Source organism: Vipera ursinii (assembly GCF_947247035.1).
Source record: "Vipera ursinii genome assembly, chromosome: 3".
NCBI lineage: Eukaryota > Metazoa > Chordata > Lepidosauria > Squamata > Viperidae > Vipera > Vipera ursinii.
In genome coordinates, this window is record NC_139516.1 from 34,726,967 (window position 1) to 34,795,588 (window position 68,622).

The window sequence follows — 68,622 nt, forward strand, 5'->3', positions numbered from 1 at the left end:
TGCAGGACCAAAGTGGGATGGAAAACATCATTGACCCACTGCTCCCAGCAGGGCCATCCAGGGTTGAAATGCCATAGGCAATCTCAGCCCATGATTCTTGGAGGTGTTCCAAGATATAAATACAAGCCCATGTCAGTGTGAGAACATAGTAGGTACAATCATAGTCCAAGATGGTTTGAAAGATCATGGGTGAGAGTGGCCTAGACCATACATTTTCCTCTCCCACCCTCAGTTGTATTTCCTTCCAAAGTTAAAAAAACTGTTTCAGTTTCTTTTTTGATGCCTCTTCATGAAGTAGAGGAAGTGCAACAATCTCTGTATTTTTCTGTGGAAAAAGGCTAAAAGAGGAGTAAGGGGGAATAGGAGAGGGGGGGAAAATAAATCTTTAGTTAATCTGCTGATAAGTAGAACAGATGAAGAGGCTATGAAAGAACAAAAGCTGTTTCTCAAAAAGCCTAGAATACTGGACAGACACAGAATACGCTTATCCCAGATTTATTGAATAAATCACAATTGGCTGGATTGATGAAGATATATTCATAATTTACTAACCACAATGGCTTGGTTAATTTAGCTATTAATTTAGGCAGTAGCTGGTCCTGTGATCTAACTCTAGTCTAGACTACACTCAACAACCCATTGCTCTTGTACTTTGTTTTTAAATGGGGCAGCAACCTATAATTAGTCTGGCTTTGTCCTCTTCTCTATCTTTTTCTGCCAACTGAAGATGGCCACCTTATGACAGAATAACATATCATCCTATTTATGAACGTACATGTGTGTGCAACAATTTTTGCATGATATAAATATATAAAAAACATGTTAGAAGGAGAGACTATGATTTTAAAGTTTGTAGGTAAGAAAGAATCTAAGTATGTGATGGGCCCATGCATTTTGCTAAGGTAATGGTTTGCTATGTTAAAGTTGCACAATATGCTAAGCCCTAAACCCTAGTTTTAAACCATTTTTGCAATATTAACTCATGACAGTAAGCTTAGCTTAGCACCTTCCATGAGTAAGTAAATATACCATTGTCCATTTCCTTGTCCAAGGTTTTGGCTTAGCACCTTCCATGGCTTTGGCTTAGCACCTTCCATGAGTAAGTAAATATACCTTTGTCCATTTCCTTGTCCAATTCCAAGTCTTCATTTTCAGATTAAACTTCATTTCTTTCCTCTGGCGCAGACATGTCAAACTCACGATGTCACGTGATGTTGTACAACATATCAGGGCAGTTTTGCCATTGCCGACAATGGGGTGGGCGCGGCTTCCAGATGACGCATCCGGCCCATGGGTCGGCAGTTTGACACCCCTGTCTAGCTTTTCTGACTTTCTCTCATTTCAATTGATAAAGGTTTTTAATGTATACACTGTAATATTAATAACAATTTTTAAATTATTTTAAAAATAAAAAAACCATTTGGACAGGTACTAAGGCTAATAGCAAGACTTTATGCCATTGTGTAGCTTAGACTCAATGTGGTGTACTGATTCAAGTGTTGAATTAAGACTGGGGAGACCCAGATTAAAGTCCACCTACAGACATGAGCCAGCACTTTGTCATCTTAAATCCACCCCATCAGATTGTTTTTGTGAAAATAAACTGTGTAATTCACTATTCCATTAATTGTTTTCAATGGTATAACTTGCCTCCTGGGGTTGTGGCTGCTTCATCACTGGAGGTTTTCAAAAATAGTCTGGACAACTATTTGACTGGGAAAGTATAAGGCTCCTGCATTAAGCAGGGGGTTAGATTAGATGATCTCAGAGGTCCCTTCCAGCCCTGTTTCTATAATTTGTCTTGAGTTCCTACAGAACATCATAGGGTAAAACTACAGTTGCAAGAAAAAGTATGTGAACCTTTGGACTTAATAACTGGTTGACCCTCCTTTGGCAGCAATAACCTCAACCAAACATTTCCTGTAGTTGCAGATCAGACCTGCACAACGATCTGGAGTAATTTTGGGCCACTCCTCTGCACAAAACTGTTTCAGTGTAGCAATATTCTTGGGATGTCTGGTGTGAATCGCTCTCTTAAGGTCATGCCACAGCATTTCAATCGGGTTGAGGTCAGGACTTTTTCCACCCTGCACTGTGAATGTTTCCATCTTATCTTCAATTAAAACATGACAACAGCTAATGTTTGTGTAGTATTATTTTAAGCAGACTGTGTTTTTCTATTGTTGTGACTTACATGACGTTTAGAGCGCATTTTATGGCCAATTCATGCAAAAAACCACATAATCCCAAAGGGTTCACATACTTTTTCTTGCAACTGTATATAAATTTGTTATACTATATATTTTTTTAAAAAAAATATATTGTTGCTGTCCTGGGTGGGTTATGATTTTTATGTTGTGTATTTTTGAAGTTGTAAGTCTCCCAGAGCACCTGTGTGAAAGTTGGGCAGTCATATAAATTGTCTCATCAATAAATATAACCAGTAAATAATAAATTTTCTTTATTCCAGTGTAAGAATGATGGATTTGGGAAGGATCACACAATGTCTGTATCCCAGTCTGACCATTTCCCTTTATAGTGGAAGCAATGGGGAAGCATGAGGCAACATATTCACTAGATTGGCAATACTGCTTGGCAAATTTATTACAAATCATTTGCCTGCGTGTTTGTGGCTTAAAGAAACAAATAGATCGGGGCTTCCCCATTTTTTTAGTTTCATCGGCTATGCCATGCTCTGGGCAAAGAGCATGAGAGCCAAGCCACTGAGAATGCTAGTAATATTCCCAGTTGCCATGCAAAGCCAGGACGGGAGCTGCAAATGTTGGCTGGAGAGAAAGGCTGAACATTGCCCAACTCCTTTAAGAGCAATTCTATCTCCCATTTCCTGGCAACACCCCCCAGCTCAGGTTGCTTGTGCCTTTCCCATTGTAGACTTCAATTGCTTCTTGTCTTTTCTTCCCTTCCCTTTTAATTGTGATGCTCCTGGGAGCCAGACACTATCTGGGGCCTTTGTTACTTGCTTAGAGCAAACTCCCTAGCTTTGATCTCCATTTCAGGGCCTCCTTTTCTTAAGGCCATTTTCCAGGAATGAAACCCAGCAAAGCCAGAAATCTAAGACTCACTCTGAGCAGTGAGTCTTCCGCCCACCTGCTCTGTCTGCAAAGCTTCCCCAGAAGCTAAGGTGTGTTTCTGGTGGTGGTAGAAGGGAAGCATGGCGTATATTCTTGATAGATGTGCCCCCGTGGTACATTCTTGATCATAGATTGCAAGGTGCCTTCTCCAAAATGAGTTTTGTGGCCTAAAGGTGTCACTAAAACAAATTGGGCTTTTCATAGGAACTTTCCAAGGAGTTGGTTGACTGACTGGGTTCTCACACTGCATAAAATCCTTAATATAGTTTGCTTGTTTGGGCTTAATTGTGATAATTGGGCTTAATTGTGATTTAATTAACAGAAACAAATTGTAAATCTTAAAAAAAATCATGGCATAGTTCAATACCGTATATATACTCCAGTATTCTCTCATAATGAAATGAGCACTAAGATTTGAGATATGGGAAGTTGGGACAATAAAACTTTTATATAAATAATATTTAAAAATAATGTAAGTAAACCACATAAATAAATGCTAAATCATTAATTTTTTTCCACCAGCTGGCTCATCTGTCTTGCATTTCAGTTGTTCAGGTTTTTCAGTATTTTTATTCTGATGACTACATTGTACTATGTTTTGAAAATATGTTAGCCAGACAATATATAAATATAAATGTGTAATCAGGTAGCAGACCAATTTAGAAGATGCATAAGAAATTTACAGGTTACAGAAATTTATGGAAGATTTTCTGCTATTTTCAGTTTCATTGTCCAAAATCAATTTACATGACTAGATTAGCATATTTAGAATTTCTCAGAACTGTATCAGAAAGAGTCAATCTTTAAATATCTCATTTTTTATACTTTTCCTACTTCCCATCTGATTCTACCATTTGCCTACTCTTGAGTCTGTTATGCTTCTCAGAATGCTAATGTGACTTTCCTCCAAATCTCTCCAAACGTTTTCCAGGCAGTCAATAGAAATTTTCCCTCTAGTCAAAATAATAACTTGTACTCTTTTGTAATGTGTTCCCTCAACATTTGCTGATTATGACCCAGTGGTAAGGAGGAAAAAAAATTGTTTTTTTTAAACTCAGGCTTAACTTCCATGTTGTTTTCTTGCCAATAGTAAATAAATAGTTTGCTATTCCTTTTATCTGAGATATTTTGATTTCCTATTAATTCAAGTGATATACAGACATAACTCAGTTTAGCTTTTGAACCCAGCAGAATCAGTTGTGCTGCCCCCCCTTGAGTCAATAAATTATAATCAAATTTATCTCAAATGCTCATTCTGAGGAGGGTTTATCTATGCAGTTGCTAACAGTCAACACTGACTTGATGGCACATGATCAATCAATCAGTTAATGTCAACCAATATCTCAACTGCAATGGGTTTGGAAAGACTACTTGCAATAACGAAGCCTGCCTTGTAAGTCGGGACAGAATACCAAATTTGGAAGAGACCTTGGGAGATCTTCTAGTCCAATCCCCTGGTCAAGCAGGAGACCTTATACTATTTCAGACAAATGGTTGTCCAATCTCTTCTTAAAAACCTCAGCGTTGGGCACCTACAACTCTGGAGGCAAGTCATTCCGCTGATTAATTGTTCTGTCAAGAAATTTCTCCTTAGTTCTAGGATGGTTCTCTCCTTGATTAGTTTCCAGTGCTTCCTGTTCTTCCTTCAATTGCTTTGGAGAATAGATTGATCCCCCTCTTCTTTGTGACAGCCTCTTAGATATTGCGCCACTGCTATCATGTCACCCGTAGTCCTTCTTTTCATTAAACTAGACATACCCAATTCCTGCAACTTTTCTTATGTTTTAGCCTCCAAGTCCCTAATCATCTTTGTTGCTCTTCTTCGCACTCTTTCTAGAGTCTCAACATCTTTTTTTATATTAGGGGTCACCAAAACGGATGCAATATTTCAAGTGTGGTTTTACTAAAGCATTATAAAGTGGTATTGATTCTTTAAGTGTTTTTTTTGGTAGCTGGAGCACACAGCTGGCTCATATTTAAGTAATTGTCCATTAGGACTCTGAAATCTCCCTTTGAAGTTACTACTATTGAGCCAGGTACCACCTATTCTATACCTGCGCATTGGTTTCTCTTGCATAAATGCAGGTCACTGTGACTGACCAATTTTACTATCTTTTTTGCAATGGTTGTTAAGTGAACCAATTGTTCACAATGGGCTGGCTTTGCCAAAAACCAGAAGTAAATGCTTTTTGGGGGGAAAACTGTTGTAAAATGCTGTTATGTGTCCACAGGGATGGGGGCTGGCTGTTGGAACTGGGTTCTATGGGAAGATCTATGATGACTTCAAATGGTGACTGAGTGACCAATCATAAGTCAAAGACCACCTGTATTTGATCTAAGCTGAATTACATATAGCTGAAAGAATACTGCTGTTCAACCTACCTCCATCTATTTCTCTCCCATTGTTTTACTATGTCTACTTCTAAGAGTGTAAACTCCAGGTATCCTTTTCCAAGTTGACAGTCCCAGAAATGTTAGAGTACTCAAGAATTCACAGCTTGCACTGGAAAAAGTTGGTCTAGAAAGTTTGGCCCACCAAAGCTATGATCTACAATACACTGTCAAGTCAAATACATAGTGATTGCTGGTTTGTGCTAGCCTACATTTCCTGGATATATGAATTCATTGTTTCTAAAATGCCCTGTCTTTTCTTTGCCCTTTGAAAGAAGACTACTAAGGATGACTTTGTCTTCTAGTGAAACACCATGCATATTGCAAAGTATGACATTTTTTTTTGCCTAGCATAAACATCAATGAAGAAATTAGACCAAACTGAATGCAAAATATTTCATTTTTCATAGAATAATTTATTAATATAAAACCACTTTCCCCAGGAAATTGGGGTAACTCGTACCTATCTGTAAAAATGCACTTCTCCCAATGGACAGTTCAATCCCATTTTAAAATTAGAGTTACAATTTTAAGAAATGGAATTAAGGGTAAGTCAAAGAAAAGCAAAACTGGATTTGATGAAACTCAAAATAAATTTCTCGAACATTGCTTTACAATAAGAAAAACGTCTTATGGAATTCTGTAAATTTTAATTTGAATAATTAAATCCAGTTTAGTACAATGAGTTACTTTCACTCAATGAGCATAGGATCGTACAGTAGATCAAAACAAGAGGAAAAGCCCAACTTTTAGGTGTGTCTCCAAAACTTACTACTGAAGTTGTTTTAATCTTGTTTTTGCTACACACTTTGAGATTGTAACCAAGTGAGATTCAGGAATCTAGAGTCAAAATGAAGAATGGAACTCAAGAGAAACAGAGGAAGCTATAAATTTGCAATATGGACCTTGCAGTAGTTTTTTAGAGACTATATTTTCTAGCTGCTTCTGCACGTGAATATGGATTAAGGGACTTAGGAAAACTTGCCTTATTTGCAACAATAGTTAGGCACGTTTTGGGAATATTAAAAATAAGGCAAGATGGTGGTTGTAGTTGGCATCATCTTTTCCAGACCATTCTGTAATTTTAATCTCTCAACCTATGCTACATTAAATAAGAACTTATGCAAATGCTGAGGTAAATCTCTTTCATACCAAATTCAATAAGTTATTCATGTTCTCTACAAAGATATCCTTTTTGAGAACTTATTTCCCCAAATTCATCTGGTAAACCTTTAATTCATTCCTTTATTTACCTATAATTTTAGATTCCCAGTCTTGATCTAATAACACATCTCTTTAGAATATATTTCTCTCTTTCTCTTTGTAAGAAAGCCAGGTTTAGGCTGATTTTTAAAAATATGAATAATTTAATACATGGAAAATTATCTTTCTGCATAATTTGGTTGTGAATGTGGAAAGAAGATAAACCACTAATTTGGAATTATCCCAATGTTAACATGTTAGTTAGCTAGCAGTAAACTATTTTACTCAGCCTATTTGTAATGGAAATTGTCAAAATAAGGGGAGAAAATGCTGGTATCTTGGCCATGTCATTTTGTATCATGGACTTAAGTGCGGCACTTAAGCTCTTGTTGCTATAAAGGCCCAAAACACAACATCAGAAATGTAACAGAGAGGGGGGAGGAGGAGGATCATTGGATCTTTAGTCCACCGTCCCTTCTTGCAACTTCTCCAGCTATTATTTGTTTTTGTCACAAAGCCATATTACCTGAAATGTACTTACTGTAAATTTATACAATGACGTCATGAAACATCTTGAACCTACCAACTCTATCCATATTCAACATGGTTTATTGTATTTTAAAGACTGAACAAACTGGGGAAGGCTCAGGAGGTGGTTTTTCTATTTCCCCCCCCCTCAACAAACAGTGTATCCAGAATGAAGAATGAGTTGTTATGGCATGCACAACCCTGCCTTTAGGAACAGAAGTCTGCTGTCAGCAGAAATTATCTTCCTGCAACTGAAAGCGTGGAACATCACAGCCAGCATTTTTACAGACTCATTATTTCACCTTCTGCGCAGATCAAGGTCAGAGCCCTGGGGTAGCTGCTCATCTCAGCACAGGAAAGCACCAGTTCAGTCTATGTCCACAATTCTGCTGCACAATGAAGTTCTATCCATCATCTAATCAGGAGCACAGACCAGAGCCTAAACTTGTTTCTGGGTGATGACCTCACGAATGCATTCATATAGATAAATATATTTATCCTAGAGGAACGGAGGTGGGGAGAGAGAGAAAGAGACACGTAATACATGAGATGATGCAGATAAGCAAGATTTTTTAAAACAAAATTGTATTGATACTATAGAAAAGAGAGAGGAAGGGAGAGGGGGAGAGAGGAGGGAGGGAGGGAGGGAGAGAAATATACACTGAAGGTCATCACATCACACTAGGAATTAAGTCCAGGAAATTACAGGAAATTCAGGCCAGAACTGCTAATGTAGCATGAAGAGCTTCATATACTAACAGCATGAGCACTAGCATCTGCTACTGTTTTATGGCTGCAGGGAAAATACAAATAAACCACAGACTGACCACTTGGCTACATATGTGAAAGTTTCCAAGGCTAAACATCATGGTCGTTTCTGACCTGATCTCCTTCATGTTGGATTCTGCAAGGCAGGACCAGGGAGTTCTTTGATTAAATAAACTTGCATAAGCGTCACAGAGCTAAATATACAATCTATGCAGTACATATTTTACATCAGTATTTTAATTTTTAGTCTAGAAACAGATTGCATGTAATGCCCTCTGGTGGCACAATATTATATTCAGTATTGTCTTTCAATTCCCCGTAAAATTTAATCTTGTAGCTGCTCAAGCTGCAATCTTATATGTACTAGAGCATACCATAAATATAGATGAACTGACTTATTTTACATGACTGAAAGTGTTTACAACATATCATTCAATACAATAAATTCGCATTTATCTTGTCTTCACAATAAAAAGCCTGTGTTTTATTCACAGTATGGTCCATATATTTTCCTAGTTCTAACTGAAACATTTTGATTTGACAAGCTGCAATTCTTCTCCAGATTGTATATTTCCTTTTGCACTGAATGTGGAATGGACATGAGCCATCAATGACTACAGTGTAATCCAATATATCTGGAAGGCATCAATTGGATAAGGCTGACCTGGAACAACTATCTATTCCTGCCATAGTGATGAACAAGCAAAAAATGCATCTTACATATTCCTGATAAGAATGTTCTGAAACATATCTAATATATTTTTGCTTCTTTTAACTTTAATTAAAAACAAGCACATTTGATCATCAGAAAAGATATCAGCACAGTTAAGGGGACAATGGCCTGTGCAGGGGCTGGCTTTAAATGACATGGCAATCATGATGAGTCTAGAGGTTGGACCTTTGTATTGATGATCCAGCTCTCTGCTTTACTTACCAATGATGGAGTCATGAGACAACAGCTCCTCACCAGCCTCAAAACAACACCATACACGTCCACATTTCTCTCTCCTTTCAGCTGCTGCAGCAGAGTATCTAAGGCAATGAGTGTCCCCATCTGGCCTACGCCTCCCGAACTGGGAAAGAAGAAGTAGTGAGAGGTTGCCATATAATTGCTGTATACTGACAACCAATCCAGACAACACGGAGTATTTGGTATTTACCAATTCAAGACTGATACCCAAGAAAGATACCTTTCACCCAGGATGGGATTTGGGCTCTTACCTGCAATGCAGAACTAAAGGGCTGGTCCTCTTCCGGTACGGCACTAGCTGTCTGACAACAGTGAGAAAGCCCACCAGAACCTCGGGATCTGGCAAATCTTCTCCTTCCTCCAAAGGAAATCGGAACTGTTGCAGCAGTCTTTCCTTTGCTTTTTTCTCCTGACAAAGTAATGAAGACATCATCAGTGAAAACACAGTTCATAAATTAAAAATTCAATGTAACTCATAAACTTATGTACACTGAGAAGGAATAAGTTATAAGCACACTGTGAGTTCAAAAGAAATACAGTCCACGTTCATTACCATAAAGAGAATCAGGATTTGACTAATTCTACAGGATTCCATTTACTTTCACTTTCACTTCACATGGAAACAACTGCTATTGGGGCTTTTACTTCTCTATTTCCAACCAGCATTAAACATAATCAGAACTTGTAGTTCTGTCTGTTGTGTATATAATATTTGTGTGTGTGTGTGTGTATGCATATATATTCACAAGACAAATATATGCAAATCACATACAATAAAACCAAGCTTCATAAGCATGTAAAAACTATAAAAAGAACCCAAATTCCAGAATGTTATTAGATCTTGGGGAAGGGGTGTTCTTCACTTAAAACAGTAGTTTCTAAGTATGAGCAGATCCACTTAATTCCTCCAAGAAAAAAAAAACTTGAGCTCCTTCAAAGAAAATATAACATCTTCCACATTATCTTCCTAGCTTTGCCTTGACTGGCAATTCCAGATACAATAAAGTGCTGTCTGAAGAACAGAAACATTTCCATCTACCACGAGCCACAAACTGGAAAGAGGGAAGTTGACATCTTCAGCCTCTGAAATTTAGTTAGTTCACAAGCATCTCTAAAGGTAAAGGTTCCCCCGCACATGCGTGCTAGTCGTTTCTGACTCTAGGGGCCGGTGCTCATCTCCGTTTCAAAGCCGAAGAGCCAGCGCTTATCTGAGGATGTCTCCATGGTCATGTGGCCGGCATGACTAGATGCCAAAGGTGCATGGAACGCTGTTACCTTCCCTATTTTTCTACTTGCATTTTTATGTGCTTTTGAACTGCTAGGTTGGCAGAAGTTGGGACGAGTAACAGGCGCTCACTCTGTTACGTGGCACTCGGGACTCGACCCGCCAAACTGCCGACCATCTGATCGACAAGCTCAGCATCCTAACCCACTGAGCCACTGCGTCCCCCCCAAGCATCTCTAGTCAAGTTTATTTAAACATCCACATGCTGTGCCAGCAAGCCGTCTGCGCCTTGGTGTTGGTGTTTCCACGACAGTTCACTTTCCCCTCCCAACCAATTCACGTACATATTTTAGTCTGAGCTGAACACAAGGCCATCCTGAAATAATCTTTTCAGGCCCTTGTTGTATGGTGAGCATCTCTGTGTGGACAGGTTCACCCTCTGATGGCCAGCATGACTTATCTGGAGCCTATACAAAAAAAAAAAAAAAAAAGCACCGCAGTTACGAATCCATGTTTCCAGTAGAACTAATCGCATAGCAATTACTGGTTATTCAAAGTCCCTGAGCCAAGAAAAGATCTATACAATCAGCTTCCTATACCCCATATAAAATTCACAACACCAGACTACACAGTCAAATGATTGTAGTTGGCTGCTACTGAAGTAATGCTTCTCACATGGATATTTTGGCAGAGCTCATTCAAAACCCATTCCTGTTCATTAAAAAAGCAGGTGTCCTTTTGTTATCACGGTGATGCAAATAAACAGGGCAGTCTTCAACATACTGGAGTCCTAAGGAAGGATTCATAAAAATGGCAGCAGGGATAGTTATTTAATTACATAATTTTCATACCACCAATTTGAGGCAGCTATATAAAAAAAGGAAAAAAAACTTTCTTTAAGAAAGTGTAAGAAAAATAAATGAACCCTCTCATAAAATAAATGCAACATCAACATAATACAAAAAGAGGAAATATACACAATCATGCATCTGTCAAGTTCATGTCTTGAATCACAGTTTGGAACAGTCAAAGCCTTAAGTGGTTTCCTGAAACCCAGAAGGGAAGAAACGAACTAGGAATTCCAGTGTGGGAATACAATTGAAAATGCCCATTTCTGAGGTTGCAAGTTCTCATATAGAAAGTTAGAGTTGGGGTTGGGACTGTTCAGTTGTCTCATATGGGCAGATAAATAATGGAGATGCTTGCACAAATAACAAAAACCCTATATGGCATTGAAGGTGACAATTAGGAATCTGAACTGCATCTGAAGTTTTCTGACAGCCACTGCAGTTCCCAGAGCAGTGAGATACATCATCACGGCCAAGTGCTTTTCAAGAGTCACTGTGAACAGGAATTTTTTTCCCCATTAGTCATCACTCTCCTAAGGAAGATGGTGTTACCTCTACAGGAATGTCTCAAGCTTTTGGCCCTCTTCATGAATTAACATCACAATTCCCACTTTCATGGAAGAATGACTCTTATGCAGCTAGGAAAGTATCTTAGTGGCATTTCCACCAATCTTAAATAGAAACTCCTCATATTATTATGCATTGCTGAATCATTTCATATCATTATCCCAGAATGGCCTCTCTGTAGGATTCTGTGAAATTATATGATTACTATCTTACCGGACTATTCATCTGCCTAGGTAGTAAAGTGATGATAGTGTGGACACCACGTTCCCAGACTAATCCCCAGAATTCCTCCAGGGCCAGCTTGTCAGGTCCATCTATAGCAATATAGTCCTTGGCTGAATTGCAGCCCTATCATATAAAAAAGACATAAATTCATTAGCAACACAACTGCTTTGTTTATATAATTTGCTTGTAGAAAAAGTGCAGAAAATTATGGAAGCAAATGACACTAGGTAAGCTTGGTCTAACATCAGGATAACAAGGTAAACCTCGTCTAAGCCTGATCTAAGTTTTAGCATGCCGTTATAAAACCGCAGGTGAGTTACACAAATAAGTTGTAAATATACAACATCTGGACCTGCCTCTTCTCCCATGCAACATGACAGGTGCTCAGGATGGGGTGCCAGGAGTTGCTGAAACTAGTACTAGAACCAAAATCTTCTGCCTCCAGTATAAGTAGCCTCATGGTTGGGCAGGATGTGTCGGCAACTGGGAATACAGAAGGATAAGGCTCTATGTATGTAGCATTCAGTTTTCCCCCCTTAATCCATAAGTTATTGTACAGCACTACTCTACAGACAAATGAAAGAAGATATGTCATGATGACATAAGGTTTAGTTTCCACACTGAAAGTATCATAGAAAATGGAAAAAAATAGTTTTTTCCACAAGTATATTTTTATAAACTTTTATCATATCTCCTTTGCTTGCTTTTACTCATGGTATACATGTCCAAACATAGTAACTGACATCATAGAGAAGTTGATTTAATTATGGATTCTTTTGGTAGCCATTCTGGAATGCTGAAAGTTATTTTGCTTTGAATACATTTCTACCAATGCAACTAAAGTGGCATTTAACAATTTGGCAAAAATAGTATCTTGTTGGACATAAGATATTCTTACCTTTTACAGTGTATACATTGATATATTTTTACTTCCTTGCTCTAGATTTTCAAGATACTTTGCATTTCTAAATATGTCCTCAAAAGCATTTGCAAATGATCCCTGATTTATGTTAGTTTGCATGCTTTGATATTGAATTTTCTTCAGCAATATCTATGTTATTAATGGACATACTGAGCTAAGATTTTCTGCATAATCCATTATCTGTTCCCATCTTGACAAGAACTACATTGTGTAATAATAATTGCAAAAGGCAGCTTAACCTGGAGCACTTTACATCCTGTGTGTAAAGAGACAGACAGACAGACAGACAGAAAGACCAAAGTGGTCCTAGTGGTGGTAAGAGCACTCGTGGCTGTGACTCCTAAACTGGAAAAATGCTTCCAATAGATCCCATGTACAACATTGGAGCTGTCTATCCAGAAGAGTTCAGTACTAGAAACTGTTTAGATCCTGTACAAAATGTCAAACTTCCAGGCCTCTGGTAGAGGACCTAAGATTGAGGAAGACACATACCATTCACAGGGGTGAGAATGGTATTTTAAAGTATATATTAATATATGCCTTTTAGATTAATAGAAGCAATACAGAAAAAAATATCTACATGCATGTAAATTATCCCTTTTATAAATAAAACAAACAGCAAAGAAATACTTTTGCAATAACAGAAAGCAGAAAGAAGAGAATATAAAGTATGGTGGACTCACAGGGATAAACCAGACATGTGCAAGATCTGAGAATGGATCTCGATCCAGTGGTAAAAACTTCACTTTAGAGCGATCATCTGCAAAACAGACTTAGTGTGAAGGACAATGGTTGGAAGACATATGTGTCATGTTCAGTTGAGTGCATCCAGCACCACATCTATCACCCCATCTCTTTCATCTCTGCCTAATTAATTTAGTTCTATTGTTATAGTTCTTGCTATGGACTCTACAAGTCTCAGAGCAATTAGCCCTTTTACGTCAATGATTTTGCTGTCTCCAGCTTAGGCTGTAATTTTTTTCTGAGGACGGCTGACAATTGAAGCGATGACTTACTACAAATTGCTGGACTATCATACTATTGACCAGGGTATCCTTCTGAGCTAGCTCTGTGAGTTGGGGAATGGGGGCATCATTTTACAATGCTGTTCCTTCTTTCTTCCCTTTGTTCTAATCAGTGTTATTAATCTGTGGGGTGCCACAGAGTGCTACTCTTTCTCCCCTCTTTTTCAATATTTATATTGGCCAAGGTTATCAACTGGTTTGGGATTTGGTATTACTAGTATGCTGATGATACCCAATTATATTTTTGATCTTGGAATGGCTAAACGTTCAAGTACCTGGAGGCTTTGCAAGTCTGGATGGGGAGAAACTGTTTCTGACTCAATCCTACTGAGACTGAATAGCTTGGGTGTTTGGGCGACCCTGATCTGGGGATATTTCAGATGAATACTTTAATTTGACATAGGGATCAGTAAATTGATTTCTCAAACTTCACCTTTCCAACCTGCCTTATGAAATAACCAATCTCAGCTGCACAAATCCGGACAATGGAAAGACAAAGTATTTCCCACCATTTAATAGTTGCTAGGGGCAAATGTCCTTTAAGAGAAAACAACAGAACAAAAATAGTGATTGGAATGCTCAGACCTTATCTGCACTTCATCGGACATGCTTATGAAATTAATGCAATCTTCAATCAGAGAAAACTTTCAATTACTGTCCTTAAAGTGTCATATGGAAAGGTTATAAAGCAACAGCTCAGCATGACCCCAGTTTAAATGCACATGAAAGGTGTGCTATGGGGACAGCACAAATTATGCTGATATGATTACCTCCATATGATTACCTTGGACTCTGGCTCCATAGGAAATGACAGCCAAGTGGTTGTGCAGATGAGCCCTTTGTTCTCCTTAAGTACAAATCTAATACATGTTTTTACTGGCTACAAAACTGTTTATTACTCACATGGAATCTTGCTGGAACTGAGGTTGATTTGCTGATTGACAGAGGGTGGTATGGCAGAATTTATTTCCTCTTTTGCAACTTCCAAGAGCATCTGCTGAAGACAATACAGTAGAAAAGGAAACTTAAGATTGGAAATTTGTTAGTTCTGGATTACTGACATACTTTTCATTCACAAAGGGCTTGGCAAAATCCTGTCCCTTTGGGTGTGGGAAGTATCAATACAGTCACTATGCTCTACAGTCTTTCCAAAGTGTAAGGTCTGTAAGTCACTGGGAGTTGGGGGGGGGGAGGGCTACAATTTATAACGGATAACCGCAACAACAATAAAAGCCATATTGATTGGAATGTGCAGCTTACATGCATTCAACACCTTGTTTTTAAAAAAAATGAAAACTGTTGAAGGGAAAAAGTCTACTTGAATAAATACATTATTCATTATTCATTAGAACAACGTAGGAAAGTAAATACAGAAAATACATTATATGCTGAGATTTTGTTTAACCCAGTACTTTGGACATTGATTAACTGGAGCTCTAAGGACATCAGTAAGGATGCTTCTCAGCCCTATCTAGTCATGCTGTTACTGAACCTGGACCTCTGCTATGGATTTATAATGTGTGTATCATAGGAAGAATTTCCCTAAACTCAACACCCTTATGCCAAAATCTTACCTCATATTCCTTTAGGAAGCCAGCATTGGACTGAGAACAGTTTTTTGCATGATGCTGAGCAAAACCTTTGAGAGAGACTGGATGAGAGCTGGAAAAGACAATAAATGAGTTTACTCAACTGCTGATTGCAGTAATTTAACATCAGCTGACAACTTTACGCAGAAAAATCAGCAGCTATAAAGACCCAGTATTGTTGATTGATATTACTATATTGGTTAAGAAGAGCAGACACCAATATATTGGCAAAGTACTAATGAAGATTAAGAATAAAAGTGGATAAATCTATAATTGTACTGAAAGGAAGCTGATGTTATTGTAATGCAGAGCAAGACAAAAATGTTTGCTATAAGTATGTTGCTTGGACATCTGATTTCCAAAAAACCTTCTCAATGTGGAATAAAAGTCCCCAGTTTTGTTTCCCTTAGCCTTATGCTTGTACAAGCTATAATCTGGCACAATAGAGTGCTGATCTGCTTGAAGATAGGGCAAAGGAAAGTTTCCGTGATTGATAACTTTTGTAGGGCCAAGCACTATTAGACTAAGAATGATAGCTATGATGGGGAACCTAACAAGGATTTTATGTGGAAAAGAAACTTACATCTCTGACAGGCCAATGAGTGGATCTTCAGAGATCTTCTCTAAGATGCAGCTATGCAGGAAAATGTATTGCCCCTGGGAAAAACAAACAGTTATCTGCACAGCACATTTTGAAACAGAAATGCTACATCTAATGCTACTGAGGTGCAAAACTGAGGGGTTTTATCCCCTGTATGGATTATCAAAACTACAGAAAAGTTCAACCCTGGGTATCTAAGTAAGTGACAAGGATAAGCAGGACAAGTGTGAAAGACTGCAATCCAATTGGTGATACTGTGAATGAACTCTAGATCTGATAGGGTCTCCCACACCATGTCTTCTCACGTGTTCTATGTAGCACAATTTCCTACCGAGCCTGCACTTTGTAATATCTGCTTCTTATAACATCTGGAACATGTCTCTGATTTCTAACAATATTTCCATTTGTTTCCTGCTGAAAATTGGTGGGACACAGTTTTGCAACTCATCTTTAGCATCATCCCAGGGACCGCAAACAGCCACACGAAAAGGACAGAAAATTGTATGTGGATCATAGTCTACTCATTCCAGTGTAATAATTCTTTCATCTATTTTAGCTTGGTAATCATCAGTTCTCATTAAAGGTAAAGGTAAAGGTTCCCCCGCACATGCGTGCTAGTCGTTTCCGACTCTAGGGGCCGGTGCTCATCTCCGTTTCATAGCCGAAGAGCCAGCGTTTGTCCGAGGACGTCTCCGTGGTCATGTGGCCGGCATGACTAGACGCCAAAGGCGCACGGAACGCTGTTACCTTCCCACCGTAGTGGTCCCTATTTTTCTACTTGCATTTTTACGTGCTTTCGAACTGCTAGGTGGGCAGAAGCTGGGACGAGTAACAGGCGCTCACTCTGTTACGCGGCACTCGGGATTCGACCCGCCAAACTGCCGACCTTCTGATCGACAAGCTCAGCGTCCTAACCCACTGAGCCACCGCGTCAGTTCTCATTACTAAGGTTTTAAGTTCCTCTTCATAACAAAGGATTCCTTTCCACTGTAATTTTACCACCTCCAATGGTGACAAATTTCATGGGAAAGAAAAGACTTTCTCGTAACCTTAAATAGCTGGATAGTTGAAGACCTAAAAGAGAGGTGCAGGTTTTCTCACCAGCGTCTCTATCATACAATGCCGATTCATTCGAAGACTGTAAATGGTATTGAAGATATCAACCAGCTTCTCATGCTTTAACTGCTGCAGAAGCCGATCAAGGGCAATGAAGGTGCCTGTGCGGCCCACTCCTGCACTGCAATAGAAATCAAACCAGGGATTCTCTCAGCAAAAAGTTTCACATTTTGGTTCATTTTACCCATGCTCACCTCCATTCTTTCAAAATCCAACATACAAGGGAACTGGACAAGAACTCCTGTTCCTTCAGAAAATGAGGAAGATGTAACACAGTTCCTGTAATTTAGACTTTCTTGTCACCATGGTTAAAAGGCATTCCTTTTTTTTTTTTAGCATGGGCTGCATTTTCATAGCCAAGAGTTATACTTAACATTTCTGGAGGCTGAGGATTGATAAGACACATCGCTTTACTGAACAAGAATGACTTTGAGGGTGATTCTGGAAGTTTAGGTCTTGTTTTTAACTGAAATATTCAAAACTAACAAACAAACAGCATCCATGTGGGTTGATTGCAACTTACCTACCATGTACCAGGATAGGTCCACATTCATTTACACTCTGCATGTGTGCTCGTACCAGCTCTATGAAAGCAATCATGGAGAGGGTAGACTCAGGAACACCATGATTAGGCCATGCTGTGTAGTGTAAGTGACTCAGTCTTCGTTCCATATTTAGTCCTTTCTGTGATAGGAAAGGACTAGATTAATGTCTATGACAAGAAGTCAGTTAACAGAGATGGTCTCTGGGCCAGCAAAGAGAGTAACAGTCTGGCAGAATCAAATGACTGTGCTATCACATGTTATACCACGAACTAGGTCCTAATATTGAAATTGCAGATGATAGAGCCTTGACCTGGTACTATGTGAGATAATTTTGGTGGATTTCAGCTATTGCAATCAAGAAAGTTAATCCAGGCCCTATTAGTAAGAATCAATATTATAGCACAATGATTAACAGAACCTGTTCGCTCTTTTGATTTGGGAGTACTTTGCAGGGCTTCCACTTACATGCTGCAGTTTAAATTCCCGTGTTGTCCACTCATCAGCAAAATTCTGAGCAAGCAGATGAATGCTAATTTCACCAGAAGAGACAGGAGAGATGTCTGTTGGCCAGTAGTATTCACATAATACCTATAAAAAAATAGAAGGACTGAATTCACATTTTCAAAGGTTTAGAGGAAAGAGTAGTTCAAACAGTGTTAGTAGAAAATAGTCATGCCAACACTAAAGCATATTGTTGCTGGCTGTCCTTGTTCAAGATGATTTGTGTAATGTATATACCACATAGTAGGGATAGGGTAATTTTTCCACCAATCAAAAACAGATGGAAAACAGGGATGGGATACCAGAGTCAGCTACCTGTTACACCTTATGAACCACACTGCAATTAACACGAATCTACATCTGAGATATTAACAGATCAATTATATTCATATTTTACTTGTCAGAATTACAGAGACTGAAAATGAAAAAATGATGTAAGACCACAAATGGTAAGTAAATAACTGGGCAATGAAAATTCTTGCTTATCTACCACATATTGTCCAGAGATCTATCTGTAAATCCCAATTTACTTTGTGACCAGCTGCAGTATGTAACACCAATGTATAGTAATTCAAACAAATGCTTTTTCCACAACAAATGTGTTGAAATAACTTGCTCACCCCACTAACTCAATATAACTACAATCCATCATTTTAAACAGAAATCTTAGGAATATGTTAAGTTTCTGCATACGAGGTCTAGTCTTACCTTCCGCTAGATCTAGAATAAACAGGATTCTGAGAATATTCATGAAAATAAATCTCCCTCCCTCATATTTATTCAGGACCATTGATGTGTCAGGGTGAGGAATAATAATTTCCTCTGTAGACCAAAACAGGTGTTCACCAGACCTACCCGTCCATTCTCCATGCCCACTGTCAACATCACAATAGTACAGATGTTCTGCTCCCATACCAGTCTCCAAAAATCATCCATAGTTTTTTTCAAAGGTCCCTGGGTAGCAATGAACTCCTGTGGGGAGTTATAACCCTGCAACAACAGACAGAACTTTCAATAATTAAACTGAGTATTTTTTTTTGAGGCAGAAACATAGAAAGCATTCCTCCTTCTCCTCATCTTGAAGACTCTCTTTCTCTCCCGTTGTAACTTTAAATCTTAATATAAATATGGATATAAACTAGCAATTTTATATTAATTATTTTGTGCATTATGCATAGAAAGTCTTTTAAATTCTTAAGTAGAATGTCAATGTAATCAGCCCCCTTCAAATGATCTTCTGAGATTTTATAACTGATGTCCTAATTCTGTAAAATCCCAGTCCTAAAGAAACAACTTTCCAATTAAACAACAATTGCTGAACATTCTTTTAAAATATTTAATAATCAAGGAGCAACATAACTAAAAAGCTCAAAATCCATAATTCCTTCATGTCCTGCATTATACAGAAATGGTTTAATGTACAGCAAATAGAGAGGGAAAAATGATCCTTTCTAATAATAGTTCCTTTGATGAAAGAAAGATTGACTGGCAAGATAAAGTGAATGGAACTAACCCAATGTTATCTAAAGAAGAGGATGCTCCACAATGATTTATTAATCAATTTCTTTGTCACTTCTATCACTGAAGTTTCCCAGAACTACATGACGCTTTAGCCAAAGGAACTCTGAAAATTCCACTAAATTCTGCTAAAGGATTTTTGTGTGTGTCCAAACTAGACAGGAATCTACATGTGTCACTAGTTATGTATGCATAAGTACATGGAGCTGGGTCATCCAAAGGCAAGAGGCAAACTTGGACTAGATTTCACATTGCCTCCTGCAAAAGGGGACAGCATAGTCCTTCCTCCACAACATGTCAGCTTCACAACAGACTCTTAATCTTAATTTCCGTTTTTCCCTTCTTATTTTGCTATTATTTCCCTGAAGATCAAGGTCAAGCATAAAATGCCAACAGTTGCATGGGCTGTTCACTGGGATTATGCTGGAGGACCTTTCGAATGACTTGGGTTGATGACCCCAGGATATTTCACCTAAAGCCATAGCTTATTTATTAAACACTGTCTTCCCCCATTCTATACCCCTCTTTCATCTGGAGACCTTAGCCTCAACATACCAAACGCAGGCCATCAGAATAAAGGAGAAATACTCTGTAACTACTTTATACTGCATGTTAATCAGTTACCTCTCTCCAGGACACTGGATGAGGAGTGGGAAGGAGACCAATTACCATTCGCTAAATCCATCAGTTTTTTTCAAAAAGCTACTACTTTGAAAACTAGGCAATATGCTCCTCATGGAACTGCCAGAGATAAAGCTGAAAATCTCAACTCTCCAAATATTACATTATACAGGAACTAGTATAACTAACTTGTGGCAGAAAGCTCACAAGCTTCATTCATTTCTTTATGTATGAAGCGACAGGAATCAACCCATATATTCTAGCCCAGGGGTCAGCAACCTGAAACAGTGAAAGAGCCACTCGGAACTGGTTCCCTCACAAAAGGAAAAACTGGGAGCCGCAAAAAAAATGTGTGCGCATGTGCATACATGCGCGCATGTGCAGAACAGGGTTTGACTGAAGAGTGGAGCCAAGGCGAGATATGCACCTACCCTGCATATTTGAATTGATTGGTTGAACTTTTTTAGTCCCACTTTTTTTTGGGGGGGGGACTGCACATGGCAGAGGACTGGGAGCCACAGGAGATGGCTGAAAGAGCCGCATGTGGCTCTGGAGCCGCGGGTTTCAGGCCTGTGTTCTAGACTATGGTCCAAGTTAACATTCCCCCTTTTGCAAATCAATGGATTGGCTGTTCTCTTGCTGGCTTGGAGAGCCATTTGATCCGTCTTGACTAAAGGTTTTCCCCAGTGCTTTTTTTGTAAAAAAAAAAAAAGTGCCGGCACTCACACATGTCACACAACCCGGCTTGCCTACCCTACAAGGTTCCATCCAAAAAAGGTGCCGGAACTCCGTTCTGGGCGTTCTATGACAAAAAAGCCCTGGTTTTCCCTAACATTAAAACTGTGAATTCCTGCTTTGGCAGTTTCATTTCTTTCTCTGGGAGAGGTATTCTCGGTAGCTAACATCACATGTTTTCTATTTTGCATGATCTTTAGTAAAACCCTTAAGAAGAATAAATGCTCTAGGGTGGGATTTTCCATAGGCACTCTAGACCTTCTCAAAACACACACACACACACACACACACACACACACACACACACTTCTATGGCAGCTCTGGTTTTGGGACAGACAGTAAAGATATGCAACGCATCTCCAAACCCCTGGGGAACAGCAGAAGGGATTTTTGTTTTAGTGAGAATGCACAAGACTTTGGCCTTAGTCATAAGGGCCTCCCTTGTTGCATCCATCTTTGCTAGGGGCCAAACAGCTATGCCAACTCATCCCCCAGAGCACAGATAGGTTAGGCAGGGTCAAATAATCTAGCCACATCTTCATTTTTATGATAGATGCTAATGTGAATAATGTCCCATTCTCACCCAGAGTGGGATTACTATATGGCTAACAGGTATACTAAGAGACATTGACAAAGTTCAAAGATCCCAGAGATGCTTGGAGATCTCAGTGAAAGCTTTCAAGTGGTACCTGGAAGCTCTAGAAGTGATGAAATACTTTGGCATAAAGTTCTGGACACCTATGCCAACTAGGAGGTATCAGAAGACAGAACCTTCCTGGCTGGAAAGTTCTGCAGAAAATAGTCTCTAGCAAGAAGTAGATATATGGTTACTCTCTAGTTGTATGATCCCACCTGCAGGGATACCTAATATGTCCTAGAATGCTCTGCTACCACTATAGACTTACAATGAAGGTTCATTTTCTGTAGCAGAAATTAGACATTCAGATCACCCATTTCAGCTTACTGTATATCAGGGGTGTCAAACTGCCAGCCCACAGGCCGGATGCGTCACGAGGAAACCGTACCCACGCCTTGGTGGAGCAGTGGGCTAATGCCTCCTTAAGTGACACCAGCTGCCTGCAATTAGTGCAGGTTCGCATCCCACCAGGCTCAAGGTTGACTCAGCCTTCCATCCTTCCAAGGTAGGTAAAATGAGGACCCAGATTGTTGGGGGCAATTAAGCTGACTTTGTAATAATGCCGCTTGGGGGTGTGTGTGTGAAAGCCCTAATAAGCAGGCATATACATAGAATGAACGCTACTGCTAAGCTTGTAAGCCGCCCTGAGTCTTCAGAGAAGGGCGGGATATAAATGGAATTAAAATAAAAAATATATATTGGCGGCAATGGGGAAAAAAGCTCTGATATGTCGCATGAAGTCACGTTACGTCATGAGTTTGACATCTCTGCTGTATATAGTTTTCACCTCTTTCATATTCCTTACCTTCTCAAAGGATAAGAGATCAAGCCAAACCCTCCACAGAATGAACATCAGATCTAATCTTAATCCTACCTTTTGAGCAAAGGGAAGTAAGAATCGTGGTGGTGCAGTATTGCACCGCCAGGAGTTCAATTCTCACCGGCTCAAGATTGACTCAGCCTTCCATCCTTCCGAGATGAGTAAAATGAGGACCCAGAATTGGGGACAATATGCTGACTCTGTAAACCGCTTAGAGAGGGATGTAAAGAATTGTGAAGCGGTGTATAAGTGCTATTGCCATACGCATTATAGGATGCTCTGTGTCCACTGTAGAAATGGTTAAGTCAATTTATTGTTCCTCTTTCACTCCTAACCAAACTCCCCTGTTGTCCCATGGCTATTTTCAGGGAAGGAAAAGCCATCATGCCACTGATTCATCCCTCTGCAGTCCCAGGTCTCATTATTCTATCTGGTTTGTACCTTATATTAAAACTTAAGATAATTCAACCTCACATTCAAATAGAAATACAATTGCATAATCTGATTTGATAGTTTCCCATTCCTCTCCATCTAATCTCATCTCTAGTTATGATGGATAATTATTTGTTTAATTTTAGTAACTTTTAAGATGTATGGACTTCAACTCCCGGAATTCCCCAGGAGTTGGAAGCCCATATATGTTAAAGTTGCTGAGGTAGAGAAACACTGGTCTAAAGTTTGGTGGCCAGGAACGTAAAATTGAATGGACAATAATATGGGGGGAAAGTTAAAAGCTGTTATTTCTACCATGTCTCCCACTGCCTAGAGTAGTGAAGTAAAAGAACTGTTTGGGTGGACAGGGAAGACCAAGATCTGTAGCTTCTTTCCAGCAGTGGCTAGCCAATTGCTTTAAGCCAATGCAGAACGTAAAGGAGATACAGCTTTACTTTTGCTAAGGAAATTTGATCCTACATGAAAAAGGTAATGTGCAAGTTAAGCACAGTTATTCTAACACAGGCATGCAAACATGACTGCTGTGCAAATAAATACACTGTCCATGTATAACTAGACAGGCATGTGCATGCAAATATAAATTACTGCATGCACACACATACAGGTGGGGGGCTGGGGATGGAGGGTAGCCTTTACCTGGATAGATCACCAGAGAGGCATGAGGATACATCCAAGCTTTTTAACATACAGCTGTAATTAGCAAGAAAAAAAGAAGAGAGAAGTAACATGTTTAGAGCAACAGGGCTGCTCCAGGAGAGCCCTTGATGCATTAAATCCAAACACACCTATTCTTCTCTAGGATTAACCTCTGGTGGAAAAATCCAATTTCTGCATGTTTAAGAAAAAACTGAATTTACATGACTCTTATTGCCTGGATGCTGTGATGTCACACACACCCCAACTCTCTTATAACAGCAGCTGTACATTTTTAAATACAAAAAAGATAAGAAAAATGTAATAATTCATTTGCTACTTGAAAGCTCAAACATGAGAGTCTTTTTTTGTTACAACGCCAGTAGATGACATATTTGAGATTGTATAGAAACTTCAAACTTTAACTCAAGGACAGATTAAGGAGAAAAATCTATCCAGGAAAGAATTGTTATATATGTGGAGTTGCCTTCTCAGCAAGTTATGAACAGAACATCTGGCATACAAAGCTTTATCTTCCTTTTTTAGCCTCCTTTTCTTTTATTTTGCCTTGTTGGGCTTGGTATAATCTTTCTATTTATCTCACTGAAGAGAAATACTGGATCTTCTATAATTACATAAAGGATAAAGAGAGTTAACAACAGGGATGTAATTAGAATTTTAAAAAACCCTCTAGTTTTGAACGATGTGATATCTATGCCCTCTAATTGTAATTAAATCTCTTATTTTAGTTATGCTTTGCTTATTGACATTATTATATACTACTGACATTATATGGACATGGGCACCACAGTTGTCTTAATGTATTGCACACGATTTTGCCTCCCAATTTTCTACTGTTCTACTGCTTATCAGCCACATCTCTCTCAATTTTCTTCTGTAAATTGTGTTCAGTTCTAATTCAATTACTAGTCATATATTCTACTCCCTGGGGTAGCCAACTCTGATAAATCGTTACATTCATTTGTAAAATTTCACATGAAATTCCTATTACAGGGATGCTAACATAATGTTCCTAATATTAAATGTGGGACCAAGATAATGTACAGGAACTCACTGGCACAAAGTTGGCATTGATATAATCAGAATGGGGTTGTCCATCCAGCAGCCTCAGCTTCACTCGAGAATAGTCATCTGTAATAAAAGCAGAGTTAAGAGTTGTTTTGAAAAAAGTACAAAATATACAACATAAGACAGCTACAGTAATAACAGGTAATATAGTTCTTTTCAGGTTTATGTGCACAACTATAAATATATAAGAGCCAAAACAGTAAAGTTATTAAAACACTGGACAATATTCAGGAAAACCCAAGTTCAAAACCTGGAAATTCTGTATGTATGCATGTTATATTCTTTTCCCTAGGCGCAATGTACAAAGCACTCTCTTCCAAAACTACCACAGCAACAACCCTGTGAAGTGGATTGGCTGAGAGAGATTGACTGACAGTGAGCCTCATAAAGACTCATCCAGTGAGCCTCTATGGCTGAAGATAGACTTAACCTGGTTGTCTTCAGTCCTAGTCCAATACCTTAAGCCACTAACTAATCTATTTTCTACTGTATGCTTTTGTGCCTCTTTAAAATAAATCAGGTTTTCACCTAAGAGCTGCATCAAAATACCACATAAAGCCTTGGTTAAAGTAAGATACTTTAAAGAAAAACCAAAAATAAAGGTACTACGCAAATAATTTGTAGAAAATGGAAATACATTATTATTAGAGACATTAAGGATTAGATTCAAACATACAGTCATGGCCGAAATTGTTGGCACCCCAGAAATTTTTCCAGAAAATCAAGTATTTCTCACAGAAAAGTATTGCAGGAACACATGTTTTGCTATACACAGGTTTATTCCCTTCGTGTGTATTGGAACACAACAAAAAAGGGAGGGAAAAAAGTAAATTGGACATAATGTCAAACAAAACTCCAAAAATGGGCCGGACAAAATTATTGGCACCCTTAACTTAATATTTGGTTGCACACCCTTTGGAAAAAATAACTGAAATCAGTCGCTTCCTATAACCATCAATAAGCTTCTTACACCTCTCACCCAGAATTTTGGACCACTCTTCCTTTGCAAACTGCTCCAGGTCTCTCTTATTGGAAGGGCGCCTTTTCCCAACAGCAATTTTAAGATCTCTCCACAGGTGTTCAATGGGATTCAGATCTGGACTCATTGCTGGCCACTTCAGAACTCTCCAGCGCTTTCTTGCCATCCATTTCTGGGTGCTTTTTGACGTATGTTTGGGGTCATTGGCCTGCTGGAAGACCCAAGATCTCGGATGCAAACCCAGCTTTCTGACACTGGGCTCTACAGTGCGACCCAAAATCCTTTGGTAATCCTCAGATTTCATGATGCCTTGCACACATTCAAGGCACCCAGTGCCAGAGGTAGCAAAACAACCCCAAAACATCATTGAACCTCCACCATATTTCACTGTAGGTACTGTGTTCTTTTCTTTGTAGGTCTCATTTCATTTTCGGTAAACAGTAAAATGATGTGCTTTACCAAAAAGCTCTATCCTAGTCTCATCTGTCCACAAGACGTTTTCCCAGAAGGATTTTGGCTTACTCAAGTACATTTTGGCAAACTGTAATCTTGCTTTTTTATGTCTCTGTGTCAGCAGTGGGGTCCTCCTGGGTCTCCTGCAATAGCGTTTCATGTCATTTAAATGTTGACGGATAGTTCGCACCGACACTGATGCTCCCTGAGCCTGCAGGACAGCTTGCATTTCTTTGGAACTTGTTTGGGGCTGCTTATCCACCATCCGGACTATCCTGCGTTGCAACCTTTCATCAATTTTTCTCTTCTGTCCACGACCAGGGAGATTCGCTACAGTGCCATGGGTTGCAAACTTCTTGATAATGTTGCGCACTGTGGACAAAGGCAAAGCTAGATCTCTGGAGATGGACTTGTAACCTTTAGATTGTTGATATTTGTCCACAATTTTGGTTCTCAAGTCCTCAGACAGTTCTCTTCTCCTCTTTCTGTTGTCCTTGCTTAGTGTGGCACACACAGACACACAATGGAAAGACTAAGTGAACTTCTCTCCTTTTTATCTGCTTTCAGGTGTGATTTTTATATTGCCCACACCTGTTACTTGCCCCAGGTGAGTTTAAAGGAGCATCACATGCTTGATACGATCTTGTTTACCCACAATTTTGAAAGGGTGCCAATAATTTTGTCCGGCCCATTTTTGGAGTTTTTTTGATATTATGTCCAATTTGCTTTTTTTCCTCCCTTTTTTGTTGTGTTCCAATACACACAAAGGGAATAAACCTGTGTATAGCAAAACATGTGTTCCTGCAATACTTTTCTGTGAGAAATACTTGATTTTCTGGAAAAATTTCTGGGGTGCCAACAATTTCGGCCATGACTGTATGTGATTTATTCATTCTCAAAAAAGGCAATTTTTTTCTACAAAAATGGATGCAATTTATTGCTTTTGGCACAGATATCATTCTGTTTTGATTTGAAATTTTCTTATATTATTTAACATTTACTATATAGGTGATACTCTCAGATATTTCATAATTTCTTTTCTATTTTCCTTGTTTTATATGTTATGTTCTTTTGTCACCCTTATTTAGTTTGTTTAGGGTTTTTTTTAAGTTATCTGGCTTTCTGTTGTTGTTTTTTTGTATTTGTAATTTTAAAAACTTGTAACAAAACAAAAACAAATGTTTTTGTATGATTCTGTTGAGATCTTACACGGTAGAACATGAGGATATCGATTCTTGATGGCATTGGCTGGAACTTCAGCTTCTGTCTTTGGCTGTTCCTTTCCAACTTCTTTCAGCTCCTGTACAATGCAAAAGAAAAAAAAATCTTTCATAGTATAGTCACATATTCTCAAAATCCTTCTCCCAGTTTGAGCCAGGCTTCAATTTGAAAAAAGCATAATTTAGATATCTTCAATTACAATTCCCATAAGCTAGCACAGCCAATATCTATGCTTCTTGGGATGACGGGAATTGTATTCCAAGGGATGTAAAGATGTGGAATGAATTTGGAAAGGCAATTTTTAAGATATATTTGAAACAAATATTTCCCATAGTATTGAAGCTGACCAACTGTAAAGCTAAGGATCAAATGCAAGAAGCAGCTGCATCCAACTTTTTCCACAACCTCTCTTAAATGCTTTAAAATATACGTCCTAGAGGTGGAAAATGTGTTTAAATTTAAAGACTCACTGCTACTTGATACTGCATCATTGAACATTTTCCTCACAATTCTTACCACCTACAGAGAAGTAATTTACAGTACTCATTTAGGACAAAACTTTTTCATGAAGGGATATTCTTGGTGAGCTGATTTATAAAAAGTGAAGACTTCATCAGAGACGAACAACCATCCACCCTCCATAGCTCTTATATTGTAAACCTCAAACTGCTAAAATTCTTAAATAGGTTATTCTTCTGCAGTCTATACATTAACTGTATTATAATCCTTCATCCCTGTATATTGTTTATAACAGAAAATATATTGATAGTTATAGGCTCCATGAAATACAGTCCTTTGGGGTGCACTTAATGGATTGTGGCAGAGTTAGTGACTATCAAAGAAAGGCCATTTCTTCCAGATTAAATTACCAGCTATGAGTAGCAAGAAGAAAGGAGACAGTGTACATAGATTAATACGTGCAGTAGCTTGTATTAATTATCAGGCTTGCCTGTAATGGACTAGCCTTCTCTAATCTACTACTTTTTAGATATGTTGGAACTTCAATTTCTAGAATTCCTTGCTTGTAAGGCCAACAGGCCCATAGCTTGATATAATAAGCATCTTTTAATGGACTTTGAAAAAGTGAACAGGGAAGGGTTATTTGGAAAAAAAATAGTCCAGAGAGCATCAAATTGAAGAAGATAACAGTGGATGGTGCAGTTTGGTTAACTCTTTTCTAGCTTTATATAAGCTAGAAAGAATACAGCTGTTGTTTAATTATGGCCATAGTTAAGCCTGGATAGAATTTTACCTAGAATCATTACCTCAAAATCCTGAAAGAACCCATTATTTGAGTTTGCTGTCCTTGTCTCATAATATTGTCTAAAACTTTGCAGAGGGATTGGCCGATGGGTATTCCTGCAAGGAATTAAAAAATGCTCAGAGAGCAATGAAACAGGAGATGTGCTAAGCAGACAACTTAGATGTCACAAGGCTGACATAACCAACATATACAATAAGCTAGATAGAATTCATGTTTCTTTTAGTTAAGTCCTAAGTTAGCAATATACACTACTTGTTTTGCAATAGAAGCAAAATTAACTGAATTTTATTGCAATGCCAGAGACTTTAGTTCCCTGAATGCTCATGAGTTGCTTTTACTACAGCTATGGACTTCAATATCCAGTTATACTCTTTATGATAGCATGTCTGCTATTATCTCAAAGCTTTGGATATGCTAGAAAAGTTGGATAGGTATTGATTACTTATCCCTGTTTTAAGGATATAGTTTAAAAATCCTTGTTTATGCCAAAAGAAAATCAAATGCTGTTTCTAACTTCCCAAGGTCAACATGGAGATAATTTTTCATTGCAAATCAAAGCTGAGCTCTGAGAATGTCGCAATTGTTCTTTCATAAAAACATTGGAGTATCTATCCTACCACATCTAATATCTGGCTTAAGAAAGATGAGTATTGATTCACTTACCTGAGACTGTAGATGGTCATTTCTTGAGGTATATTACCCTTTTCTATTCTGAAATCATAACACAGACATTGCTATTGTTTTGGTGAGGAGGTACGTCTTTCCAAATTTACTTCATCTCTTCCATTCTCTCCCTCCCTCCCTCCCTCTCTTCATTTTACCCTCCCCTTCCATCTCCATGTCCATATCTCTCCATATCCATCATCATCTCTCTATCTCTGCAACTGTTCATAACTGCATTTTGATAGACTTTTGTTGAGATGTTTTTCTTACCTTCTAGTGCTATTCAACTAACTCATATATTATGGACAGGAACGTGCACATTTAAATAGATCAGCTATCTTAAAAAAATCTAAGCTAGGACCATTTTTATACTACTTCCACTCGCTTCCCATGCCCAGCTCCAAAGCAGACAATCCTATATTTTACTTTATTGGTTTATTTTATTACCTTCTGGTTCTTAAATGTTTCCAATAAACCCATATAGAAATGGCTGTGACTGTCACAAGGAATCCCATAATGATTCCAGCCACAACTGGGGCAGGCAAAGTTGCAGAATCTGCTGAAGCAGCTGCTGCTAGATATCAAAACAAAGAAAAATTACATTTCGCCGCGATCTGAAAACATACCTGTTCGAACAAGCCGGCCTGGCCTGAGGGGGGGATTGGTGGGGTTTTTTAATTATCATTTTATTGGGGTTTTTATTAATGTATCAACTGTTTTTTATGGGCATGTATTTAATTACCTTTTAATTTTTGTAATTCTGTGTTTTATTCTTGCCCTGTACACCGCCCTGAGTCCTTCGGGAGAAGGGCGGTATAGAAATATTAATAAATTAAATTAAAATTAAATTAACTTTCTCTCAGGCCCAGAAAAAAAAAGTTGTCAAAATAATTTGTAGTATAATTTGATTAGAAAGCATATGGCATTATCATTAAGGCACTATTCTACGAGGAAAGACAAATGATTGCCCATAAGAACAGCTTCATAACCCATAACAGAATAGAATACCAGTAGTATTGAGATATCAATCAATCAACCATTATTACAGTCAAAAACCAATGTAGAGTAGTCTGATATAGTTTAATTGGATGGGAAGACAGGATGCTGGAAGATACTGTGAGAACTGAACAGTGTGTACTGGGGTACAAGATGGGTACAGAAAAGAAGCAGTAGGTTATACATGCGCATGCACAGATGTGGTCTGGAAATGTCACTGAGTGAACTGTGTGGCCCACAGAGCCAAAAGATTTTCCAGGAATATTGTACCCACAGAACCTGTTCAGAAGAGATACCTACAACAACATTTAAGACCAGTAAGAGCCCCACATTGGGGATTGCATCAGGGCTGCAAAACATAGTTATTTCCCCTTTCTTATCATGCCTACACCACCTAGCTAGCCACCTGGCAGCCCTCCAGCAAGAATAAATACAAATAAATCAATATTCCTTGCTGGAGGAATGACCCTCTAGATCATCTGGACAGTTGCTCTGAGAAAAAAAAATAGGCATCTGGCAGATAAAGTCACATGGACTCACTTGGATTTGGACTCTGACTCGGCAGGTCTTGTTGAGGTGATGGAAGCAAGCCTTGTTTGGTTAATGGCAGCTCCAATGTACATACCTTCTATATGTAGGAGATGAGCAGGGTGAGCCCAAAGGCAGGGTCAAATGCATCATAATTTTGTAATCATTACACTCCACAAGAAATCCAAGCCCAGCCCCCATGAATTCCATTGATCCTTATCTAACGCCAATGTGGCTTGACCATTAGTAGATCAGATTCTTGTGTATAGGTAGCATATAAATAAAGTTTTAGTGCTTTGAACTCAATTCCCATTCCTGGTTACTTGCACCTGACACTATATGTCCTATATGGCAGTAAGATGGGAGCTTATTTCTGGATAGACATGCAAAGGATTGGACAGCTGGTAATATAATAAAATAATTTAATATATTCCTTTGAATATTTGGGACAGGGAGGAGAAACCCTAATGAAATTAGATAGAAACTAGACATCTATTTAATTCAGAATATAAACAAAGAATAGACCTTACCTGAGAATGCTGTGAAGGACACTTTTGGAGTCTGTTGGCTATATCTAGTGAATGCAGCAATGCTGAACCTATAGGAATATTGAAATAAAACTTCTGATTATTCTATTTACTGACTTAAACTTACAGTAATTAGTTGTATTTATATTATCCTCAGGTCTCCCAAGAGTTCAGCCGCTGGGCATGCTTCGATAGCCATTCTTTTATTCTCACAAAAATCTAGGAGATGGATGGGACTAGTATGATTGTTAACTAGTTAAGGAAATACTAGAGGCTAGTTGCACACTCCCTCAAGGTTCCTAGGTGATAACCAATGAAAATCAAACAAACCTTTAGTATTTTACAGCATAATTTTTTTTTACATTCCTACCTGTACTGTGTATTTGTTTTCAGCTTTCCATTGCAAGTTGCTCGGGAGTTGCTGCAATCTTCTGCACCCACAGGCACTGGCCAAGCCTTGAGGCTGGTGCTCTCATTAAGATGAAACGGGTTTGGCAGCAGCACAGCCAAATATGAGTCTTCCTTCCCATAATAGTGGTCATACCATGTGTGGGAAATGATTTCTTGAGTAGGTCTCAGTACTGGAAAGATAGAGACAAGCACTACATTACAGCACTAAGGTCCTAACCTCACCTCCGGGTGAGGTTCAAGGTCTTAGTGATGGTTTTTAAGTCCTTACATGGCATGGGTCCGGAATACCTCGGGGACCACCTGCTGCCGGCGTCGACTCCCCTCCGCCCTGTGCGTTCCCACAGAGAGGGCCTTCTCAGGGTGCCTCCAGTCAGAGAATGTCGGCTGGTGGCCCCCAGGGGGAGGGCCTTCTCTGTGGGTGCTCCGGCTTTGTGGAATCAGCTGCCGGTTGAGCTCCGGATGGCACCGGATCTCCGCTCCTTCCGGCGCGGGTTAAAGACCCATTTATTTGAACAAGCTGGCCTGGCCTGATGGGGAGTTACTTAGGGTTTTAATATTTATATATATTTTCTATTGTTTTTACTGTGGGCAATAATTTAATTCTTTTTTAACTTTTGTATTTTTGTAGTTTTATGATATGCCCTGTTCACCGCCCTGAGTCCTTCGGGAGAAGGGCGGTATAAAAATTTAATAAAACCTAAACCTACATTAAGAAACCTCTCCTACCAAGCGAAGCACATGGAGAGCTAGATACTTACAAGACTCATTGGTGGTGACAACAATTCCATAATACTCTATGAGACCATTTTCTTCGCTGAACATGTCAGGAGAAATGATGATTCTGGAACTGGCATCAAACTGGGGGAGGTCCATTCTCACAGGTGGTGGAAGAACTGCAACGGAAAATAAGAAATGTTGCTTGGAATTGATAGATGGCGCCGCATTAAAATGCAGCACAAAGAGTAACCCTTGGTACAATCAATGGTGAGATTACAATCAATACCTTCCACAGATGTGTTGCACACTATTGTCACAGATGGGCCCTTTATGTCATTCCTGCCAACAGCATTAACTTGGATTTGATATGAGGTATTTGTAGTCAGCTCTACCAGAGTAACATTAGATTGGGAAACAACCAAAGCTAGTATAGGTTGCTGGAGGACTCTCTTTGGAAATGTATTCACAGTCAGCTCATAAGATTTAATATCATTCTCAATGATGGTCCAGTTTAGAAACATACTGGTGGTGTCCGGTAGACATTGCAGGCTCGTCACATGACTGGGTTCTAGAGAGACAGGACACAATCAACTGAGCAAGTCCAAACATATCTGTCTCTATGTTAATAAATATCTGCAGTACAGGAAAAAATGGGATAGAACAAATTTTGCCTAATTCACACTATTTTGTTCACAACTTTAGTGGAAACAGGCACTGAAATCACAGATGCTTTGAACCACAAATGTATGAAAATCATGCTTCTGTTATCTGGAATTTGGAACAAAAACAGGCTTGCTTCTTAAAACTCTTATGCTGATCCATCTGGGCAAAGATCAGGTGTAAAAGATTCTACAATATTTACACAATTTGATGGAAGCTTCCTATATCCATATGAATGCCAGAGAGACTTTCTTGGTTCTTTGCTTCAAAGCACAAAATGAAAAAAAAAAGTGTCTCCGGCATTCATATCGATTTGAATTTTATTTCCCTAGCATACTGTGCTTTGCAATTTGGCCTAACATTCTCTTCTGCTTCTTGAACTATTTTTTTGATGTCCTAGCAGTAATGAGGATAATCCAACTGGAAGGATAAGTCTGGAGATTAAGATGGAAATATGAATGTCCTGGAAAGATGAACACATACTCACCTATTGGCATAACCATCATTTCAGAACTGTTCTTATATGGTCCAGCAACACAGGTGAGGGATACAGAATAATTTCTCCCTGGAACTAGTCCCTGAAAAATATGCCGGACTTGCCACTGAGTCAAGATATGATGCTGTAACAAGGTATTATTTTCTGGATCCCACAGCTGCAGCTGGCAGCGCTCAGGTTTGCTGACAGGTTTTGCCCAGGCCACAGACAATGCAGGATTTCCCTTCTCAGCCTTTACAGAGAGCTTCCTTGGAATCAATGGGTCTGGTATGTAAAAACAAAAGAATACAGAGTGAACAAGCTACCTGATAATGCTGATATAACATTCTACAATGAAGTCCTGAATAATCAATAATCTCTTACTTGTTTGTAACAGAGATTGGTCTGCCACCCTTGGTGCACAATCATTATTCTGTAATTACACGCAAAACTCAGTTGAACTGCATCATCTCCAAAGCCATAACGGGAACACTGCCCAAGAATACTTTGTCCATGAAAGACTGTTTAGAAACTATTCAGTCCAATAGATTAAAGCAGCGGCTCCCAACCTTTTCTATACTCTGCACCCTTAGAACGCTTCTGATATATTCTCGCACCCCTTACAAAAGTTTGAAATAACGACAATGAACTACGCATATACACTATAATTTTGAAAACCCAAGTTTTCACACCCCCTGGATTATCATCTCTCACCCCCAGTTGGGAACTCCTGGATTAAAGGAAGAGCCATGGTGGCACAGTGGTTAGAATGCAGTATTGCAGGCTAACTCACTGCTCGCTGTCAGGAGTTCAATTCTAACAGGCTCAAGACTGACTCAGCCTTCCACCCTTCTGAGGTTGGAAAAATGAGGACCCAGGTTGTTGGGGCAATATGCTGACTCTGTAAACTGCTTAGAGAGGGCTGTAAAGCACTGTGAAGTGGTATATAAGTCTAAGTGCTATTGTTATTGCTGTTGCTATTTTTAAAACGAAGGTTTTACCACCACCATTTTTAAGGTATCAGGCTTTTTTACAAAGACATTCACATCATCCTTAAAGACTTAAGTCAGTTCTTTTGGCTTAATTTAATGAGAATTTCATGGGACATGTTGCTGTTTTACACGACATTACATTAATCAAAAATCTGTTTAAATCTATTTTTCAGAAATATAAGGGTAGTTATACTTTAAGAAGGGACGCGGTGGCTCAGTGGGTTAGGACGCTGAGCCTGTCGATCAGAAGGTCAGCAGTTTGGCGGGTTGAATCCCGAGTGCCGCGTAACAGAGTGAGCGCCTGTTACTCGTCCTAGCTTCTGCCAACCTAGCAGTTGGAAAGCACGTAAAAATGCAAGTAGAAAAATAGGGACCACTACGGTGGGAAGGTAACAGCGTTCCGTGCGCCTTTGGTGTCTAGTTATGCTGGCCACATGACCACGGAGACGTCCTTGGACAAGCGCTGGCTCTTCGGCTTTGAAACGGAGATGAGCACCGGCCCCTAGAGTCGGAAACGACTAGCACACATGTGCGGGGGAACCTTTACCTTTTTTATACTTTAAGAATGTTATTCAGTTTAAATCTCTCTTTGCAGAAATGATTAGGGCTGTTCTTTCAAAAAGCTTCCCCCCCATCTTGTGCAGAAGCCCCCCCAAAAGGACTGAGATACTCAGTGCCTGCATAAATTCTTCCAAATCATTTTGGATTCATTCATTGATATCAATGCTATAAATTACTAGAGCTGAATTTAACTTCAGCTGATAATCAACCATCATTACAGCATAGATGGACAATTATTTTGGCCTTGAAGATCAAACATGCTGGCATGTTGTGAGTTAGGGGCTCATACACCTCCATCATTCATATCTCTCTTTTGTCTTATTCCATCCTGATCGCTCAAGCAATTTTGAACAGAATTGCTAATTAAAATGGATAAAAGGAAGTAAAAGAAATCCCTCCTTTGTCCTAATCACTTATTACTATATACCAATTTTCTGTGGGGCAGCTAATGACCTTGTCAATAGGAAAAGTGGACGAAATTTAGAACCAATGTAAAAGTTAAGACACTTCCATCATATTAGGATTTCCAATCCTCATTCTTCAAAACCACTTTAAAACTGATTGTCTTCTTTCTTCCACCTTCAGAATGGAGTACAGATGACAGGGAGGGAGGAATTGCGGGGAAGGAGGGTGAAAGAATCTGGACTGCCTGTAAATTATAGAGGCATAGTACTTGGGGCGGGGAGGCCAGCTTTGCTAAAATGTGAAATATTCCACAGCAAACCCAGTAATAAATTGATTGAGCTTCAGATACAACTGACATTGGGAAGTTTCGGGAGCTCTGGAGTAGATTTTGAATTGGTTTAAAGTTCCTATCTGGAAATGTCCATATATGGACAATGAAGAAACTCAGACTCACATGTCCAGTCACTGGTGTTCCCTGATGGTATCCGATACGGCCCTGCTATGGAAGCAACTTCCAGCAAGTATTTACTTCCTGGGATGAGGCTTCCAAAGGTGAAATTAGTAATGTCCTTTTCTACAGATACCTTGGCTACCACAGTGCCCAATGCAGCATTATAGAGTGTAAGTACATAGCCACTTTGATCTCCTGCAGGAGGTTCCCAGGTAGCACTCAGCTTGTCAGTGTGCCCTTTATTTGACAGAAGCACCATGCGAGGAGGTAGAGGACCTAGGCAGAAGAGAAAGAAAAGTGGAAGTTACGTGTATCAATAGGAGATACTAATTTAACAAACAAATCGGTGTGAATTTCTCTCTTTTACATGACGGATATTGCCAGCAAAGAATTACTGACACTATTACTTAAGTGTTAGATCTTCTTTCTGGTATAATGTTAGCAAGCAGCTCAGATATCAAGTGCAAACTCAGACACAGTATTTTTTTGGTCAAGTCAAATGATCATGGGGCTGGACTAGAAGACCTCCAAAGTCCCTTCCAGCTGTATTCCATTCCATTCCATTCCATTCCATTCTATTTTATTCTAATTTGGGAGCAGATGCTAATGTTCTACATTAAAATTGCTACTGGGTTTATTAATTGCTGGATATATTTGGCCTCCTTGATTCTAATATTTATTGATGCAAAACATTTCCTATGAAACTATGCAAGCTATGGAGATCAGCATTATTCCTGATTTGACCTAAGTGAAGGAATTTTCTTACATTATTTGTCTAATAAGTGATTATGGTGAGGAAGAAATGTGTTTTTAGGAGTGAGTCTACTGAAGTGGAAGCTTACATGGGGGATTCTGAAAAGACCAGCCTTTGAAGAAAAATATATAGTTGGGTATCAAAGAGATTATCAAACACTCAAGAATGAATTAAGAGAAAATATTAGGATTTACTCATTAGGATGACAATGGCAATCCAGGTTGTGGCTTACTTATCTGTTTTACCTTGTAAGTTCATTTTATTTTCAGGTAAGAGTATAAATTGCTTTGGGCAAACCCTGCTGTCTACAACTGAAGTTACACATATGAGAAGCCAGTCATTATAACAAGGGACAGCATTTTAGAATCATGTATGGCAGTAATAGAGAAGCAGGATTTTATTGTCATCTACTCACTTGTCCAAGCACTGAAATTCCCTGCCGAAGTCCTATGAGGTCCAGCCTTTGAGAGAATCTCAGATAAATAATTGATTCCAGGTGTCAAACCTGAGTAAGTAAAATTAGTAGCATCCTTTCCTAGATTTGCTTGTGTTGCTAAAGTGCTGGATCCTGTGTAGTACAGTTTCAGTTCGTAGCCATCCAGTCTTCCAGAAGCTGGTGCCCAAGCCACATGCAGCCTGTCTGAGTATCCTCCATTCCAGACTTGCACAGAGGAAGCTGGCAGAGGAGCTGTAAAGTAATTAAGTGTTTATTTGATAAAGTGAGTAACAGTAATTGACATAAATAGCAGTACTATAGGGCATGGGAAGATGGTAACTATATAATGGATTCTATATGGCATATACCGTAATACTAATAATTATGTTTCTCTGTATGTATATAAATAAAAATATGTATTAGATGTATACGTTGTACTTCACATAAAACAGAATAGTTTACAAAACAAAATAAAAAACACAAAATTATAAAGATTTAAACCAGCTGTCAAAAGCAATACCTTAAATCTATCAAATAACAAACATAATTAGCATGCTCATCCTGAGTAAACAGGACAGTCTTGAACAGCGGGCAGAACTACAAAGTTGAGAAAGATAGGCGTAAATCCTGCTTATCAATACTCAATTATCAATACATAGAACAAATTAATAGAAAATATAATAAAGACTGGTCAAAGTCAGCATCAGAAAGTTGATTTACACTAAATCAGACCACTGAACCTTCCCACTAACTATTTTACTGTCAGCACCTCTCTAGCTCTAACCTGAATCAGGTAGACTTAACCTTGAAAGGCATACTGTAAATTCACATGTGAAGAGAAAACAGATAACAAACTCCCATTTCTCGACATCAACATAAGAAGACTAGACAACAGAAAACTGGAAACTTGTGTCTACTGAAAACCCATGGACACGGACCAGATCCTCAGCTTTGCAAGCAATCACCCCACTGCACAAAAATGAAACTGTGTCTAGACCTTCTTCAGGAGGGCCAGGACACACTGCAGCACCACAACACTAAGAAAAGCAGAAGAGAAATGGCTGCTTGATGTCTTTCTCCGTAATGGCTATCCCAAAAAACTTTGTATTTTGACATAGCACCCAAACCACAACACACCACACACAGCCAACCACCATGCAAAAACTAACCCTACCATACACAAAAGGGATGTCGGAAATGACAGCCAGAATTCTCAATAGCCCACAAAGCCACAGCCAAACTCCACCAGGAGTTATCCAAAACAAAGACAAGACACAGAAGGATGAAAGAAATAGTGTAATCTACAAAATCCAACTGTAACAATTGCAACCAATTCTATGTGGGACAAACATCACATCAATTAAAAACCAGGATCCACAAACAATGGCTGGCAGTCAAATGGCACAATCCCAAATACTTAATCTCTACTCACACCAACACCAAACAGCACCAGTACAATTGAAACAACACAAAAATCATCAGCCACACTACCACCCACCATTCTTGTGAATTCATCAAAGCCTGGAACTCCACAAGCAATTCCATCAACAGACACATTCACCTACAACCAGCCTATGAACCCCTCAGAAACCAAATCAACTCCACCGCCAACCAGAGACAGCACCAACCCTCAACCAACCCACACAAGCCCCGCCACCAGCACTCACCTGCCAATGAGGCTCTACTGAAGTAACCTCCCCATCACAAAACTCTCACTGACTCACACCTGACCCATCAGAATGTCCCATCAGAAGACCCTCCCTTGACACCCACACCTGACCCATCATAAGATCTACTCACCATACAAAGCCCTTATAAACAGAAGAACACTGCATTGACATCCCCTAAAATACACTGAAGATGTTATCTAGCCTGGTCATGAAACATTCAGAAACTAACCCTCAACCTCAGAGAACGAAATTCACCCTCATATGTAAATACAATTAAGTTTTATCCATTCTTCTTCTTAAGAGTTCATTTTGCTTTTTCCCAAAGAAAAATCACTTTGCTTTCCTCAAATTGCATCTCCCAGATATGCTACACATCTTCTGGTATTTACCAACCATGCTAGCTGGGAGTTGAAGTCCAAAACAAGGCACCAAGCTGAGAAACTGAAAGTGAAATGAACCTAATGACTGAAAGTGGTAAGAACCTGCTGTAGGTACCATTCTATGTGAATAAATCGCCATCATATTTTCATCACTGCAAACAGTTGAACGGGTTTGGCCTCATGTTTATATGTAAGCTTGCCTATCTTGTCTCTGAGAGAATGCACATGAGGATTTAATGTGTACCAATGTTTATAGGACTTTTGAATCTAATGGAGCAAGCAAATTTACAGATTATTATTTCCTGTTATTAAGACCTACATTTCCTTTCCTCTAATTACATATAGAAGAGGGATCAAATCAGTCAAGAATAATAAAAACTGTCAACTTGGGAATATATCCAATTGCTTGATTTAGTAGACTTCAGGAAAGGAAACGTGACCTAATGATCAATGGTCAAGTTGGATAAAGAAAATGAAATAAAAAACACACTGAGGAAGAGTTGGACAAAGAAAATGGAAAAAAAACACTGAGGAAGAGCTGGATAAAGAAAATGAAAAAAAAAATACTGAGGAAGATCTGAATAAAGAAAATGATCTTGAGAACAGAGCTGTTCAAAGAATTTATTGATCTAATATCTATGGGTAACACTACAGCCATAGGTCTAGGATCTAGAGAGCCAGACTCACATGTCCACTCAGCAGCAATGGTGGAGGAGGCCTCAGCATATCCTTTCACTGAAATAACCTGCACAGCAAAATGGCCTCCTGCTGGCAAACCTGTCCAAAGGAAATCCTGGACCCCTGGGCCAATGACACGAACTCTCTTCATGCCTGGAGGATCCAGGCTATACAGGATCATCCTATAGTGGTCTCGTCCTCCTGGAGGCTCAGTCCAAGATGTGTATAGTTCAGATGAATTGCCCATATTTTTCAGAGTCAGGTTCACAGGAGCAGCAGGGGCTGCAGTCAGAAAGAAATTTCAATCAGAAACTGTTTTCATGATATAGTAGCATATGTGGTGAAACAATAAAATTTAATCATTATCTTCAAATGTGAACAAGACTGAAGACAGACAAGTCCATGCATGAGAAACAAACAAATCTTTTTGCATCAGAATTCACTCACTGCACCATATAACACGTTCAGAGATCAGCTATCCATGATATGCCATTCTTGTTCTCACTTAGAAATCCACCCTAGTGTGACATTTACCTGTGCAAGCTGAGCAGTTCCGAGAAGCAGAGCTGTAGGGTCCAGCCAGTGACCACACTGCAATCAGATAGCAGGTTCCAGGGGCTAGCCCCACAATTGTAATATTGGTGCTGGTTTTCCCCACAAACATGTGATTACTGGTATCTGTAGATCCCTCTTTAGATACAGACACCATATAACCATCTCTCTGCCCAGCTGGGGCCTTCCATTGCACAGATAACATTGAAGAACTGTGACTGATCACCTTCAGAGATAGTGGCAACAAGGGCACTAGAAGAAGCAGCACAGGAGGTATCAGAAAATGTTTGCTGTACAAAAATAATTAGACAAGTGCAAAGGCTCATTGGTTTTTTATTGTCCCATTTGAGTAGTTAAGTAATTAGGACATAGTTAAATAATTAAATGTAATTATAGAAAAGAGGAAGTACTAGGTAATAATGAATACAATATGGAATGTAAACATTAACACCAGAAAAGATAAGAGTCTCATTTATTGACTTAGTGCAGACATGTCAAACACAAGGCCCGGGGGCCGGATCCGGCCCATAAAGTGGTTTCATGTGGCCCGCGAAGCCATCCTGGAAACAGTGAGGGAACGGCCCCCACTGCCTTGGCCCTGGCCCAGAGACCCTCCTTCTGCCAGAGACCCTCAGATCTGTCCCACTCCTGCCCAGGCCCCCATAGGCACCCTTGATGCCAATGATGTCGAGCTGGCCACGCCCACCCAGTAGGCCATACGCACTCTAGCCACGCCCACCCAGTAGGCCACGGCCACCCTGGCCAAACCCAACCGGCCCCCTGAGGGCAACCACAATGCTGATGCGGCCCTCAATGAAATTGAGTTTGACACCCCTGACTTAGTGAAACTAAAGGCCAATTCCTCTTCCAATATTGTCTCTTATAATGGCTCTGGGTCATTATGTAATGTTATTGTACACTACATACATGTAAGGTTGTATTGTACATTACAAATATGTAATATTGGCATGTACGGACTAAGTTATCATTATACCCATGAATCAGAGGTAGCCCTTAACCATACTTTTTATTGACACCAAGAATCCTATCTGTTTTTCCTCATACACACATGCTCAATATTTACCATTCCTGATTAAATTGGTTGGGTGGCACTTACCCCATGAAGGTGGGATGTATTTTCTGTCTCCTTAAAGGAGGTGGTTATAGGACATGCACTGAAGAAATCCTCCTATGATCCACCACCTTTCTAACTATAAACCAATCTCAAATATTTCATTACTTGAATAAGGTGATCAAGAAAGTGGTTGCTCTGAAGGTCCAGATGTAGTGGATGTGATATTGTTGTTGTTCAGTCACTAAGTTGTGCCCGACTTTTCGCAAGCCACAGCATGCTATGCAGACACATTTGAAACAGGTTTTCATTCAGAACGTACTTGATTAAATGCTTTGGTTACCTCAGGCTGACCCACACTGAAAACAAGATGGAGGAATGTGTCTTGGCTAGTTCTGCCAAATCTCGTAGACCTTTAAAATGCTAAAAGACTCAGGGCCTATGGTTTATGAATCTGCCAGCTTACTTAGAACAGCAAAGCTGGAACATAGGAAAAAGGCTTTCTACTGCAAGTTTCCCAGGCTATGGAATGGCCTTCCCAAGACAGGCATTTTTGGTTGTTCCTCACCAACTATTTTGGAAAATAGCAAAAGGTGTACTATGAAGCTTTGAATTGTTAATTATTTTAACATTATTTTAAATTTTTATCTTAATTGTTCTGATTGTATTAGTTTTGCTTTGTATTTTATTATACACTGCTCTGAGTGCTTATATAATTAGGAAGACATGGTATAAATTTAATAATAAATAGTAAATAAACACATTACAATATAGCACTCTAAAAATGCTAGAAAAAGTAAGTAGTGGGCTGATGATAATGGTGAAAAGAATGGAAATAGCCAAAGGATAACTATCAAAAAGCAATACTGGTGTCCCTCTTGTTTAATCCATTTCACTCAGGATTTGTAAAGTAGGCAGTAATGATTGAACATCCCCAATGATGGCTGTCCGACCTCCTCTAAAATAAGTAATTATATGGGATAGTACTGGTGCAAATTCAAAAGGCAAGGGAGAGAAAATATAGAACCAATGATTAGCTAGATCTTAATATCTCAGTCATAACCCAGCTCTGATCCTTTTGTCAAAATCAGCAATTGGAGATAGACCTCTTGAAAAATTTGCAGTCCCAAGCTATTTCAGGCTGAATAAACAGAATGGAAGAAAAGGCAGAAGGAGCCCTAGATTATACCTGTGTAGCCAATGGCTGTTTGGGAAGAAATGTAGTGAGGTCCAGCTCTGGAGACAATTTCAACACGATACCGAGTTCCTGGCACCAGATTATCCAAAGTCACCTTTGTAATTCCATGTGGTACAGACACATTCTGGATAATGGACAGGGACTCCTCCGAATAGAGCTGTACCCAATATCCTCTTCCTCTTCCCGATTCAATCCAGCTCACAATCAATTGCTGGGGATTCTGGCTGCCTTTCACACTCACATTTGCCAGAGGTAGAGGATCTATAATGATAAAAAGGTTGGCACATCACAGCCAGAATTTAGAAAAAGGCAGGCATGACCTGGAGACCTGAAAATCTCCATAGACAATTTAGTCATGCACTTTGGGAGGAACACCCTACGAATGGTGCGAGAGTATGAATGGATTTCCAGAAAACATTGCAGACTATAGGAATAATTTGAACTTCAGTTTGAGATGCAGGCAACACAGTCTCATCCCCAACAGCCTGCGCCTGTCTTCAACAGTGAAGGGACACAGGGCAGAAAACATCCTGCAGCCAAGAAGGCTCCACACACATTTGCACTGCTCAGGTGACCCTGAGGACACAGGTAAACCTCTAAATTTTAAGCCTCAGCAACTCCCAAAAAGAATGCAAATGACCAGCTGTCTGCCAGGAATATAAATCCTTCCATTCCCCACCATCCAGTCAGAGCTGAGGAAGCTTCTTGGATGGGAAGTGAAACGTCTTCAAAGAAAAAACCTGAAAAAGCACCTTTGGTACATCACGCTATACACGCTTAGCCTTACTGAGATGTTAGCCTGCAATAAAAACAGTGTGTTCAGGAAACTCTCAGCTGCAGGGTTGCATTATTGGCAGAAACACATTGAACACTCACATGTCCATGCAGAAACCACCTGAGATGAAGCTTGGTATGGTCCTGCCATTGCTGTAACCTCCAGTAAGTACTGACTGCCAGGTTGAAGACCTTCAAATGTAAAATTCAGCATGCTTGGCCCAATTGTGATGTTCCTCTGCAAAGGATGTTCCAGACTGTAGAATCGCAGGAAGAGCTGGTCTCTGTCACCTAGAGGCTGGTCCCAAGAAGCAAAAAGGCTGCTGGACCGCCTGCTACTGGCCAGCGTCACTCCTGATGGCACCAAAGGATCTGAAAGAAAGAAGTTTATCTATTACTAACCTGCACCATTCTAAGTTGGAGAACTCAGGCAATAAACAGAAGTTTATTTTGAAGGAAAGATTTCTAAGTAAAAAAGTGACTTATTTTGGAACAATCAATAAAAGTAGTAAAGATCGCATATATGAGAATCATTTAATCAATATATTGTTTCTGGTCTATAAACATCCAGATACCACTAGATAATAGCAAAGAGATACTAAACTCATCCAGATACAGGTACCCTAGATTTATTCTTGCCTTGTAAATTATTAATTGTAAAGTATTGATGTGAATTAAGATATAATTAACCTATTAACATGAATTATTGTGATACAATTATTTTTTGAACAGATTACAAAAACAAAACTCAAATATGATGTCTGAAATATTGGGCAATCTGTTGAATTTGGATGAAATACTGTTACCTTTCTAAATCAGATCAAGCTCTTACCTCAGCAAAAATTAGGCTGGATCCTTACAAAATTCAAACTCACAAATATTCTCTCATTTCTAGCTCTGCTTTTCCTCTTCCTGTCTTTATTTGCAATGAGATGTTTTATGTTTGCTAATACCTTTTCTACTTGTAAGTATATGACTCATTGAAAGTCAAACAAGAACAGGAGAAATTCTCTGCTGTAACTTTTCATCAATGCAATAATTTGACGACTTGGAATGCATCTCCCAGTATGGTAAATGGGAGGGTTGGGATGATGTGATTGTAGTTGAGCACAACTGAAAAGTATCACATTGGAGAAGGAGGCTTGTTCTACTTCTACTGAGAATGGGGGCATACTCACATGTCCAGTCACTAACTATTTGAACATGAGACTGAAATGGTCCAGCAACTCTGGCCAACTTCAGAGTGTACTGACGTCCTGGAATTAGCGTTTCAAAGGTGATATTAGCCTCTGCCAGGGTCAAATTTTTTATCGCTACTTGGGATTTGGTTTCCAGAAGAACTCCTACATAGAAGCCTCCACTTTTGAAGGGATTCTGCCAAGAAGCATGGAGTGACCTCATTCTATGACCATCATTGCTGAGTTTCAGGTGCTCTGGAGGCAAAGGATCTGAAGGAAGGAGAATGGAACCAATATCAGGCAGGTTATACACTATAAGCAAATACTTACAGTTGACCAAAGTTATTTCCTAGACAGTTGCCCCAAAATTTCCTTGACAGTTGCATCGTAACATCTGTCCTGAAGGAAACATGGAATCCTAAACCAAGACTAGGTGATTCTCAGGCAAATCTCGATCACAAGGCTCTGAACAGCTGGATCCTACTTGTCATTGGAATAGACTGTGCAACAGAGCCTTCATAAAAACCTGCTAAAGGTTGCATGTTGTCCCTATAGCTGCTTTATCTATCTAGTCTAAAATAACATTAATAATTATGGAATTATATGCTTTTTATCCTCTATAATATGAAATCATGTATAGCAAGGACTGCCAAACCCAGATCTCCTGTGCTTATTAGAAGTTTTAAAAAATCAAATCAGCTTTCGTGTTGCAATATTAGAAGAGATCATAATTGTTAGAACAAAAATGCACAATTCTCTCAGCAAATGTCAAGTGGAGGAGCACATTTTAAGACTGGACTATTTAAAGGGATGAAGGGAATAAAGAACTCTCTGCAAGAGTTGGGACATTCTTTTTGCCTCACCCGAAATCCTTACTTTAAAAAAAAATGAAACAGCTAATATTTTGGCCTCTCCCACTTGGGGATAAAGCTCCACCATGTTTCATAAAATGATAGCTTGCTCTTAAATAGAGAGGCTCTTTTCTCAAAAGCAAAGGAGAAACTTCTCTTAATCAGCAGGACGGTTGTGCATGAACTATGCCAAGTCCCCTTGGTGGGTCCTATTGCTCTCTTTAGAATTTCCACCCTTCCTCATTAAGGCTGTTATGGTTGCAAACTCTTGCATAAGGGTTAAGATTGAGAAGTTGTGCTGATTGAAACTTTCCTATTCAAGCCAAGAGGATAGGTTACATAGTTTTATTGTGTAGATACATATACACAGATACAATGTCTATACTTATTTTACACATGTTTTTGGAAGAAAAATTGTAAAGCTAAACTACCAATACTACATTCATTTCATTACCTAGCTAGGTAACCTCAGTGTTGCTACTTAGCTCGGATAAAGAAATGTCTGCAAGTTCAGAGAGCACAAAAACTTTCCAATAAAAAAGAATACAGGATAAACTGCATTTTTTGCATCCCTGATGAGAGGTGTTTTTTGTGTGTGTGCATTTTCTGTGCCCCATCTTGGAACCTCTCTCCATAACAGAACAATATTGCTCTTCTGACACTCACATGTCCAGTTGCTAAGATGGAGCGGTAGAGAAATGTGGGGGCCTGCAATTGTGCAGATCTCCAAGGCATATTGAGTGCCTGGTCTTAACCCTTCATAAAGTTGGATGGAGGTCTGCTTAGGCAATGAACTGTTTTGTAACATAACAAGGGGCTTCATGGTATATAATGTTGTCACATAACCAGTCCCAGCTGTCTCTTGCCAGTGAGCCTGAAGCATGTAGGCACTGCCTTGATTCAACAAATTCCCACTAGATGGAGCCATGGGATCTGAAAGGGAGAAAAAAGAACCAGAATGTTGTGTGCAGGTTTTCTTATAAAAGACCTGGAACAATCCAAGATGGGGAACTGTGGTCTGAGGAATGGCAGAGTGCCAAAAAAAACCTCCTCACAAAGCCTGTAATGGTTGCTTGTTCTGGTATCCTGATATTCAAATCACACATTCATTGTCATCTCCTTACTAGAGCACAGCAGAAATTATTTAAAGGTAAAGGTAAAGGTTTCCCCGCACATGCATGCTAGTCGTTTCCAACTCTAGGGGCCGGTAGTCATCTCCGTTTCAAAGCCGAAGAGCCAGCGCTTGTCCGAGGACATCTCCGTGGTCATGTGGCCGGCATGACTAGACACCAAAGGCGAACGGAATGCTGTTACCTTCCCACCGTAGTGGTCCCTATTTTTCTACTTGCATTTTTACATGCTTTCGAACTGCTAGGTTGGCAGAAGCTGGGACAAGTAACAGGCGCTCACTCTGTTATGCGGCACTCTGGATTTGACCCACCAAACTGCCGACCTTCTGATCGACAAGCTCAGCATCCTAACCCACTGAGCCACCGCGTCCCTTAGAAATTATTTAGCCCCATACAAATTGTAATTTCAAATTGGACAGATGTTATCTGTCACTCTGTGTTCACCATCATCACAGCAACTGACTGGGATCTAGCAGGGTTTGACCACCTTTTGTTGCAATCTCTTGAGCTTTCTCCTCCTGTAACTGCCAAAAATCAAGACCACGTTTTTCCATTTTGAAAACACAAGAAAACTGTATTCTCTAAAATAAGTCAACATCATTTAAAAAAAAAATCAAGAAAAAATTTAAAAAATTCTGTATCTTGGGCAAACCCACTTTATGTCACTGCCTTTTGCTGGCTCTTGCTCCCATACCACAATGTCCTAAGTGCTGACCCAACAACCAAATGCAAATATACACCCACCTACCCCACAGTCCTGGAGGACAATCTCTGAGTGGAAGATAATGCATCTTTACTTCTCTCAGCCAGTATCCCCCTCAAATCAAACATTTCCAGGCAGATATTTTACAGGCTAATTTGCAAACACTCTTCCCCATTTCTTCCTCTAAGATCTGAAATTCAGCTCTTACTTACAAGTCCAGGCAGAGGTGCTTTTTGCTGTTGCTTTATGGGGCCCAGCAACAGCTGCAACCCAAGCGGTATACTGGCTTCCAGGGGCCAGGTCATTAAAGATGATGTATGTGCTGTTCCCTCCCACGGATACATTTCTGACCATAATGCCACTGTCTGCTTCTTGCAGAATCACCAAATAAGATTCTCTTTTACCAGCTGCTGAGTTCCACGAAGCTTTCAAAGTGCTATCTCTGCCATAGTTGATCAAATATACATTGTCTGGTTTCGGGGGGTCTATGAAAAGATGAAAGGAAGATTCAACATTCATAATAAGTAAATAATTTAGAAATCATTCCGATTAATCGTGCCCAACTAGAGGTCGTCGAGATGTGTTACATAATTCCATCAAACAATCAATGGTAGCTACTGATAAAAGAGATAATGTACTTTAATACAAGTTGCCTGTTAGATGCCTTGCAGATGATGCTATCAATATGTTATTAAACTACATTCTGCAACTTCTTCAACCTATGCACTGGTCCTTTTTGTGGTCTTCAGCTCAATACCATCATTCCAGAAATTCTCTACTCTAAATTGATCCAGCTCACTATACCTACTCATACTTATAGGTGGATAATCAGTTTTTTGAGAAATGGGAAGCAAATAGGTGAGGCTAGGAAAAATTACATTTAGTACCAATGAGGGCAATGAGCACAGGCATCCCTCAGGGTTGTGTGCTGCCTCCATTATTCTTTTCTCTCTATACCAATGACAGCACATCAAGGGACCCCTCTGTCAAAGTTTTGAAATTTGCAGATGCTACAACGGTCAGTGGCCTCATTTGAGACAGTGAGAGAGATCTCGGAGTCCTAGTGGATAATCACTTAGATATGAGCCAGCAGTGTGCTGCAGCTGCCAAAAGAGCCAACACAGTGCTAGGCTGCATTAACAGAGGGATAGAATCAAGATGACGTGAAGTACTAATACCACTTTACAATGCCTTGGTAAGGCCACACCTGGAACACTGCATCCAGTTTTGGTCACCACGGTGTAAAAAAGATGTCGAGACTCTAGAAAGAGTACAGAGAAGAGCAACAAAGATGATTGGGGGACTGGAGGCTAAAACATATAGGGAATGGTTGCTGGAATTGGGTATGTGTAGTTTAATGAAGAGAAGAGTGAGGGGTGACATGATAGCAGTGTTCCAATATCTCAGGGGCTGCCACAGAGAAGAGGGAGCCAAGCTATTCTCCAAAGCCCCTGAAAGCAGGACAAGAAGCAACGGATGGAAACTAGTCAAGGAGAGAAGCAACCTAGAACTAAGGAGAAACTTCCTGACAGTTAGAACAACTAACCAGTGGAACAACCTGCCGCCAGAAGTGGTGAATGCTCCAACACTGGAAGTTTTTAAGAAGAGACAGGCCAGCCATTTGTCTGAAATGGTATAGGGTTTCCTGCCTGAGCAGGGGGTTGGACTAGATGACCTTTAAGGTCCCTTCCAACAACTTATTGTTGTTGTTGTTGTTGTTGTTGTTGTTATTATTATTATTATTATTATTATTGTTGTTGTTGTTGTTGTTGTGATGAGTCTGCATATAATAAAAGGTTGAACAACTCGCCCAGTGGTGCATGCAGCTGTAACATTCTGGAGCTGAACACACCTAAAACTGTAGAGATGAGAGTGGATTTTAGGAGGAGTTCTTCTATTTTATCACCTCTTACCATATTCAACAGCACAATATCAGCAGTAGAGTCCTTCAAATTTTGGGGTTCTATAATCCCCCAGGACTTGAAATAGATACTTAACATTAGAACCATCATTAAAAAGACACAACAAAAAATGTTCTTTCAGTGTCAACTCAGGAAGTTCAGACAGCCCAGAAGCTATTAATAGTTTTATAGAGAAATTATTGAATCTGTCAGTTGTATTTCAGACAGGACAGGTACAGCCTCCGACAGATAGTTAAGACTGCAGAAAGAACAATTGCAACCAGCCTGCCTTCCAGAGAAGACCTGTATATTGCACAGGTCAAAAGGTAGGCTAAGAAGATATTGCAGACCCCTCACATCCTGCACATAAACTGTTTCAACTCCTCCCCTCGGGATGGCACTACAGAGCATTGTAGGCCTAAACAACTAAACACAGAGACTTTTTTTTTCTCAGACCATCAATCTGCTGAACACCTAATTTTCACAGTGGTGTCTACTGTCTATGTGTATTTACCATACAGTATGACTTTAGTAAATTATTTATCCTTATTTTTCTTACTCCTCCCTTGTTATTAGTATTAATATTATGATGACTATCATTATTCTGTTGCTTTACATGTACACCAAGAGCTTCTGCACCGGAGACAATTACTTCATGTGTATAATCACATTTTGTTAAATAACATATTCAATTCAATCCATCTGGAGACCATTAAATAGGGCAAGTCTAGAGTAGAATGCATGTCCCTTATTTCACACAAAGAAGAAACTACTGATACATAAACCTTATAAAGATCTGTCACTTAATCAATCATAGCTCTTCAAATTCTCTACTGCTCACATACTTCCTGGTTCTCTGTCTCATGTCTCTGAAGCTAGAAGATCTACTTAGCACAATAGACTCTATAATGAGAGACAGAAGTATTAAATGCGGCATATTTTTCCAGGCCACATCAAATTCAATACTCAGTCAGGATGGATCTTTACTGCTCTGGATTGCTCAAATAGATAAGGATATATTTAGAACGTGAATCTAATCCAATATGCAGAAAAATGTGAAATAGTGTTAATTAAAAACATAATGGCTGTAGGGGACACAGACTTCAGAGAAGTCTTTTGAATATAAAAATTGAAAGGGGGATAAAAGACTCAATTTCCATCATGTGGATTTCCAACAAGAACTAAATTCCAGAAAGTAAAACAATAATAATAACAGTCACAACAACAACAACAATAATAATTTCTCTTTGGAACAAATTTTCTCTCTTCCGTGAGGCTGAGAGCTATAATGGTAATTGCCTTGCTATCAGACACTTCAAACAAACCAGCAGATGTCAACTGAGAAGGCAGACATCTCCAATGTCCATTAATAGTAATGCAAACAAAAAATTGTGAAAGAATTCAAATAATTTCAGTAAGGTGAAAAAGTACAGACTAATTGAAAAAATACAGAAACCTGAAACACAACATACCAAACAATAATTATTGAAAATAAAAAAGTGTGGTTCATAGATATAGAAATGCAGAAGATAGCCATACTGATGAAAAATGAATAGAAAAAGTATTTCTTGTAAACTTGCAAGAAAATATTAGTATTAGAACACAGAGCTAGCTTAATGCTAGGCAAAGGAATCTGAAGGGACTACCTGCTTTAAAAAGTAAACATCAATCGCAGCAGGCAAGTTGAACGAAAGTACATCCAATTAGCTTTTTGAAATTCTAAACTTGTGACTACATAAATAATATATATATATATATATATATATATATATATATATATATATATATATATATATATATATATATATATATATATATATAGTTTACCTATAGAAATGGACAATTCTGGAGGATCTCCTATGCTAGAGAAACATAGACAGACAACAAACACTGTAAGTCTGTCTTTATAACCAGCCTAAAAATTCCATCTATTCATACAGAGAGTATTTGCTATCCTTATAAAGCAATAATAGATAAGCTTTTGGCCTCTTAGAACAAAAACTCTATTCTCACACAGGTGAACCTCTTCTGAAATTCATCTGATTCATAGGGTCTGCCCACTTATTGTAAGCAAATAGCTTGCTACATACTTACATGTATAAGCAGTGATATTGGGACCCTTAACTAGGTAAGGCCCAGACATGGCTTTAACCTCCAGTTGATAGCATGTTCCAGGCTCCAAATGCTGGAAGGTATAGTTAGTTAGGCCTCTCTTAAGTGACACTGTTCTGCTGTCAGCAGGGAAATGCAGGTTCTGCAGAGTGAAATATAGCCATTCTGCTCCCTCTGAGTTAGTCCATGAGGCAGTCAAACTGGAGCTGGAATTGTTGTTCTGGAGTGTCAATGCCTTGGGAGCACTGGGAGCTGTTGGGACAAAAGAGAGACAGAGAGAGTCATCACTCTAAGGAGGGATCCATCTTTCTCACAAATCTATGGAAACAACTAGCCTGCATTGATAAATTAGTCTTAGGAATATGGAATTGCAACCACCTTGTAAATATGCTCATAAACTAGCTGAATCTGGAAGTTTTTTGTAAAAAAAATTCAATCTACTGACATATACCTTTCCTAGATCAAAATGGCCTTTGTTTGACTTGGACAAATATCAAAGTTGGCTTAATTATGTTGACATCTAAACTAAACTGTTAAAATTAATGAAATGAAATATAGTTCACTTATATTTCATTAGAGTGAATTGTTTCTTTCTTGTATCATTTAACATTACAATTTGAAATAACTTTTGGAGGGGTTCTGCACCCAAATCTTTCAGATAAACTTCAAACTGTGCTGCTTTGCTTCAAAAGAAACAAAATCTTGTCTCGATTTTTGCCTGAAGATGGTATAGATTTTTGACTATTGCATGAGCTTCTTACGGGCTTATCAAGTCTGGCTCAATAATGCTAACTTAAATTTCTTCATCCCTACCCCACAAACTATTTGGGCCTATTGGTACAGCTGGATGTATTCTGCTAATATTTCACTTGCACATGATTTTATTCTCTAGCTTTCTGGTTAATCTATCCATTTTCCAATACCTGTCCATCCTCGTGCATTGGTGCTTGCTTTGTAATATCCAGCCCATGTGGTGATACGGAGGGCGTATTCACTGCCTGGTAAAAGCTTCTCAAAGCGGAAAGTGGTGGTTCCTCTAGCAACAGTTGCATTCTTGACAAGAGCCTGTGAATCTATGTGGTAGAGAACCAACTGGTAGACATCTTTCCCACCTGGGGATTCACTCCAGGAGGCCAATAATACTGAGGGACTTTCATGACGTAAGATAACATCCCGCACAGGTAATGGTTCTTAAATAAAAGTTAAAAAAAAAGTTGTCAATGAGAGAAGGCATCCATACCAGGATGTTACACTTTCACTGATCATACCTGAAGCCCTCATGTTAACATATGCCCAAATGTTACCTCAGTGTTGACTTTGCAGTTTGGCAATAAATAAAAAAGCTGGACAATGAAAGTTTAAACATAATTATTGAGAAAGGCGATTCTTTCAATGCATTCGGGATTGGGCAATGGAATTCTCAACCTATATGCAAATAGTCACACGCAAGGAATCTATATGCAAATAGGCAGCTTATTTTCCATTTTGTTGCCACTTTCTCAAAACAATCTGCAACTTGACAATGAAAGTCTGAATTGAACTAAAATAGGATTTATTAAAAAAAAACAAGCACTGAGCAGGTTTCTGCTAATGAATACCTTTCTAAGATTATTATAAGCCTGAAAAGCCCTTCCTATGCAAAAAAAAATATTGTATATAGTTGAACATAATCACCCACATCAGATGGGCCAACAGAAAATTATAAACTATCTCTGCAATGAGTGGCTTCTGAGGTTCCCATGTCCATAAAGACAATGTTAGAATGTTGCAGTGCTTATCACACTGCCATAGTAAGAACAGCCTGTTGCAAAACAATGCTGAGTTAACATAGCTGCCAACATACTGCAGATTCTGGCATTATCGTCGCACAATTACATCTGTCTTCTGTGCAAGTCACATGGATAGACTACATATCAGAGTGCCTTTGTTTATTTCTATGTGCACTTGAAAATACAAATTACAGGCTAGAAAGAGAAAACAACTAGCATTTTGTTGTGTAAGATGCCAGTCTATTCAGATTTGGAGGAATATGTTCATTATTACCTGCATGAAAAATCATGTAACAGGCAGTAAAAAGAAACAAATGAACTTGTACTGTATGTGACATTTACTCCAATGTATATAACTGTTTTGAAGTAACAGTATTTAAAAAACAGAATAGTCTTAATGAAAACAATGTTACAACCCAAAAACAACCTATCATTTTTGTCTTCCAAATTCAGATTTTTTTTAAAGAAATGTAACATCTGAGAACGGATTATGGAATAATGACCTTTCCTTTACACATACTGTATATCTTTGAACTACTGTTTAACTAACTGTGATAAATTTTCTAGGCCACCTGCTAGAAAGTATATTATATTCAGTTGATTTAGAAACTACTATTCATGCAAGAATGTGCCCAGAACTTGTATGGTTTGATTTTGTGAGCTTGGTTTTGGGCATTGTGGCTTGAAGACATAACAAAACATTGAATGTATGAATCAAAGTGCAAGAAGACAACCATCCATGTATCAAAATACAAATTTGCTGAAAATGTTTCCAATTTATCTCTTACCTGTCTGCCCAGTGATTCTTCTACTGGAATTCTGTGCACATGCAAGCAATGCAGTGATTTCAATAATATATTGTGTCCCAGGAAGCAAACCTTGGAAGCTGAAACTGGTGGTATTGAACGCAGACGATCCATTCTGTAGTAGAGTATTTGTGTCCAAGTCATACAGAGCTAGTGAGAAGCTCTGGGCACTTCCCAAGAGATATTCCCAGGTTAGAAAGAGAGCATTTGAATAACCCCAATTCTTGATGGTCACATTCAATGGGTATCCTGCAGAAGACAGAACATGTGGTGCTTAGCAGCTGTATTGCTTTCTTGCATTTGGTGCTTTTAATTTTATCCCCAATGTTTCTTCTCTACCTGATATATACCAGTGGTACTTAATCAGCTGAACTGAGGAATTTAAGAAATTTCACTGACATTATAACTGTCTACTTCAATATCAACATGAACATGACTTACAGCACATATAATTTGAAGTTATGATGGACCTCCTCAAAGCTACTTAGGATCCAGACTCAAAGTTCTGACAGCCACACACATATACATACGCAGTCACTTGATAGCATTTTGAGTGCTTGACAACCAGCTTGCATTTATGGCTGTTTGCAGCATTTCATAATTTACAATGTTTTTGTTGGAAACTGGTATTTTGCCGATTTCCAGCAAAAAATCCTAGAAATGCATGAATTTGCTTAATGACCACCATGTTCACTTTATAACCACCCTGTTCCCTTTATGATTGCCATGTTTACTTAACAATCACTACAAAAATGGTTATAAAAATAGGTGCAGTTACATGGTAACCCGCTTAACAACCATCATGACTTACAACCGTAATTCCTGACTCAATTACGATGTTAAGTCAAGGAAGGACTGAACTGTGGTTCATATACCAGAGTCATTGTTTCATCATGTAATTGACAGACATCATCTTATACAAGAAATGGACTGTTCACTATATCTATCTGAATCCAGATGCAAAGTTCAGTCTATAATTAAGAGACTAAAGATGAATATCATAATTGAGCCAGGTTTATTTCGGCTCTTCATGTTCCAGATACATTTAAATTCACATTTTTAAATTATGAAATGTAAAACAGATTTCCACATTTCCAGGTGTAGTCACCTACAGATTTTAAAAGGTGAAAAAAAAACTTTCTCTCATCTACAGCTCTCAGATGAAACTTGTGCATTTAAAACAGAATCAGAAAAATTAAAATGTTCAACAAATCTGGATTCCTGCTTTATCCTCATGTCCACTCACTAGCTGCAATATAATCTTATAACATCACTCATACTATTATTGTTCACCATCTCCTACTTTTATATCTACATATATATAAAACATCACTCATACTATTGTTTACCATCTCCTACTTTTATATCTACATATATCTCATAACTGAAATTAATATTTCACACTTCTGAATAAATGAGCTCTAATCAATGACAGTTTATGCTATATTAAATCTGCAGAAAGAGAGATATGAAGGCATCTTGGATGATTAAAATCCAGCTTATGGAGTGGCTTTATTATCAGTTCAAGGAAGAAACCTGTTACTAATCCACAGTAAGAAATACTTTTAAGAATTTATAATTAGAAATATTTGTGTTTATTTTGTAATAGAAATACAGCATTTGGTTCCTAACAGTAAAAAAAAGTACAAATCTGTTTGCTTGCAGAGCTTGTTTTACAGTCTATGCTAGTCTTATCCTTGACAATTTCCTTTGGTAATTGCTACGTATGTGGCATGTGCTGAACTGACCTATTTAAGATTCCTGCATGCTACAATTAATGGTTGAGCAAGCATGTGGCCAGATTTAATTAAGACTGACAAAAAAACCCTCAAGAAAATGTCAGCTCTCGACAATGTATATTTCATTTCATTCCTATTGGAAAAGAAAGAATGAGCTCAAGTTTTAAAATTAGTGGCCTGCTATTGCTCCTCTCCATCACATTTGCAACATGGAATGTATCTAATAGCATCTTAGTGCTAGCAAAATACATTTCTGCTTGATCAGTGTGGAACCCAGTTGTTTGCTGAACTACTCTTTCCAGTGCAGCAGTGTGCTTCTAGAAAAGCTGAGGATTGGCACTCTCTCTGAAAACTGGTTACAGCCATGGATTGCCTAAATTTTATTATGGTACACTTCCTTTTAGCTTAATGTAGTCTACAAAATCAGATACAGGGATCTGTAACCTATAGTTAATGACTCAATGTACCTACAACATTATGCCAATGTGCACAGCCATGAACACTTTTCTTTTATGCATCACTTAATATTTTTTAAAAACTTAATTACTACAAAGTACTAGAAAAGAAAGCACAAACTGCTAAGCATAACCTGTATTTGGAACAATACAGTGTAAACCCAGCAATCAGATTAATTCAGTAAACCATAGTTCAGTTAACCACAGTCTAGTGTATTTTGCAAACACAGTATTTATGAATCTTTGACTTAAGAATTTTTTTTTCAGATTTAGGTTCCCATAGATGCTGAACTGAGTGGAAGGAGAGGAAATTTTACATTCCCAAAGTCCAGCCCTTTTTCTGCACCTCTTTTGGAAATTAAGGCAAGAAAGACAAGAAAAACCTTCCCACCTCTTGCTAACACCCTTCAATCTCTATCTCGTTCTTCCTTGGAGCAGTCTGCAGGGAAATTATTGTGGCTTTAAAAACATGTGGACAGATTATAATTTTGATGGCCCAGAATAGAAAGTGATTATTCCTGAAATGTTCTATCTTGAAATTCTCAGTAATAATGGGTAAAAAGCTACCCGGAGTTGCTTGACAATGAGATGAGTAAAAAGGCCTTACCTTTCCCATTTGATACTTCTCCATCTAAAGGTTTTTGCCAGTCTGTTTGATTGCATCTGTCATCCTATGTGATTAGAATACATACTATTATTTCCTCACTTTTTTATTTAATTTCATGATTGAGAGTGGCAAAAGTGAATAAAATACAAACAATAAGAAATTCTAAAAGGCTTCTTGATGAAGGAAACCCCACACTATCAAAAACATGTCTGTACTGCACTGAGAAATTTCTAACTTAATGAGATCTTTCCCCATCATTATTTTTTTCCATATCTAATGTAAGATGTTGCCAATTCCTGGCTGGATTCTGAACAACTTATGGAGAACTCCATGGCACTCTGAAGTCTCAATCCCAAAGCAGAAAATAAGAGGAAGGAGGTGTGTTGGGTATGTTTGTTGGGATATAAATAAATAATGCTTTCAAATTGTGTTGTTGGAGAAGACTGTTGAGAGCCCCTTGGACTGCAAGGAGGTCAAATCAGTCAATGCTAAAGCACTTAAAATACTTAAGTGTTCTTTGGGAGGACAGAGACTGAAGCTGAAGCTCAAATACTTTGTCCACCAAACGAGAAGAGAGGACTCATTGGAAAAGAGCCTGTTGTTGGGAAAGATCGAAGGCAAAAGGAGATGGGGCTCGGCAGAGGATGAGATGGTTAGATAGGGTCATCAAGTCAATGAACATGAATTTGGGCAAACTCCAGGAGAGAATGGAGGGGGGGGCTGGTATGCTATGTTCCATGGGCTTGCAAAAAGACAGACACGACTTAGTGACTAAATAATAACATAAACATGAACATAACAAAGAGGAAAAAGGTGTGATACCAACCTTCACAAGATTTATGCAAGAGAGCTACTCATTTTTCTTTTTTTTTCTCAGTACTTGTCTATGAAATTCTGCTTTGGTGTTTCAAACAGCATAGAATACTATAGTGCAGCTTGCAGTTATCAGAATTATGCGTGCCTCATATTTTGGGTTGAACAGAAATTTCTGAAAGCCTAGTATTACCCTTTGCTAAATCAGGAAGAATTCTGTTGAACATTTCCATAATCACAGAACTATTTAAAGGACAGATACTGCTTCCTTATTAGTAGAAAGCCATTATCATTGTTTTGACTCTAGCTAAGCTGATCATACAATGCCAAGGTCTCATCACCTGTATCCAAGTTGTGCTTTCCTGGAAACCAAACTCATCAGTAGACAGTAGTAGTATACATTTGTATACCTGATTTTTATATGTACTCATTCCAAAGTGCTTTTCAAATGCTTTTCACTTGGCTTTCTTGCTTTTCCCCTTGAAGGCATTTCACTTCTCATCCAAGAGGTGTTCAAGGAAAAAGCCAAAAAAGTACAGTTGCCTTTTGAAAAGCATCTTTGGAACAACCATGATCTGGATGATTGAGAATTTCCATAGACATATATTTAGTTATTGCTCCAATAATATCCTACTGGCCAAATTATGCCAAGTAGGCCCTAACCATTATTAACAAAGAAGATTACATGATGCATAGGCAAACTGAAAGTGGTGATCCAGTTTATGCAATCTTACTAAAAATTATTATGGTAAGACTTAATTGACTAAAACATGATTGGGAGTGCAGTCAGTATCTATGCACCATATTGTTAGGACCACTGCATAGAGGAGATTGCTCCTTAGAATATAAGAGATATATATGATAAAAAGTATGGGAAAGGAAAGTGGTATATCTCTGAAAGTAAGAAAGAGGATATCATGGATCCCAATAAATATGGCCTAAATATGACAAATATATGCAGGGAAGTGAAAGTATTTATGAATGAAAAGAATAAAATTTATGTCATAAAAATGAAGTTCTCATGTTAGCACATAAGAAAATAGAAACTCATAAGTTGACTATAGAAATATGTTGGCTAAAGATATAAATTTTTCTCTACAGATAATGCCATGTTGTTAACTGAGAATCTAAATAATTTGCGCAGAATGTTTAGATAAATTGAATTATGCACCAGAGATTATGGGTCTGAAAAGTAATGCATCAAAGACTTATTAGTAGTCATATATCACAAGGAAAATGGAATAAATGATGGCAAGTTATACATTAATTGTATAAACTAGAGCAAGCAGATGAATTTGTGTACTTTGGTAGTACACTTAACATAGGAACATGGATGGAGAAATTTTAACATGTCCAAATAATGGTAGAAAAACAATGGGGTAGTAGTGGTCTGTTATGAGGAATCTGTTGAAAGAAGTGAAAATTGTGTTTAAAAATGTGCTTCTGCCTACTTTGATATATGGAAGTGAGAACTGGGTGTGTTAAAAGCTACATAGTTAAATGGAGCAGGAATGGGAGATTAGTGTATGTGGTAAAACGAGAAGAAATAGCACCAAGAATGAATGCTAAATAAATATGGATTGAATACAAAGTATTGAAGTGGTTTGGTCATATAGAGGGGGAGTTAGGACTGAATTGCAAAACAAATAAATGAAGATAAAGTAAGTAGGTTGAGAGAAAGAAGAAAACCAAGAAAGTTACATTTGGATGAAGTGATGACATTTTCAAAAATGAAAAGAGAAGCTTAAAGAGAAACACCACTGAATAAAATTTTATGATGTGACAGAAACAAGGATAATTTCTAAAAAAGAAAAAGTACACAGGAAGGAAATAGTGTTGTATTTTTTAAATACTTGCTTTTATTTTCTAACCTCATTAGTATACTGGCTTTGTCTTACTTTTCTTGGACTCTGCATAAGGCATTTACCCCAAAAGAAAGCAGCATGAGAAGTCCTCTCTGCAACAAAGTCACAGAGCTGTGCGTCTCTGTATTTGTTTACAATTTATCAGTTTTATACAAGGTGGCAAAAAAATTCTCAGATAAATTAAGAGTGACGGGTTGTGAAGTGTAATAATATAACTCATTCAACAGGCAGCTCGCCATGGTTTGGACCAAAATATTTGAGCTGGCACATTCCAGTGGGCTAAATTATAAACAATAGTTTTCAATTCAGACCACACCAAAAAATATGATATAGCAGCCGCGTGAATCTTTGAATAAAAAAAAAGCATTATGAAGAAAATTGTGAGCAAGGGTAATGCAAAACTTTATACCTAGAGATTTCTAGGAGGATGGTGGATTCTCACTGCCCCGAAGCAAGAAAGTCCAGCAAACTGGACCAGCTGGATTAAAACCGCCATCCAGGCACGTTGGGGAAGGTTTGATCAGGAACTTGAGTTCAGCCCGCCTCCCGGTCTCTTTTTGCAGCCTGGCGTTAACACCGAATGGGTTGCATTTGCACACACATTTAACCAGGTCAATGCCGTCTTATTGCTGCCCGCATCCATTTGTCTCGTTTGTTTGGTCACAAATGCATTCCTTGCCGCTACTCACCCCACCCCGCCCCGCCCCACGCGGAGAAGCCCACCCGCTCCGCGAGGAAAGCCTCCGATGAGGGATGTGCTTACCTCCCAGACACGGGCCAGTGCGGGGGCCCAAAGCAAGGGCAGGAGCGGGAGCAGCACCAGCAGCATTGGGCGCCCGGAGAAGCTCCCGAGAGGAAGAGGCACCGCGGGACACCCCCGGGTCCCTTCTCCCGGAGGCTCTCCAGCTGTAGCTGCCTCTGCGGCAACAGGCTTCCCGCATCCGAGAGTGACCTCAAAGCATTGGCACGCAGGATGCCAACGACGCCAGCGCAGCCGTTGCCCGCGGCCGGCGGGCTAAGGGCAAGGCTGCTCGCGAGCGAGGGGTATCCGTGCCTGCGCCGACACGGAAACGCTTCTCTCTCCGGGCGGGGGAAGGCTCGGCGGCTCCCTGGGTCTACATACGCCTCTGTATGCGCACGCCGCCGCCGCGCGCTCCCGCGGACGAGAAAGAAAGAAGGGCAGTGGCGTCGGCGTCTGCGAGCCTCGCCAGCGGCGGCGTTCCTCGGTGTGGGCGTGCCTGCGTCTTTGGGCGTGAGGCTTTCGGAGAGGCTGCCTTTGGCTCCTGGTACTTGCAGCCGGTGTAAAAGAACGAGTCGGTGAAAGCGGGCGAGAATTTCGGGGTGGGTGGGGTGGGGAACGGGAGATCGCGGGAGGCTCGATTCTTCTTACGCCGAATGCTCGAGCAATGCCTTTTAACTTCTCGAGCGAGCTGTCCGTCTGGCGCCCGAGTAAAATGTGCTTCTGGCTCCCGCCTTTCCTTTCCTCTCCTCCTTCTCTCGCTCCCTCCACAGGAACGAAGCCCGGCCCAGACCCGCCAGCAGGCGTTTTGCTTTCTCCTCCCGGAAACGCCGAAGTGGGAAATTAAACCTCGTTTGAGCCGAGTTTCAAGGATAGCAAACCTAAGCTAGAACCTGTAATAAAAAAAAAGCTGGTAATATCTCAAACTTTAAGCGGAAAGTAAATTGCAGAGCGTGTAGTGTTGTTGTTTTTTTTTACTCCATCCAATGGAGAATTTCATAGGACGATTTGCAGCCTTGGGTAATTTTCTGGACCTGAATTATTAGGTCAATGAAGGCTTTCCAGCCTGTTTTCACTGTCAGGTTAACCTGCTGGCAAGCTTTACCCTTCAAACAGGGTGTACTTTTATGTTTATTATGCTGGGAAAATAATAAAATGCAACACCTTAAAGATGAACAAACTATGGTAGGGGCTTTGGGAAAGTGTAAGCGTTACTGAGACTTGAAATGTATAAATCAACATTGCGTCCACACAGTATAGGTGTGTTCTAAGCTTTGAATCATGCACACTAATAATCAACTTTCACAACTTGTTTCCATGAGAGAAATCCTTAAAGCAAACGCGTGTACACCACAAACTCTTATATAAATGGAGATTTTCAAGTTGACGTATTCTGGGTTTCAACATCCCAGTCTTTTCCCACTATGGTTATAAACCACATGCATTAAATTCATAGAAGTTCAAACTGCCCTGTTAATCCCTGGGAAGCAACTGAGGAACGTTCATCAGAAACAGGTGAACAAGTTGCTATTATAGAAAATTGTGTCAACTACCTGATGCTGCCTACTCACTCAACCCTGCCATCACCCAGTAGAGGAAAGGTAACCAACTAGAGCTTGGAGAAGCTAATCCACCTTATAGGGAAAGACCTCAGATAAAAGCTGCTCACCTCAAGTAGATGTATGTGCCATCTTGGCTGGCCAAATAAAGGGTCGGAACAGGAGTAACAGCTTCTGGTACCCACACAAGTTGAGAGGAAGAAGCAGAGCAGGAAAAGAGGCAACTAGTTATTTTCTCCCACAAATATTGCTATAAACCAGTAAAAAAACAAACAAACCAGAATATAAAATCTTTCCAGTCGTAGGCACTGATTCTAGAACATGGGTCTTCAAACTTGGCCCTTTTATGACTTGTGGACTTCAACTCCTAGAATTCCTCAGCCAGTGTTCCTGGCTGAAGAATTCTGGGAGTTGAAGTCCACAAGTCATAAAATGACCCAAGTTTGAAGACCCCTGTTCTAGATCTTCTCAGACAACTGATGACAGCATTTTCTATTGATTTCCTCTTTGCAAGGTATTTCTGGAGTGTTTTAAGCCTCTCTGTTCTACTTCTGATTCTGAGGAAGGGAAGGTCTGCTTGCCAGAGGTAGAGAACATGCCTGCAAGGAAGCTGTGTGTTTCTCTATTCAAGCCTGACTGAAATCTAATTCCTGTTTATAGTTTCCTGGGACAATGAGAGATTACTGGGCCTGCATTATGCATTAGATTTTATGGAAAAGAAAGCTTCTGTGACAGGAAAGAATCTGAGATGAAGAAATACATTAATACGCCTCAACGTGAAGAGACAGGAACACAAGCTTTTGTGCTATTATTAATAGACATATTAATATGATTTAGGAGGTGATGATCTCTCAGAAGTGAATTACCTATTTTGCAAGAAACTTCTGTTTTGAAACAAGTAGGGCTAATAAAAATATTTGGAAAATTATTGTAAATATTTTCAACTTTTATTTTTAGATATGGGATCTGCCTTCTATAGTTTGGAATTGATTTCTTTAAAAGTTATTACATCTCAGTAGGCTTGACATATCTTGCATCAGCCCTTTGTAGGTAAGAACAGTCTAGGGCAGGGGTGTCAAACTGCCAGCCCATGGGCTGGATGCATCATGCTGAAGCTGCACCCACCCCAGCTCTGGTAAGGGAAAAAAAAGTCACGATATGTTGTGACACATCATATGCTGCAGCACATTTGACACCCTTTGTCTAGGGAAAGGAAACTTTCAATGGGTAAAAATGTGGGTTGCATAGAACATGTCCTAAATGATTCCCTTGCTCTCTGTTGTGTGCTTAACAAATAATTTAAAATGTATTACCCAGTTTGAGTGGTGCTGTTTGCAGTCGCAAACAAAATAAAAAGTAATTGTTTTATTGATGAAATCTTACTCTTGAATCTGCTCAGACCTGTACACCCAAATGTGGTCATGGGTAATTCCCAATGTCCCTATATTGGACTAGGGCTTTAAATGGTTGATCATGTTAAGCTTATATGACCTAAAACCATACTTTTCTCTTACAGTCACTATTTACAAGACACTATTTCCTGTCTAACAGATGCAAATTCTGAAATGGTCATTAAGTGTTTAGGCTCAAGTTATGAAGAGTTTGTTCTAAATCACCACGGAATCAGCTATTCCCCCTCATAATGGTGGAATTTAGGTTAACTTTCAGGTGAATCAACAATCAAAAATTGACAATCAAAAACCACTAGTTGATATTTCTGTGGCAACATTTTTGGGATTTTCCCTCATGTTACAGTCTGCAACCCAACAGTTATAGTTCTTATCAGTCATTTGTCTAAATGTATAAGTCCAATCTATAAAGAATATAAACAAACCAATATTTAGACTCATAACAAAGTAGATTCATATTATTTTAACTGCCAATGCAATTTTCTGGGTTAAAAAAGAAGATCCTGCCTCTTACACACAGTTGCTCTTCTGATATTATGCTAGTTTCATGGGCTGACAACTTGCTTGAGCAATAATTATGGGTTTAGTGAGTTATTTTAAATCAGTAATGGCTTTTAGAAACATTCCACAGTGAGTAGGAAGCAGCAGCAGTCTCTTTTGAATAACTGGTCTACTTTCTATTATTTTGGTTATTTAATAAAGGAGGAACTGAAATGTTTATCTTATTTAGAAGTGCAAATGTTCCTGATGGAATTGTGGAAATTTCCATAGAACCATAGAGATCTCTGTTGGATAAAGCCAATATTTTATTAAATCTGTAATCTTTTTCTAACTGGTCCATCAGATTCTTCTGGAAACTACTGTTCAAGAACCTCAGGGTGATAACATAAATTGCAGCATGAGCTGATATGTAGAAATTTCAGATCCAATAAAAATAAACAGATTTCCCACATGGCATTTTGTTAAATTATGGTGTTCACATACAAAAGATATAATTACAGTTATTAATCAGGATGGCCTTAAAAGAAGATTAAAGAATAAAACAGCTTCTAGAAATAATGGCTGTAACTCACTTCCAGGATAAGAGGATGTATGCTTCTGAATGTTAGTTCTTGGAGAATGTGAGTGGAATTGTTCTATTGCAGTTCTGTCTTGTTTGTGGGCTTATTTTTTACCACTGAATGTTAGGTGATGTAGAACTTTGGTCTGATCTAGCAAAATTGATCATATATGTTAAATTTTAATGCAAGAAAATATGGATAACTGCTAGATTCCAGTTTTTAAAACTTCATTTACTTCATGATGATGGTTGAATATCAGACTTTTTTTAAAGCCAGCAAACTAATATAGAGCCAGCAGTAAATACATAATCATTTACATCAGGGGTGTCAAACTCACAACGTCACTTGATGTGTCGCAACGTATCGCAACTTTTTTGCCATTGACGGCAATGGGGTGAGCACGGTTTTGCTATGATTCATCTGGCCCACAGGCCAGCAGTTTGACACCCCTGATTTACATACTTTTTTAATCCATTGCAACAGAGGAATAATTGCAGAACAGCTGTATTCTTTCATACTAATTGCCACAAAATAAAAGCATTATACAACCTCATCTGCCTTCCCAACTTTCCCACAATTTAATTTGATTGGATATAACTTTATAATCATGTCACTAAAACTTCCTCAGGAAATGCAGCCCATAATAATGCACTACAGCTGAGGGGGGGGGAACCTGAAACAGAATATCTGATGTCATTCTAGATCAGGGGTGTCAAACTCAATTTCATTGAGGGCCGCATCAGCATTGCGGTTGCCCTCAGGGGGCCAGGTGGGTATGGCCAGGGTGGGCGTGGCCTACTGGGTGGGCGTGGCTAGAGTGCATATGGCCTACTGGGTGGGCATGGCCAGCTCTACATCGTTCGCATCAAGGGTGCCTATGGGGGCCTGGGCTGGAGTGGGACAGATCTGAGGGTCTCTGGCAGAAGGAGGGTCTCTGGGCCAGGGCCAAGGCAGTGGGGGCCATTCCCTCACTGTTTCCAGGATGGCTTCGCGGGCCACATGAAACCACTTTGCGGGCCGGATCCGGCCCCCGGGCCTTGTGTTTGACATGTCTGTTCTAGATGATTGGGAAGAGACTTACTAGTTAAATATAAAAGCTACCAGAACCAAAAGGCTGTACTGTTGGTAGCATATAAGTATTTTCAAAAGCTATCAAAGCTTGAATTTCTTCTATTCCATGACTATAAATTCCACAAATTAATTGTTAGATGCAAAACAGATGCCTAGGGTTGGGAAAGGGCTTTCTAGACCTAGAGAGCTATTCAATATCTGATAATAAAGTAATGTCAAACATTTCCTCCAAGTACTTACTTTATCTGGGCACAAGCCTACAGCAAAACAACTTCATTGGAAAACAGAAGGTCTCACAAGAGAAGGGTGAAGGTTTATAACACCTAAAAGCAATTTTCCTAAGCTGGTACCCTACAATGTGTTGGACATCTTCCATAATTTTCATGTTATATGTATTTAATGGGTATTATAGTCCTTGTGGTATAAACTATTGCGATGTGCTCTACATGAGGGTGTTCTTGAAGAGCACTTGGAAGTTACAGCTGGTCCAAAATGCAGCAGCACAAGCAATGGTGGGCTCATTAACCCCATATACTGTAGCACCTCTTGGATGAGCTTCTTGAGTTAGCAGTGTCCTCCTGTGTGTAATTCCATGTGTTACTTGTCACTTTTAAAGGATGGCTTTGTTGTATGGATGGTCGTATTTTTATGGAATTTTTCTTTTAATTTTGTGAAAATTCTCAGAGTAATTTGGAGTTTGATAGCCTAGAAATTAAATATTTAAATAGTTCATATTATAGATCTTTTACTTAAACCTATATGAAGGGTTCCATGTTGAGGACAAGTGCTAAGCAGCTTAGAAAGAAACTATGAATCATATCCTCGGGTTATGATAGGCTTAACAACAGAAAAACTACCATACCTAAATCAGCATCTGAATATAACTTGAAAGGCCTCTATTTGGATAGGATAGAATAGAATAGAATAGAATAGAATAGAATAGAATAGAATAGAATAGAATAGAATAGAATAGAATAGAATAGAATAGAATAGAATAGAACCTTAGAGATCTTCTAGTCCAGCCTCCTACTCAAGCAGCAGAACCTATACTATCTCAGACAAGTGACTGTCTAGATCAGGGGTCTTCAAACTTGGCCCTTTTATGACTTGTGGACTTCAACTCCCAGAATTCCTCAGCCAGGCATGCTCAGCCAGGCATGCTGGCTGAGGAATTCTGGGATTTGAAGTCCACAAGTCATAAAAGGGCCAAGTTTGAAGACCCCTGGTCTAGATATATGCATAAATAGTACATAGACATTTCGTCTCTATTAGGCTCTAACACACACGCACAATGATTATATCTGTTTGGCTACATCTCAAAAGGGCTCTCTTTGTGAGAAGAAGCTCATTGGCAATTGACAAAGGACCTGGGGGCTGTGGCTGGTTCCCCCCTCCCCCATTCAGGTGGCTTTTTCTGCTGGATAATGGGAAACAGTGAGGGAAGGGGTGGGTGTGGAGTTCTTGCCATTACCCAAAGCAGAAGAGAAGCCAGCTGGCTTCCGGATGGGAAGCTGTTTGGAAAGGCTGATTTCCAGGAGTTTGTGGTTGCAAAGAACCCAGCTCAGGCTTTTTGCATTTCTCTTGGAACTGGAATTCCTGCCAGCTTTAATCCCTCAACTAGGCAGATCTCAGCCAGCATAGTATATAATAAAATGTCTTCTGTAGCAGAGCTAAGTAAAAGGAACCAAAGTTTGTTTTTTAACAGATGTCATTAGCAAAAGTAAGGTAAAGGAAAATGGAGGAAATATTAAGTGTAATTAGAATAAGAATCAATCTTCTCAGGATTTAATGTGCTTATGAAAAAGGAGGAGAGGAGGAGAACCCATTGGGCTCCAAGATGCTCCAGCCTAGTTCCACGAACACAAAGCAAAATTGGATTCTGTGCAGATGATGTCAATCTTCTTGGGTTTTAACTATGACTATAATGTGTTGGAATTTCAATTTCCATAACTCCCATAAGGATGGCAACTCATCAGGAGGACATTGCACTGGAAAAAGCTGAGCTGTAAAATGCAAGATTCTTGCAGCAATAATATTGTTCAAAGCTTTGAATATGCTGCAATTTATTTTTGAAAAGTCAATTCAGTTGTATATAAACAGCTCAAATATTCATGTTATGTTGAACAAATTACAATAATTTTAAAACAACCAAATATCTTACAGAGCATGGCAGAACTGTCTGAATGAAGCAGTTTGGTGTGCCAACTAAGCAGTAAAACTTGGCTTTTTTTCCATTTTAATACTCATCATCTAACGCAGCTTACCCAGATAGGATGGAATTTCATGAAATAGCCTCTGTTTAGCAAAAAGTTAAAAATTAAAGAGTGAGGCTTCTGAGGACTGTCAGAAGAATAATTTTAAATTATAAAGAACTCTAACTGAGGAAAGGAAGGTCTTGAGGGAAATATTGTCATATTCAAATGACAAAGATTAATTGCAATATCTAGTGCCACAAAAAAGGGAGAAAGCACCTTGCAGAAGAACATTAACACATATGAACTGCAACAAATGAAACCATGAAGTATACATATAGATTAAAATAGTGTTTCGATATACTCCAGGGAAAAAAAGTTAAAGAACATCCATGTAATGGCTATAAAAATACTAAAATCCATATTATGCGCAAGTGTTTAAAATCTGCTGATTTCTCCATCGGTCTTCTCCCACTTTGTCTTAAAACAACCTTGAGCCTTGGTGGAGCAGTGGGCTAATGCCTCCTTAAGTAACACCAGCTGCCTGCAATTAGTGCAGGTTCGCATCCCACCAGGCTCAAGGTTGACTCAGCCTTCCATCCTTCCGAGGTAGGTAAAATGAGGACCCAGATTGTTGGGGGCAATAAGCTGACTTTGTAATAATGCCGCTTGGGGGGTGTATGAAAGCCCTAATAAGCAGGCATATACATAGAATGAAGGCTACTGCTAAGCTTGTAAGCCGCCCTGAGTCTTCGGAGAAGGGCGGGATATAAATGGAATTAAAATAAAATAAATAAATAAAATAAAAACACTAACCATATAAACCTCAGTACCACATCAGATTTTCCCCTCTCTTCTCTCAGCGTTTTCTTTTTGCTTTTGCATTATTTTGCCTATCTGCTCTCATTTCATCTGTTTCACTGCATATTGCCATCTTTGAGCTTGGAAGCAGAGACAAAATGCTTGCTCTATACCTGAATTAAATGTCCCTCTTGACCTTTGTTGACTCACTATTTTTCACATGGCACACCTGCTAACTCATGTTAATAACAAGTTTAATTCAGAACATATCCAAATCCCTTCACTTCAGCCACTTATTAGGAAATATAAGAATACTATCACCCCTATCGTGCAAGGGGGCAAGATATATGGAGCGTTTCCTGTGAAAATTCTGCATGGCTCCTCAATCGTTCTGATTTAAGGAGAGCTCAGCCAACCTGGAG

The 68,622-nt window shown here is 39.1% G+C and overlaps 1 protein-coding gene across 1 annotated transcript; it reads right to left on the reverse strand.

Moving 5' to 3' along the window:
* Positions 1-5,902: 5,902 nt before the first annotated feature.
* LOC310638277 (receptor-type tyrosine-protein phosphatase V-like) lies at positions 5,903-60,690 on the reverse strand. The gene is given in 38 exon segments (XM_083359198.1): positions 5,903-7,713; positions 8,917-9,055; positions 9,204-9,361; positions 10,522-10,644; positions 11,806-11,940; positions 13,423-13,499; positions 14,668-14,761; positions 15,339-15,426; positions 15,937-16,010; positions 17,056-17,191; positions 17,594-17,754; positions 18,081-18,203; positions 18,972-19,106; positions 24,609-24,685; positions 27,264-27,354; positions 28,541-28,634; positions 29,203-29,250; positions 29,650-29,776; positions 31,257-31,324; positions 31,624-31,834; positions 32,423-32,557; positions 32,668-32,949; positions 33,529-33,801; positions 35,929-36,201; positions 37,095-37,367; positions 39,853-40,125; positions 40,378-40,647; positions 42,657-42,926; positions 43,542-43,811; positions 44,618-44,887; positions 46,135-46,401; positions 47,514-47,786; positions 51,297-51,566; positions 52,238-52,504; positions 53,872-54,138; positions 56,691-56,754; positions 60,132-60,249; positions 60,251-60,690. Coding segments are annotated over 38 exon segments (6,393 nt in total). The 5' UTR covers positions 60,310-60,690; the 3' UTR covers positions 5,903-7,653.
* Between the last annotated feature and the right edge of the window lie 7,932 nt (positions 60,691-68,622).